This window comes from Hylobates moloch, unplaced genomic scaffold (assembly GCF_009828535.3).
Source record: "Hylobates moloch isolate HMO894 unplaced genomic scaffold, HMol_V3 SCAFFOLD_2, whole genome shotgun sequence".
NCBI classification, from domain to species: Eukaryota; Metazoa; Chordata; class Mammalia; order Primates; family Hylobatidae; genus Hylobates; species Hylobates moloch.
Window position 1 is genome coordinate 147,399,892 of NW_026652277.1, and position 72,089 is coordinate 147,471,980.

Consider the following 72,089-nt stretch of genomic DNA (forward strand, 5'->3'; position numbering starts at 1 on the left):
TTATAATGTTTAAAAAGGTACCGTACCCAGCTGTTAAGGGATGTTTTCTCCTTGCACACAGAACAGGAAGAGCCAGGAAAGATGACCTCCCTAGCACCGCAGCCATTTCTAGACAGCACTTGTACATTTAAGTTTCTTGCTCTGACACCATGTAAGAGTAGCAACATGTGAGCCCTTCACATGTGACTGTGCGGTCAAAAGAAAATCTCACTGACTTTCAAGGAAAAGTAGAAAAGGGAAGTATCAGGGAAGTATCAGGTATAGAATCACAATTTTACACACTGAAAACAAATTTACAAACGAATGCAGTACTTGTCAAATTTACTAAAGAAAAATAATTTTGCTGAATTGAACACTACCTTTTGGACTATAGTTTTATTGCAGTCCACTGACAAATGTAATATCCATTCGATAACAAAATTCCAGTTTATAGATTTTCTGAATACTGATAATATAACAAAATCTATGTCGAGTTGTTGTTTCAAACTTACCAAAACATCTCATACATACCTTAACCAGCAAAGCCTATATGACAGTTCTATAAACCATGACAGGGAAGTATTCTTCAGAATCATTCTTTTAAAAATACATTCAAGCCCTGGGACTTCCGAAGTGGTGAGCCTGGGGTGAGGGCCAAGCATGGTCTTAAAATAATTTTAAAACTCTCTGGGTGATTCTGAAACACAGCTAAGGCTCAGAACCACTGTTCCAGACAAATGGTTCTCAAAGTGTGGTCCCTAGACCAGACACGTCTGGGAACATGTTCCAAATGCAACTTTTGCAGCTCCACACACACGTACTAAATTAGAAACTCTGCAGAGAAGGAGTTTAACAAGCCTTCCATGGGATTCTGATTCAACTTTGAGAATCGCTGTTTAGAGATGAGTTAGGTCAAAATCGTCTGTCTTGTAATTACTAAAACAAAACTACCAGACCTTTCACCAGATTTTCTTGGATAGTTTCTATATTCATCATACAAATCAACATCAACCTTAGACATTTACTACTCCATATAAGGGGCTAACAGCCGCTACTTTGGAAATGTTTCTACAGGCAATCACTTTTAGGATCTCAGCCTGCAGCTCTTTCCCTGGGTTAGAGCAGAGGTCAGCAAACTTTTTCTGTTAGGGTTAGATAGGAAATGGCTTCAGCTTTGCAGGCCACATGGTCTCTGCCACAAACAAGTGTCATATACAATACATATATGAATGGGTGTGGCTATGTTCCAATAAAACTTTATTTACAAAAACAGGTGTCAGGCCAGATTTGGCCCAAGGGCTGTAGTTCTTAGAAACTCCCGAGTTTAAGAAATGATGACAGACTCGTCGGGAAAGCAAAACAAAACACAACATACCACTCCTCACCCATGAAGGCACACTCTTCTATGAGCACAAAACTTATCCAATCTGGAAGGACAGACTTCCTTCCAGATGAAGGACAGACTAAGGGAAAGGAGAGAAGGAGAAAGTGGTTCATTTACTCAGTTATCCACATGGTAAACATTAAGGGCACAGTAGTGTTTGGAACCAAACACCAAAGCCCTACCCTCACAGACCCAAGTTTAATAGAAGAAAAATATAGATTGGAGATGAATAAAAAGAAACAATGCTTTAATATTGATCAAATTGTTCTGAGAGTGTAGGGTTGATTGACAAGGTCTGAAGCAGCCATGAAACAGGTCACATTAGGCTTGGATCTTCAGGAATGAAGAGGATGATGCCTCTTGGAAAAAAGGGAGAAAAGTATTCCATGGGGAGACACCGAGTGCAGAGGCACAAAGCTCAGGATTAATACGTTACAGAACAAACAGAAGATCAACATAGCTGGACCACAGGGACAATGGTGAGAAAGGGGAGACATAGGCAAATTGGAAAATAGGCAAATTGGAACATAGGCAAATTGGAACATAGGCAAATTGGGATGTACCTTGTCTAAGAAGTTTGAAGTTTATGTGGATATGCAGTATTACAAAAGCTGAAACTGTCATAATCAGAACCTGTAGGAAAAAACACCCAATAGATCATTCTGGCTGTAGCATAAAGGACCAAATAGAGCATTGTAACTTCCTACAATATTAATTGACTAAACATAGGTCAACTTAAATAACAAACAGAGAGAGGCTCTCTAAAAAAAGAAAGATATTTTAGAAGAGAGCATTGCAACAGGACTACACTGCCATGGTAAACCATGTTTATATTCAGGGAGGTAAAGGAAGACAAAGTTTTAAAAGAAAGAATGAGGAGGATTACATAATTGCTTTGACATAATTATCCTTGGCTACAAAGATCAATAACAAGGGTGATGCCAGTCTAAGTTTGAACCGGCAGTTGGTGGGCAGATGTCCTTGCAGAAGTATTTTTTTGTAGAAGGTTTCAATGGCCTTTGTGCAAACTTGTGATTTCTTTGGTCTTTTGTAACTTTTTTTTTAAATCAGGCATACAAGCATGAGAACCTTCCCTTCATAGCCTTCTGCAATGCTTAACAGACCCAGTGAAAGATAGAAGTTGATTGAACCGAAGTAGCGACTGGTAGAATGGATGAGAGGAAAAGTTTTACAAGGCTTTTCTGAACTTGCATAGACGTACTTTCCTACTGGATGGAAGAGAAAGAGCTAAAAAAGATTCTCCTTGATCATTCGGGAGACTTTAGAAAAGGTCAGACTTAACTGAGACAGGAAATACAGTAGGAGGAGCAAGCTTGGATTACAAATATAAACCCCATTCTGTTATCAGTATGCTGAATTTCAGATGTCTGGGGACAGATAAAGAGGTGGTCTCAAATGTTTATTTCATAAAGTAACTTGTAGGGAAATCACTCTAAAAGCTTGGAAATAGAATGCAAACCAGACTAGTATTTTTAATAATCAAGTCATTACACACCTATTAAATGGAACGTATTTGAAACCAGAGTAAGAGGTCAAATGAATACATTCTTAGAGAGTTATAAGGAGACTACTGCAAGATTTCTCCCTTCTATGTTTCAAGTAGCCCCTGTCTGGGGGTCTGGAGGAAGCCCACTTTCTCCTTTACTGATAAGTACTTCTGGAAAGATGAAGACTTATGAGCAAAACAACAAAAAAAATTTGGTCCTCTCAGCCTTTAGACCTCTTTTGGTCTACTCCAAGTCAAAGTGGTCCTCCCAAGTTCAGCCTCTTCCTAGTCTACCTCTAGTGAAAAGACGCCAATGTCATGAGAGTACTAAAACCCACGTCTCTGCTAAAGCAGGATAGTGAACAAGTACAACTTATATAGAAGGTCAAAGGGGAAAATTCAGGCTTCCTAACTGCAAGGAATGTAGGGCTAACAATTTAGGTTGTGAAAGGGGTTGGTTAATTGAGAAAAACAGACATCACATATCACAGAGCCCCAGCATCTGGTGTGCAGTAAAATATTTAATAAATAAATGAAGTAACTCTGTGGCACATACGCTCACTTTCTCATCCAGTCTTAGAGCAGACATTTTCCAGTTTATTTAAGCCAGAAGAGATGTTAAATCAGAATAAACCAGTTTCTCTGAAAATGACAACACTGGTGTCAAAAAGGGTTCAAGGACAGATACCAAAAATATTACCTGTAAGTTTGGGTGCTAAGACTATAAAATACTTCATTCCTTTTGAAGACAGATCCCTGTATTTTCTACGTTTTCTGTAGGATACCAAAAATATTACAGCGATTAAGTTTGGGTGGAGGGATTATGATTTAATTTCTTTGGGGACATGTCTGTGTATTTTTTAGGTTTTCTACAATGAAAGTACATTATGTTTGTAATTAAAAATAAAACATAATTTAGAGAAGGAGGTCTATGTGCTGGCTTCCACCTCCACTACTACCTCCTTAGTGCAAGTTACCAATGTCTCCTGTCTACAGCAATGACCTCTTTCCTGATCTCCCAGCTTTCCCTCTTGACATTCTCCACATAGCAGACATAGTGCTCCTTTAAAATGCATTCTCCAGTGGGTTCCACTGCACTCTAAAAATTCAGTCTCAGGCCGGGCGCGGTGGCTCACGCCTGTAATCCCAGCACTTTGGGAGGCTGAGGCGGGTGGATCACGAGGTCAGGAGATCGAGACCATCCTGGCTAACAGTGAAACCCCGTCTCTACTAAAAATACAAAAAAAATTAGCCGGGCGAGGTGGTGGGCGCCTGTAGTCCCAGCTACTCGGGAGGCTGAGGCAGGAGAATGGCGTGAACCCCCGGGGGCGGAGCCTGCAGTGAGCCGAGATCGCGCAACTGCACTCCAGCCTGGGCGACAGCGAGACTGTCTCAAAAAAATAAAATAAAATAAAATAAAATAAAATAAAATAAAATAAAATAAAATAAAATTCAGTCTCTATAGCCCTTGCCTATCTTTTTTAACTTATCTCCTTCCTCCCCATCTCCCTCACACCCTAGTCCCCACCTCACTCCCACCCCCATACTCCATTCCTGCCATTACCCCACCACACACACACCCTCCGGTCTGACCACACTACTAAATATCCATTGCTAGAGCAAACCAAGTAACCAGAAACATGTCCCCAGACTTCAGCTCCATTCCAGGTTCAAATCATACATCATTTCCTCAGAGGGGGCTTCCCTCAGTGCCCTACCAGAAGACACACTCTATACTATTTCTTCGTCTGCTCTCCATAGCACCAAGAAATGCAAATATTCAGATTCCAACTGGACTTTCACATTTGATAAGATGTCTGCCATGGCCCTCATTTAACCTCCATTGCTGAGCTACTTGGCAGAAACAATATCACAGAGAAACAATACCAGGCTTTGCCTCAAACCTCAGTATGTGTCTGTGTTCTCAAATTGTATTCCTAGCAGTGACGATCTGAAAGTCACTGGCTGGGCTAAAAGCTAACTATATCCTTGAAGATGACACAGAATCCCTGGAATTTGGGGCATGAATATATCAATCCTAGAACGAATTTCATTTTTCTGGCATCTTGCCTAGACTACACATAGTTAATGTTTGAGGATTTCCAGTTCTCTGTAGGTACAATTATCCTTTCATTAAATTGCTAAAACCAAAGCTAGGAATCATTTAAGTAATGGAAAATTCCTTTATTACATCAAAACCAATCAGTGATTAGCACTAGGACTGAAACCTATCACGCTATACAAATATAGCTGAATAGCTATTTTTAGACTCATAAATTTGATGGAGGGAATAACTGAGAAAGTTCTCTATTTGATGGTGATGATGATGATAATGATGATCATTTAGAGACAGGGTCTTGCTCTGTCATCAAGGCTGGAGTGCAGTGGCAAGATCATAGCTCACTGTGGCTTGGAATTCCTGGGCTCCAGGGATCCTCCTGCCTCAGCCTCCTAAGTAGCTAGGACTACAGGCATGTGCCACCACACTGGGCTAATTTTTTTAATTTTTTGTAGACAGGATCTCACTATGTTGTCCAGGATGGTCTCAAACTCCTGGCCTCAAGCCATCCTCCTAGCTTGGTCTCCCAAGTAGCTGAGACTACAGGCATGAGCCATCACACCCTATAGTGATGAACCCTATAGTTAATCAATACACTTAATATCTATATTTATGTTATTTTGTTATAGTAGGTATAATTTATAGGAAAAATAATATATAACTTTTATATTAAGATAAAAACATTTCTGATCATGTAGCCATCTACTGAATGTTCTTGGGATATATTCTGGTCCCAGTTTTGAGAATAAACAAGCTATATAGCTGAACTATGTTCAGATCCTAAGCACTAGTTGAGTCCATCTCTAAAATATGTAGTAGAGAAATAAACAGGCACACAAAAGCTCTTAATGAAGCAAAAGGCAGGGAAAACACATTAGAACAGAAGTTCTAGGACTATTTGATTGTTAAAAGGGAATTCATTATATTTCAACCATGTGCATCACAGACTATCTCCCTCTAAGGGAGCTTATAAAATCTCAGTTATTTTCTAACAGATATGGAAGAGATATGGAGGGTAGATAGTGGGGTCTGGGACAGATTAGGGACAGAGGATGGGATGGCCCCACCACAATTCTTACCCCTTAAAATGGGAAATATAATGACTTGCCCTGGAATAGTTTTACTCCTCATTGTGTCATAGTTGGGTGACAGAGGAAAGGAGGAGAGAAAGGAAAAGAACAGTCTCTCTTTCTCATATTCAAATGCAGAAATCACTTTTTCCTGTTTTCTTCTTATGACTAATCATTAAGGCAGTACTCTGGTCACTGCTGAGTGTGGTACTCAGCATTAGAACACATTTTATGTCTAACTAGAATAGGAATGATCATTGCTAGTTAGGGACTTACCATCCCAGACCACGAGACCAGCACAGACAAGGGAATGGAAGACAGGTTTTCCTCAGTAAAATCCTGGGTCTTTAGGAGCTTCTGAGAAGGGCACTTCTTACGTTAATTTCACTAAGGGACACCTGGGTGGGACCTGAGCGGCTAGCAGCATGAACAGGCAAAGATCAGAGGTCAAACTATTAACACCAGAGAGCTCAGACAGCTTTTGTCTTCCCGTGAGTCCACTAAGGGCTCAGGAAGTGGAGTGCTACTAATCATGCTAGGGTGTTGACACCCAAAAAAGGAAGAAATGGGTTTCTCCAAGCTTTTGGGTAAGTAATCAGACTTCAAAGAACTTCATCCCTTTTGTAGAACAAAGTTTGTTGACTGTATGTGGGTTCTAGTCCCTACAGAACAAACTAGAAATAGGAATTTCTAGCCCTATACAAGCTTGACCCCGCACCCTTTCTTACTAGCAGATGTATCCTCGGGTTTGTCCCCTTCTAGCTTTGTTAGAATTTCCTGACTGGTTCCAATCATCTTTAACTCTTTTCAGGGCTGAGACGCACCTCCCTTGCCTTATGTACTTGCCTGAATTTCATATATCAGGCATGCCTTCATAGACCTGTGCAGATCTGCCACGGCAAGCTACGGAAAACAGCAAGTACATCAGTGAAGACTTGGATTACCAGTTATAAGGCAAATTTTGAACATATTTTACAGTTTGTCTATAAAGATACTGTCACTCATTCATGGTTAAATGGGCCTGCCAGGGTATGTGTCACAAATACTAAATTATGTTTAAAAGAAGGCTTTAAAAGCAATTATCTATCCAGAAATTCCAACTTTTTCAGTGAAGTATTCACCACTCAACAAGTATTTCCTTGTCTTTTTTCTTCCTCTGCATCACTGAAAGATTTTTATTCTTTTTATTTTGGTTTTGATAAGGAAAAATCCTTTGATGCCTCCGAGAAAGAAGAGTTATTATTTTAAATGAGTTGTTTTTAATAAGTGTATATTTGAGCATGAAACAAGTCTAATACCAAACTAGGAAGACGTTTTTCTGCCCCATTTGATTACAATTGCTAAATATTAGACGATACTTGTAGACCTACTATTATTACCTTGGGATTTACTTGGAAAAGTGCTTTCTCTTAAAACTGCTGGCCAAATTAATAGCAATGGAGATTGTAGCTGTGATTACATGACATTTTGGACAGGTTTTCTTTGGTGGTACAGAGTTAGATATGTTTATGCAGCTGCTCTTGGCTTCAGTTCCTACAGACCCATCTTTCGCTTTTTTTCTTTTATATGAGGAGCCATATGAAGATGTTGACTTTCCACAATTTCTATCAAAAATGTTATTTTGCCAACACAAAACTACATTTTGAAAATGTTTCTTTACTTTTAAACCAATGCCTGATTGGAGAAGCCATCCTTCTCAGCACCCAAAAATGACGAGTACTAATTTTAAATTTTTGTTTAAATTTGTGTCTCCTATTTCAAGAGTAAATCCTGAACACGTTTGGGGTTGTGTTGCTTTTTCTTAACAAATAACCAGATAATCATAGTGTGACTATTTCCTCTAGTCAGTCTAAGTTCAACGCTGACCAAGGTTGATGTGAATGTCAAGATTAATTTTTCTCTCTTGGCTGTAACTGAAATCATAATCATCTCGAAAAGGCTATTAATTATGATATCAGTTCACCTACAAGCATAAAGTAGCTTTTCCAAGAATATCTCAGGAATTATTTTTAAAAAGAGAAAAGAAAGTACCCCTAACCTCATCTTGCAAATGGAGACTTAAATGTTAGGCTCAAGGCAAAATTCTACCAAGTAAATTTTAGAGTCAAGACAGAAGGTTAGTAAGAACACTAATTCTTGTCTTTAACCCCAACCTGAAAAGATTTTTTAAAAATCACACAAAAAGTCCTCTTCCCCGGTCTTCCTTAAGAACAAACTAGTAGAGTGAGGGCAAGGCTAGTTTAAAGACCTTTCCCAGCTGTATATTTCAAAGCTGATATGCATTGCAAAGAGAAAAGCATGCAAAGCTGCTCTCCTTACCGGAGGTTAAAGCATTGTGCCAGCTCTGTCACTACTATAACCATCTTCCGCAGGTGGAGAGCAGGGAACGCCAGGGTCCCAAGAAGTGATGAAAAGCGATAATTAGAGCTCCTGCAAGAATCTTCCCTAAGCACTTTCTTCCGTGACACACTACTTTGTGGCATCTACGCGCTCTTCACGGCTAACCACAATCCTGTCATTTCGGCTCATTCATCCAACAGCTGCTGGAAGAACCGAGCTGAAGCGTGGGCAGGAGGAGGGGGATACCCGTGCGAGCGCTGAGCCGGCAGAGCGGCTGCAGCCCGCGGACTCCTCGGGCCCCGGCTGCTGCGCCGCTGCAGCTGACCGTGCGAAAGCCGCATGTTATTGGGTAGAGATCAGCTTTCCAGGAACAGGCATCAGCTGTGCACGAGCCCGGCAGCATCTCGAGACAAGTGCTAGCCGGTGTTGGTGCAAACCAAAGCTTGCTATGTGCTCAGAAACCGGCCTCAGCTACTGAGCATGCTCGGCTTCTTCCCAGCTGCTGTTATCAGAGCCCCTTAACTGTTGACTTCTGTTGATTTGAGAAAGGGAGAATGAAGGAGTGGGCACGAGGGTGCGATTCGGTGGAGGTAATAACTTAAATTTGGAAATGATCTCTTCCGTATCCCCGCCCCCCTTCCCCACCGCAAAAATAAAATTTAAAAAACAGAGTAAGGATACACTGCTCTGCACTTAAGAAATTTTGTATTGATAGGATGACAGAGATGTTTGAAACCTACCAGTAGCTTTTAGTCTTTAGCTTTCTCCCTGCCCAATTAAGTTGACTCCGGGATCCAGCTTGTGGTGTAAACTGCAAAAGGGTTTAATCCTAACAAATCACTGTTCCTCGAGGATTAAGTACAGAATTGCCTTCTATTTGAAGATCTAGGCAATGTGCCACAAATTAATTATCTCTGTACAATCATAATCTGCCTCCTACTAGACAACAACTTTCTTAAATATTTTATAAAGTAATTGTGCTAGTTTTGAAATTTAAATGTTAACCTATATTATAACATACATCTTGAAATTTAAGTCTTCCAGATGGTAAGCAAAATGCAAGCAAAGAATGCCTGGCTGATTTATGACTGTAAACACAAATCTTTTCTTGGGGGCTTGGTGGATGGCCAGTACTCCATAAATGTTCCTGTGATGATGAATTGGTGAACGGATGGGTTAGATCATCTGTTAGTGGTGCTTACAGGAAAGCTGAAGTTCTTGAATTTGGTATGGATCCCTATACTAACTCTTGACCTTCTCAGCTATTTTGGGCTGGTCAATTATTTGAAGTTAGAAATACATTATACATTAGGTGTGCAATACGTAAGCAAATGGCCTTTAGGTACTATTTACATTTTATTATTTGTATTATGCCTCCTTTTCTTCTCTTTATTCAGCCCCCTAAGATGCCACTCTCTAAGTTGAGCCTAATTCAGAGCATGCTGTCTCAGCTACTACTGAAACCAGTAACATTAACTCTCTCCATGGTTTGCAGATAACAAAATTATTTCATTTTGAAAAACTTTTACCCAGTCATCTCTGCCAAGTATATGGAGGGTGAATCTGAGAGGCTTTCACAGCTGAAAGGGAGCCTGAAAGCTGGGCCTGTGAGAGCCCACACAGGACACGGGTGAGATGAAGTCAGGTATTGAATCCCTACCAGGTGTCTGTCTGGCCTGGCCTGTGAATCCAGTTCCTTGGGGCAGGAAAGTCCTCTTTCTCCCCTTTTACTCTGCCCCATCCTCTGGCTCCTTTGTTTGTTTTTTTGAGATAGGGCCTTGATCCGTTGCCCAGGCTGGAGTGCAGTGGCAAAAACACAGCTGAGACAAATGCTAGCTAGTGCAGTGTCAACCTCCCGGGCTCAAGCAATCTTCCTACCTCAGCCTCCCAAGTGGCTGGGACTACAGGCACACACCACTATTCTGGGCTGATTTTTTTTTTTTTTTTGTAAAGAAGGAGTCTCACCATATTGCCCAGGCTGGTCTCAAATTCTTGGGCTCAAGCGATCCTCTCTCCTTGACCTCTCAAAGCACTGGGATTACAGGTGTGAACCACTTACACCTAGCCTTCTTTCTGTCCTTTTAGGACTCAAGTGCTACCTGAGTACCTCCTGACTCCAGAGCAAGCCCACTCTGGCTCCCCTTCCCTGTGCCTTTTCAGTGATACTTTCTTCATTGTCTTCAGTTGAATCATACCCCACCATACCAGCAGCTTTGAATTTCTTAAGGGTAGAGACGATGCTGGTTTTTTGGATCTCTATGTATAATTGTACACATACAATTACAACTATAATTGTATAATTGTATACATCTGTGCAGTTACTGGTTTCACATGTTGTCAAGATTACATGGAGACACAGGAGGAAGTCCTTCTATTGTAATTACCACTTAGAAAATGGACAGAGTCTAGGGACATTTCTTAAAGGAAGTGATTACAGGAGGAGAAAGAACTTTTCAGTATAACCAAATCAAAGATTTTATAACTGGAAAGGAAGATGCAGACCTGCTAAGAACAGATAACTAGGGTGGAGCTGTTTTATAGGTTTCAATCCCTATTTCTCTGTCCCGAACAAAAATAGTAACAGAAGTGGGGCGACACAACTGTTCCTCCTATGGGCCCCATGGACTCATTCAAATTCATAGCAGAGATTCCTTATTCCATCTATCTCATTTACCATCTACCATTTTTTTCTTGCTATTTATTATATTGCAATGAACCTGGTTCTCAAGGGTTGCCCAAGGTGTTCTAATCACCAAAGCCAAGAATTTCTCAGTTTTGATGACAAAAATCATAATTATCAGTTATTTGCACCTTATTCTCTGCCAAGCACCACTAAAATCTTTACAACCATCACATTTAATTACCACATGAAGCATTTTTAGCAGCATTTATCACAATCTTACAGTTTGAATTTATAGTATATTATAATGTGTTTGCTAACATCCAAACCATACAGGCACACAAACAATAATTGGTAATAGATAAGGACAGAGAATATCATCTTTAGCTGCTGATGAAACCAAGGCTTTGAGAGCCCAAGGTAAGATAGCTAATAGGTGGAACACGGTGTGAATTCCATCCTGTTTGGTACCAAAGTTCAACAGTCCTTAACCAGTCTAAATTATAGCCTCGCTCCACAAGAGCACCTTTTCCAAGAAAATATGGCTAAAGTTGAAGGCAGGGGCCAATTCCAAGTTGACTTGATGCCACTGGGACTCAGAAACCAATACCTCAAAATATAGCACTTCAACATGCTGAACCGAAGAGCCTCAAGGTCTGACCTTTCCCACCCCACCTCTAACTATCTCTCCCAAAGCACAGGATGGATCTGAAGTTCCTTTATCTGTTTAACATCCAGATCCATCAATGAGGATAGGGTTTTTTTTTTTTTTTTTTTTTTCTCCACCCCTGGTAAGACCAAAAATGTAAACACACCTGAACAGACCCTTCACAAGATAATGTCTGCCTCCCAAGATCATTCAGATTCCAAAGTGAACTATTTACAAGTTAATTTCTGTTCCCAGAGTCATTCCTTCTCCCTCTGATACAGTTTGCCTCTGTGTCCTCATCCAAATCCCCTCTTGAATTATAATCCCCATGTGTCGAGGGAGGGAAGTGATTGGATCATGGGGGCTGTTTTCTTTCCCCCATGCTTTCTCGTGATAGTGAGTTCTCAAAAGATCTGATGGTTTTATAAGCGTCTGGCATTTTTCCTGCTTGCACTTCTCTCTCCTGCCACCATGTGAAGAAGGCCCTTGCTTCTCCTTCATCTTCCACCATGATTGTAAGTTTCCTAAGGCCACCCCAGCCATGTGGGACTGAGAGTCAATTAAGCCTCTTTTCTTTATAAATTACCCAGTCTCAGGGAGTACCTTTACAGCAGTGTCAGAACTAATACACTCTAGTAATCCTATTGCCTCTTAACAGAATTCCTCTTCATCCTGTTCCCATAACCAGTTTTGACAGGGTGGTATATAAGCTTTGAAACCCATTGGACGGTATGTAATCAAGCTGTGGTTCTCCTGTGTACATGTTAATAAATTTTGGATGCCTCTTCTCCAACTAATCTGCCTTCCTTGAGTTGAATTTTTTTTTTTTTTATTGAACCTTCAGGGGCAAAGGGGCTGTTTTCTCTTGGCGCCTACAATGCCAAATCCTGGGCTTAAACTCTGCTATTCTGTCCCACTCCTCTAAAAAATTCTTTCGCCTTTTGAATTCCTTGACATCACACTTTTCTAATTCTATGCCTTTCTTGTTTTTCCAAAAAAGTTAAGGTTTCTTTCCCATTCATTCATTCAACTCATTGTTGCTACTTGTAACAATAGTTATTACTTCTTGTGACTTCTGCATTTCTGTCTAACTAGTCACCCTGTTTTAATTTCTTACTCTTTAATCCTTCTTCCAAAAAAAACCCAAAGTCTCCTCCTAAAATTTCATTTACCATTACAATTGAGAAATAAAAGTAAAATTCTAAGCCATCCAGCTGACTTAATGGACCCCCCTCTCGGCCAAGGGGACCCCAAAGAAACCTTGAAAACTGAGTTTCCAGCCATGATGGGATGGGAGGTCAGACACCTTGTTATATCCTCCCTCACTAACTGCCATTAGGCTTTCATCCATAAGGGTGAAAAAGAAGCCAGCCCTCTCAAAAGACTCCACCACTGATATCAGCCAAATGCCTGGAGCTGCCCTTCGTGGTTTCCACAAAACAACTGACTAGCATGTCTTCCTGATAAGAGACAACCATCTATAGAGTGGTCTGGCCAGTCTACAGAGGATGCACGATGAGGGTTTTGATGTTCTCTGCTTCACCTTTTGACATCAGAGGGCCAGAAACTCTACCCTCAGATCATGCTAATGCTGCCATTTTTTGAGATGGGACCCATGAAGAGGCATGAAGCTCAATTGGATATGCACATGCTTCTCCTTTCATAAGTATTCGTGACTCCTCCTATGGTTTATTAAATATATTTATACTGAATATATTTGCTCACTCCACCCACTCACTCCACCTAGCATAAACTCCTTTTCCCTTTGCCCCTCCCTCAAGTGTTTGTTTCCAGCTCCTGACCAGAGGCTACACTTCCCAGCCTGTCAGAATGGCCACCTGCAGGCTGCAGCCCTTTATGAAAACTAAAGCTCTCCTTTCTAAATTTACAAACCTCATCATTCTTCAGCTGACACAGTGAACATTGTTGATTGTCTTGAGAGAGTTGGCCTTTCTTCTAATAGATCCCAAATTAAGAGTCTTTATCTGTTCATATCCCCAAACAGTCTGTTTGCTCAAGGAAAAGTTCACTGGTCTGATTATCATTGATCTAATAGCAACGCCAAACTCTTGCCATTCATTGGTTAAGGAATGGGTATGTAACCCAATTTTAACTGATGAAAAGGCCAGGAAAGTTTGTGGCAGGCTTCAGAAAGCTGCTTCCTTTTTCTTTAGTGGATTTCTGAGATTCCCTCTTATGTCTTATATTTAAACAAGGAAGTGTACAGCCCGTAACACTACTAGAAACCATCTTTACACCTTGAAAAGAAGTCAACATTGTACAAAGAGCAGAGATTTAAAAAAAAAAGGGCAACTGGTGATATCATTAAATTGATCTACCCACCCAAGTGCCTACTTTATCTCTTGATTTATTGGATTGTGAGCCAATAGAATCTGCTTAGAACCACTTGAATTGGGTTTTCTATTTACAGTCAAAAAGCCTCTTGTCTGAGATATGCATTTTTTTCTTTCCTATTCAAAATGCTGAAATGATTAGGAATAAACTAAATTTTGTGGTATAGCATTCGAGAGTTTGTTCCTGGCCCCTTCTGTCTTGGAAACTTTGTCTCCCATTATATTCTGCTATGCACTTGACACTCTGGACATGCTTGGCTGCTTGCTCTCACCATGTCATTTGCTATCCCACAGGCCCCTGCATTTGTCCTGCATTTTCTCCTACTGAAATTCAGCTCTTCAAGATCCAGAGTAAAAGATACTTCCCTCTGAGATAGATTTTCAAAATTAGTATTGCTTCTTTTTATATATTCATACATGTTGCTTGTACTTGTGTGTGTAAATCTGGGTCCTCCAGGAGCCAGAGCAGCCAGGATAGAATTAAACTGCAACAGTGATGTCTGAGGAAATGTGTGGGAGAGAACATGAAGAGAGCCAAGGGAGGCTAGGGGAACTATCAGACTATGATGCAGTGAAGAAGAGAGAAAAGGGAAGGAAGCTGGATGCAGTGTAGTTATCAAGAAAGTTCAGCAAGGGTGGTGGTAAATCCTCAAGCCAGCCTTTCATCAGAGGAGTCTGACTTCTTCCAGAAACAGGCTGCCCTAGTATGGCTGCCACTCTCAGTCGTTGGCTGGGAGCAGCCTACAGGAAGCTTGGTTTCAGTGCAAAAGCTGCGATGCCTGTCATGAGAGGAACTTGTTCACTCCCTGCAGCTTTACACTACCTGCAGCTGGAGGGTAGGAAGGTACCTGCTCATGGCTGCCATACTCTTTATTACTCGTTCAGCTTGTCCTAAATTCTACATGTTATTTACATGAATCTCTTCCCTGCTGTATATAAACTCCTTAAGGGCAGGACCTGGATTCATCTTTTTGTCCCACTGTGTGTTTTCCATAGTATGATTCCAGTAGACTGCTGCTGTGTTACTGAACTGCATTCTGGAATATATTGCCTCAGACCTCTATATTTGCAATTCCTTAAAAAATGAATAGGAATAATACACCCCCTAAAGTCAATGAGAACTTGCTTTCATAAGATGTAAGATATTGTTCCATGATTAATAGTTTTAAAAAGTTTAATTCAGTCATACTCACCTGTCTTCTCCTACAGATCAATGTGTCTCCACAAAGAAGTTTGATTTTGAAATTTCAGCATTGATGAGGTAGTGAAGTAGAGCATTTGCTGATTAATACCCAATTTTTCACAAATTTAATCCCCAAGGCAGGTGGATGATTAAACTTGGAGTTAAATTTATAATGCACTTTAGTTTGGGCTGGAGAAAATTATTTCAGACTGGTATGATACACTCTACTATTTCTTCAACATTCATTTTTAGGCGACATGAAAATGGATCTTTCAGGTACATTTTTTTCAGATAAAAGGAAGATTAATAGTGGTCACTGAGGAGTAAAGGAGATTAGAAAAAATCTGTGATTATTTAAGGTATAATATGCATTATTAAGCAAGGAGGAAAAGCACGTAAATACAGGTATTTTGGCACTTCGTTATACTTTGTAATGTTCTATGTACTATCAATTTAGGGTCAATCAATTTATCTATGGTTAAGATATAATAAATAGTGCTTGTATCAGTTATGGTCCAATAAGGAGACAGAAACCACATAGTAATTTGAAAAGAGAATGCTTAATATAAAGAATCATTAACTATTTACAGAGAAAATTACAAAAAGGGAATAAAATAAATTCAAGAATACCCCAAGACTAAGTGAGTTTACCCAAGGAAGGAGGCCCTCTCCAATACTGGGACTCAGAGCTCTTTGGAGTGGTTGCTGTCCCTGGGATGGTGGAGAAGTTCACTGGGTTGCCCAGGCTGGAGTTGGTCCACAATCTGCAGGCTGATACTCACAAGCTGCAAGTCTCCTGCTGAGGTGCTCATGGGCTAAGCTAGTAGGCAGGACACTGCCTTCTGGGATGCTGATGAGATTTTGTGGAGAGCTACCTGCTGGGCTGCTGTTGAACTGGCTGAGAAGAAGCTGGCTGGGTACTGACTGGAATCACCAGAAAACCAGAGTCACCTGCAAGAGGTTTTGTTGAACTCTCTGGGCACCCACAGAACTCACCAGAATCTACCTGCAGCAGTGTGCCACTGAACATACTGATGTGAAGCTAGCTGGGGTGACTGTAGAGCTCATCCAGAAGCTGCTGCTAGGAGAATGAGATGCCTGGAGAGCCTGCTAAGATGACTGCAGCCCTCCCCGGAAACTGCCTTGGGAAGTACTGCTGTATCTCACTCATTACTGGAAAGCCTCCTGGAGCACTTTTGGAACCACTGCAAGACTTCTACAGCGGTGCTGCTGAAACTCCCTGGAAGTGAGCGCCACTGGGTGTCCTGAATGCCAGTCTAGCGCTGCAGAAGCAAGAATGCTGGAATAAAAACACCGGAACCAGGAAGAGACATCCCATCCTCCCGCAGTGTCCCTCTAGCGCCCTCTACTGACAATGCCTAGCATTAAGCCTGCTGGCAAGAGGAATGCTTCAGTGTCAGGCGATAAAAGAATGGATTTGGAGCTGAGAGGTAATAAATTGATAACTGACACAGTCCTTTTGTCAAAATCACAACTTTGTATTAAAATGTTCTCTTTACTCACTTGTCTCTTCCATTAGTAGATGATATGTGTTTCAAAAGTAAGGATACTTTTTATATTTCATGTGTAGCACAGCTCCTGGCACATATTATGTATTTACCAAACATTTGTGAAAATGTTGTACTGAATACATAAATATTGCTTCCTGTGCTAAAAGATTCACTTGGTCTGAGAGCACTAGGTCTGTACAAATTTAGATGGCATAGAGGGAAGCTGTTGTTTTCATTGTTTGTACACAGAAGGAAAATGGCAGCAGTGGTGATTGACACATAGCACACCTGTAGAGTCACTATTTTCTAAAAGTGGGATTTTTTTAAGTCACTAGGAATTTCAGTTAGGGTTGACTGATTGGAAATCCTCCACAAATCTCTAGGGGAAAAAAATTCTCCTTTTTTGAGCAGCAGTACATTCTACTCAGAAATGTACTGTGAAAATGAAAAAAGCAGTTATACTAGTAAGCTGAATGATGTCCATTTCACACAAACTTTAATAACATGGAAAAATGAAATAAAATAAAAACTACTGGAATATACAACAAAAGTTTATTGTGCTTAAGTATATATCAACAAGACCCATTCCTTTGACATTTTGATTTAAGGACTGAATTTATGTTGAAGGTTGAATTACTTGAATGAGTTTGGGAGTTGAAGAATAGAGAGATGAAATTATTTAGTCAATATCAAGCATCAAATAAATGCCTCAAGTAGATAGAATAAGAATAAAAAAGAAAGACAGAGAGATTTATTTTAAGGAATTGGCTCACACAATTGTGGGGGATGACAAGTCTGAATTTTACAGGGCAGGCTTGCAGGCCAGAGACTCATACCTAATATCTCGGTTTGGAGGCAGAATTCCTTCTCCCTTGGGAGACTTCAGTGCCGTTGTTGTTTTTCTTTGTTTCTTTTTTGAGATAGGGTCTTGCTCTGTGGCCCAGGCTGGAGTGCAATGGCACAATCTTGGCTCGCTACAGCCTCAAACCTCCTGGGGCCAAGTGAACCTCCCACCTCAGCCGCCTCGAGTAGCTGGTACCACAGGTGTGTACCACGACACACAGTTAATTTTGCTTATTTTTTGTAGAGATGAGGTCTCACTATGTTGCCCAGGCTTGTCTCCAACTCCTGGGCTTGAGTGATCCTTCTACTTCGGCTTCCCAAAGTGCTGCTACAGGCGTGAGTCACTGTCCACAGCCAGTGTTTTTTCCTTAAGGCCTTCAACTGATTGGATGAGGCCCACTCACATTGTAGAAAGGTAATCTGTTTTACTCAAAGTCTATGACTGGTTTAAATGTTAATCATATCTAAAAAGAAAAATCTAGATTGATGACTGAATGTCTGGGGACCATAACCTAGCCAAGTTGACACATAAAATTAATCATCACAGCATCTAACTTCATTTACAAAACCACCTTAGCAATGATAACACCAAAAGCTGACAAAGATAATTGAGACAGACAGAAACTATTAGCACAGTGTATTAGTCTGTTCTCACATTGCTATAAAGAACTACCTGAGACTATATAATTTATAAAGAAAAGAGGTTTAATTGACTCACAGTTCTGCAGACTTTACAGGAAGTATGGCTAGAGGTAGGCCTCAGGAAACTTACAATTATGGCGGGAGGCAAAGGGGAAGCAGGCACATCTACAAGGCTGAAGAAGGAGGAGGAGAGTGAAGAGGGAGGTGCTACACACTTTTAAACACCCAGCTCTCATGAGAACTCACTACCACAAGAACAGCAAGGGGGAAGTCCACCCCCTTGATCCAATCACCTCCCACCAGGCCCCTCCTCCAAAATTGGGGATTACAATTAGACATGAGATTTGGGCAGGGATAAAAATTCAAATCATATCATTCAGAAATCATAAAGGAAATAGTAACATAGAATTTAACAAAGCATTACTGGTATAAAATATTATGACCAAGTGGAGTTCATTGGATGAATGAAAAATTGGGTCAATGTTAGGAAATATGTTTAAACCCCTACATAGATTGAAAGATTAAACGGAAATTGAACATGTAATTATCATAGCAGAAGCTTAGCAGAACCATTTTTCTGGCCAGAGGAATTGAGAAAAGGGAACTTTAGGAGTCTGAGAATGTGGGGGAATCCCTGAAATGAGAGAGCTGGGCAAGAGAACTCTCTAACTATGCAAAAAAATCTGACACAAGCCCCCACTTATAGCTTATCTCTGAGTGTACAGAACATACCCAAAGAAGCTCAGCAAAGGCTTTGGGAATGGAACTATGATATAAAACAGGGACAAATTCACAGACTGGCCCATGCACAGGGTGGATTCATACAGCATAGCACAGCTTTGAGAAATGAACTGACAGTGGAACCATAGTCTAAGATGGAACTTTTAGTCTGAACATTGACTGATAGCTGACAGCAGTTAACATTCTCCACAGGAGTTTAACAGGACCCAGAGTCTCACAATATAATATTCAAAATGCCTGTGATAAAATACAAATGTATGAAAAGTATCACAAAAATCTAACCAATTAAAGTAAATGTTCATCTACAGATGCCGACTCTGAGATGACCAGATGCTAGAATAACTGGACAAAGGCTACTATTCAGGAATCAAATAGACTGAAGTGTTGATGTACTCAACAGAGTGGCTAAATCTCAGTTGCACGTGTTAAGTGAAATAAGCTAGACTAAGAAGGGTACATTCTGTATGATTCCACTTATATGGCATTCCAGAAAAGACAAAACTACAGAGATGGTGATATGTTAAATCAGTGGGTGTTTACAGTTAGGCATGAGGGGAGGGACAGACTACAATAACAGTCACAGTGGAATCTGGGGGGCAATGAAAAGTTCTGTATCTTGATGATGGTGTGATTACATGACTACTTGCATTTGTCCAAACTCAGAATGTACAGCAAGCCAGGTGTGGCAGCACATGCCTGTAGTCCCAGCTACTTGGGAGACTGAGATGGGAGAATCGCTTGAGCCCAGGTGTTTGAGGTTGCAGTGAGCTGTGATCACACCACTGTATTCGTGGTGACAGAGTGAGACTCTGTCTCTAAGAAATAAAATAATTTTTAAAACTTAGAGTTTATAACAAATAGAGTGAATTTACTTTATGTAAATTTAAAAAGAAATAATAATTTTTTTAATTACTCTTTCATGCTTCTGAAGAATGATTGAACTCTATTGATGCATCTCCCATCTTATATATTAACATTGTGGCAGCATTTTCATATTCCCTTGTTTTTTATAGCTACAAACCAGTCATCACATGTATTATTACTTTATACATTTAATCTTTCATTTTTAAGATTTATCAAGTTGTAAAAAGTTCTTTTCTACTTCTTGCATCTCATTTTTTCCTGAAATTAATGTTCTCCTCCCTGAAGTACCTTTCTTAATAATTCACTCAGCTCCATTTGTAATTTCTCTCATGTTTTGTTTATCTTAATAGCCATTCATTTTGACCTGACATTTGAATGATAGTTTATGTGGGTATAAAATCTGGTTTCTCAGTTATTTTCTCTGAATATTTTGAGTATATTATTTTACTGTCTTTTCACTGGTATTGATGCTGTTTATAAGTCATTATTTTGCCACGTTGCTTAACATCTTCTCTTTTATATTCAGTCATTTATCTAAGTGTGTATGTAGTTTTGCTATCCTGTTGATTACTTGATTTGACTTATGAATCTTGGGTTCTATCTTTATTAAATTCTGAAAACTCCTATTTTACATCATTTATAAAATTTGCCTCTTTTCAATTTTCTCTAATGTCTTCTTATGTAAAACCAGTTATATGCATGTTGAACTTTCTCATTCTGTCTTTCATGTCTGTTCATTTTTCTCTCACATTATCTATTTTTTATATTGTGTTGCTTTCTGGATCATCTTCTCAGTACAATTTACCAATTCACTAGTTCTATTTATAAATATAATAATATGTTTAATCTATTCAATATTTTAAAAATTCTAGTGACTATAGATTTATTTTCTACAAACCCATTTTTTTTGTTCTTAAAATTACCTGGTAACTTTCATAGTGATTTATACGTTTCTCATATTCTTGTTTGTTTAGTTTATACTACTTTAATTATTTAAACATAATCATTTTATAGTTTGTGCCTGATAATCTTATTCTTGATGTTATTCTTGGGGCTTAATCATATCTTTTTTTTTCTCTGCTGATTCTTTTTGTGGTGCATTGTTTCCTGTGTGTTTTAGAATTGTAGATTATAAACTTATCTTCCCAGGACTTTATAGTGAGAATCCTATGTGATGTGATTTGATATACCACAGGATTCTAATTAATCCAGGAATAAAATTTATGTTAATGTATACAGTTACCACACTACAGAGATGATGGAAATTCAAACCTGAAACCTGTGTGATTGGGTTCATGATCGTAAATTTATAAGAAATGTTTTTCTTTCTTGATTTTTTTCAACTACAGCCCTGGCTAAGACTAAAAGTTTTCCACCTCACCTACCTGTGCTATGGACAGATAATTTTTAGTCTACTCTTCTCTATGTATGTATATAACTTCAATTGCTTATCTTTCTATAGACCCAGTTCCTTACATGCTATCTCAGCATGAAATTATGTTCAGTTAATTTCCAAGCCTCTAGTTTATCGAGATTCACATGCTCCTCTTAGAAGACTGAAGTATCAACTCACACTTAATCTTGCTGTCTACAGTTCTCTTTACATGTTTGTCTTCTGGAGATTTCCCTCACTTTTTTGTTAGGATAGCTATGTGTTTTTAAATTATATATGCTATCTTTTATCCGTCACTTCTATGTATTTTTATATGAAAGATTTTTAGTTTATGTAGACTGCCCTATTTTCAGAAAACCTTCAACTTCCTTTTTACATTATATTTAAATATATTAATTTGCCGACATTTTTATAAACACAAAATATTTGATATTAATTTTGAAGGCATTTTAATGGCTTCAGATCAGGACAAAAATTACATAACATGGCCAATAAATGGTTCATGTTAAAAGACTAAAAGCCTAATCACAGGTTAATAAAAAATGTAGTCATCTAGAATTTTTACAACCAATTTGAAGAAAACACTGAATACAGAAATGGTCAATGGGATAATTGCATAAATAACTTTTCTTGGGATAATTGTGTAAGTAACTTTTCTTCGCAGGCAAAATCTCTTACTAATAGATCCTAATTCTAGCAAGAAAATTGACATAGAATTTTGAACATCTAGTGTACAAATTGATGGTTTTGGATGTTTGCTGTTCATCAATTCTTAGAGACATAAAAGTGATTTAGCATAACGTTAGCAGGCCTGCACGGAAATGAGTAAATGCTTTTATGGCTGATAGTAATATAAATTGGTGCCATTTTTCTAAAAAGCAAAAGGGCAGTTTGTAACAAGATCTTGAAAATATATTTGTATCATTTGACAAAAAGAATTCTACTTTTGTGTATACAGCTTTACTTTTTATTCATCTGTTTTTTTCTTCCTTTGTTCATTGACCAACGGTATTTAGGGAGCTGTTTGTATGCCAAGCATTATGATTATTCTGTGGATAAAAACATAATTCAGACATGCTTCTTTCGTTGAGAAACCACAGACCTAATTGTGTAACTCACTTCTCCTCCTTCTTTCACACTGCCACCCTGTTCCCCAAAGACATGCATTATCTACAAGTATATGTTAAAACTTGATAGTTTATTATGGCCATTATATTTCACATAAGCTCCTTCAATATTAATACAAAGCAATATAATGGTAACATGAATAGTGAATATGTCAGTCTACTTCTTCTATGAGGGAGTAATACAGTCCACAATTAACCTCTAGCCATAGATATCTAAATAATGGAAAACTATAAAGAAAAAATATCTTTTATTATTTATTTTTAATTTAAACATATATATTCATTGAGTATAACATGATGTTTTGAATATGTATACTTTGTGGAATGGCTAAATCAAACTAATTAACAAACTGTCATTTTTTTTTTTTATGGTGAGAACACTTTAAATCTACTCCCTTAGCAATTTTCAAGAATATAATACATTGTTATTAACTATAGTCACTACAATGGACAATAGGGGAAAAACTATTTTTCAACATTGGAGAACATGCCACACAGGACTGTGAATTCTGAAGTGAAAATATTGATATTAGACCTCCCATCACCTACACTTTCTGCCCAGAGGCAATTCTTTATAGTGTAGATAGGAAAACCTAAACAGTCTGACAATTATTCTGAGTTGAATAGACCAAGGTTGAAGGTATAAAAAGATTAACCAATAGAATTCATGGGGCAGATTACCCAAAAATCACAGGTACATGGATAAAATGTCCAGAAATCTAAGTATGGAACCCTTGACTTTTTACCTAAATACCAAAGTGTTTTTACATAGAGTGAATACTCCATAAGCCCAGACAAAAACAGCTTTCAAGAAATGAATAATTACTTACGACTTGTAAAACAAAATTTCCAGAGTTCACAGAGCCAGGAATAAAGTACTCACAATCCAAGTAGAGAGATCTCATTGAAGACATGAGGCTTGAAGGAGCTTCATTTCAAACTTACAATAATGACTACTCTAGACACAACTTAAAAGAGCTTAAATGGCCAGGTGTGGTGGCTCATGCCTGTAATCCCAGCACTTTGGGAGGCTGAGGCGGGCAGATTACCCGAGGTTGGGAGTTCGAGACCAGCCTGACCAACATGGAGATTATAGGCGTGAGCCACCGAGCCCGAGACTGTGCCATTGCACTCCAGCCTGGGTGACAAGAGAGAAACTCCATCTAAAAAAAAAAAAAAAAGCTTAAAAACAAATCTCAAAGGCAATATGCTAATCAAAAGAAACTTGATTGCTTTCCAGAAAATAACTAGAGTATTTTAAAATACAAAATCCAGCAGTCGACAACGTAAAATTCACAACATTTAGCATCCCATCAAAGCTCACTAGATATGAAGAAGGGAAATGTAACTCACAATCATGAGAAAAAAATCAGTTACAAAAGAGATGACAGATGATGAAATTTGCAGAAAATGATGTTAAAATATCTATTATAAATATGGTACATATGCTCAAATATATGAAAGATAGTAGAATCATGATGAGGAGGGAAATTGAAAGTGTAAAAAAATGGAATGTAGCTCCTAAAGATGAAAAACACAAAATCTGAAATGAAAAAGACACTAGAGGGGGTGAAGAGTATATTAGACTCTGCAAAAATAAAAGGTTAGTGAACTTGAAAATCTAGCGACAGAATCTATTCAAAATAAAGTACAGAGACAAAAGACAGAAAATAGTAAACAGAGCAGAGTAACATATGGAACAGTATGAATCAGGCTAAACACATAATTAGAGTCCCAGAAAGAAGAAAGCAGACAGAAAAACAAAATCACTAAAATTTTAATTTAAATGCAGGGGAAAAATTATACTACTAACTAGAATCTTTACTCAGTGAAAATAGGTTTCAAAAATGGAGGTCATTCTTCCACAGTTCAGGTCTCTGAAAAACTTCCATCTCCCACTGAAAGTTGTAGTCTAAGAGTGAAGCCATCACATACAAGGACTTCAGGGCTAACTGTAAAGTCAGTCTGAACACTTGCATTAGTTGATCTTATTTATTATCACAAGCCTGAAAACACACAGCTCTAGAAAAGGTGGCCTCCCCATGCATATATATAATTTTTAAAAAGGAGAAGGCACTTTGTGAGGCTGAAGCAGGAGGATCACTTGAAGCCAGGAGTTCAAGACCAGCCTGGACAATAAAGCAAGACTCTGTCTCTACAGAAATAAAAATTAAAAATAAAAAAAGAGGGCAATAAAAAAGGGAACAATCAGCACAAAGAGGGCTGAAATGTGCAACAAAAATCAGCACAATGAAAACGATGAATAACGAGCCCTAGAATTCAAAGAGATGGGGTACCAGTTTTCATTACATTCTGAAAAACACACTACAAATAAACTATTTTTAAAAATAAAAGTGAAGGAAAAAGAAAAAGAATGGCAACCCATTGATTGAGCCCTTCATTTTCTCTTACAATTGTTTTTGATACATAATAGTTGCATGTATTTATGGGGCACATGTGACAGTTTGATACATAGATACAACGTGTAATGTTCAAATTGGAGTGAGATATCCATCACCTCAAACATTTATCATTTCTTTGTGTTGGGAACATTTCCAATCTTCTCTTTGAGCTATTTTGAAATATACAATGAATAATTATTAACTATAGTAACCCTATTATACTATTGAACACTACAACTTAATCCTTCTGTCTAACTGTATTTTTGTATCCATTAACCAATCCCCATATGTTCTTGATAAAGTTCAATCAAATCTTTTGTGAACACACATTCTCAGGTCTTTTGGGATATGATTATCAGCAATTCTCTGACCTTCAAAGAGAAATCTGAGTGAATTCACTGGAACTCCCAACGTTGGCAGTATACTTCTCTTGAGTTTCCTGAGATGTGTTGCCATTTCCACTTTGAAGTGAATCTTAACAGCTATCTGATTTTAATGTATTCTCCTTCCTTCTTATTCCCCGACTCCTCGGTTAAAGAATTTGTCTCCCGGTCAGACAAAGTGATGGTGGCTTCACTCAGTGGTCTCCTCTGAACAATAGGTATCAGCCTAGGATACGCAGAACCTTGCTCCAGGGTTTACAAATCCACCTCTCTTCCTCACAGCACAATCAGGAAAACACGCTTTTTAGGTGGGCAACAAGACCCAACCTAAGCTAATGAATCTCTTTGTGCTGGGTGTTTGAATCTGCTGTGGAGATACAATAGGTAGGAAAGGAAGTAGAGTGAGTCATTTCAGATATAGGTGTGCATGAGTTTCCACTCAAATGTACTACTGGTGCCTATTCCCAGGAGTATGTAGGCTCTCTTCATCGGGTACTTTCCAGGTATGTTCCTCTTGTAGTCTAAAAACGTGCCAATTTCCAAAAAAAAAAAAAAAAAAGGTGAGAATGGGGTAGCCCCTTAACTAAAAATCAGATAATACTATTTGTTAAAAATCTAAAATGTAAAACAGGCCATATACACAATCTGTAATTATAACAACTCTACAAAGTTTATATTATGATCTTCCTTGCGGCAGAATGCAAATACTTCATCCCTTCTGCACCAAGAGTCTCATTATTCTCTCTCCCTCTCTCCCTATCTGACTTGATATTCATTCTATGATTTTGTCCCTGTGTCTCTCAGTTTCATGTCTCCTGACTCATAAGTATGGCACATCTTTATATTTTGTCTTGTATTTTGTCTTGGCTTATTCATAGATACTCCTTAATATTGCCCCTCCCAGGTCAGACTACCCCTTGGCTATATTTTTTTCTGACTGCAAGAGGCATTTGTTCATTCAATAAATATCCATTAAGCCCCCACAGAATTCTAACTCAGCAGTGAGAAAAGTAGGTCTATGGACAGTACAGTGCTTATAACATTTCAGAATGAGTGCTTCTCCTCTGGCCAAGGCCAAAGCCTATTAGTGAGCTTGATTAACTCCTTCACCTTAAGTCAGCAAGACAAGATGTAGCAGAATAGCATAAGTGAGGCAGATGACTTCAGTGACAGCTGATCTGAGCACATGCTTTGGTTAAATTCTAACTTTATAAATATTTATTGAGCATCTAGGCAGAAGCCGAGAATGGGAGTATGGTGGTGAATAAGGTAGATAAGATCTAGAACTTACTGGAACATACACTTTAGTAAGACACATGGACATTGAATTAGTGCATGATGAAAATCTTGTAAGTTGAAATGAAGGGCACTTAGCCTAGTGAAGAGTGAGGGAAGACGATTCCAGGCAGAGGAAATAAAACTCAGAATGACTCAGAATTAAGAAAGAGCTTGGAATACTGGGTGAACTGAGGGTGGATGGAGGTGGTGGTCTGGAACAGGGATAATGGGAGGGGGGGTGGTAAACAGGTGGAAAGGTAAGCTTGATACTGAACTGGGAGCCTCTGGGGTCTTGTTAAGAATTTAATTTATCTTGAAAAACAAGGGAATCTTTAAAGAATTTAGATAATTTTAAGCAGGTGAGTAACATGATTAGATTTACATTCCTAACCTAACACAGTAAATAAAATAAGCAGAATAGGGGACTTTGGTTCAAATATGGCAGATGGAACAGGTACACCTCTAGCTGCTCCCCCAGTCCTTTCTAAAATAACAGTAAAGGTATTTTTTAAGAAAGCAGAAACCCTAAATAACAAGGAGAAGAGTAAAACTGATCCCATCAATAAGATTTTGGAAGCTGGAGAGCAGATGGCCAAGTGGTGAAGGATTTAATAGGCTCAAGAAAACCAAACCAACAGTGGAAAAGCAGAGAACCAACCTGATTTATACAATAGAATCCCCCCAAAGCTCAGCAGCTGGTGCCACCAGCTGCTTCTAAATGTAGACATGACAGGGACCAAGGAAGGCACCAGAGTCAGGAGCATTGGTCTAACGTCTGTTTAAGAAGCAGTCAATCTCTGTTCCACGTAGCTGGGCTACTGTGTTTCACTCATCCTGGGGAAAGACTGAAGGCTTATTCTCTGGAAAGGAGGTTACTGGACTAGAGGATACCCAAGCATGGCCAAGAAGGAGTAAGATAGGTGTTGTCAACAGACCGGTACTGAGACCTGGCAACTTAATTCTCCACTCCTAGACAGCTAAAAGGCAAGCTTTTGTTCATAAGGCAAGAATGTGGAATGATCTCCTTTAAAGAACCTTTTCAGCTCAGGGGAAATGTCCTAAAAATACTAACATCAGAGGCTCCACAGCTGCTGTTATTGCAAATGATTTTATTGTTATAAAAGTATTTAGTGAGATTTTATTTTCCCCAAATAGATTCCTTTAAATAATGTTATATTAAAATTTATATTAATAATTATAATTTAGTTTGCATCTTAACATTTATGTCATTTTGAATATTTTAGAATATAACTTTTTTGAAAATAAACAAAATTTTAATTTACATATTTCATGAAAATACAGTCATTTCATATTCAGTGAAGTTAAGCTCACTTTAAATATAATTGCATTTTATTTCTTAATCCTTTAGTAAGAAAGAGTTTAAATAGAGAAATAGAAAATATAAAATTAGAGCTCAGGGGAAAACTAAAAAGCATAAGGAAATAAGAAATGTTCAATGGGGCAGTCTGCTTAAGTTATTAAAAACTGGAAAGAACAAAAATAAGATTTATATTGAGCACGACCCACATAAAAATGGTAAACTGGCCTGGGCATGGTGAGTCACACTTTTGTAAACAGGGCCTGGGCGTGGTGAGTCACACTTGTAATCCCAGCACTTTGGGAGGCTGAGGCAGGAGGATCTCTTGAGCCCAGGATTTCCAGACCAGCCTGGGCAACAAAGTGAGACCTTGCCTCTAGAAAAAAATTTTTAAAAATTAGCTGGGCATGATGATGCAAGCCTGTGGTCCCAGCTACTTGGGAGGCTGAGACAGGAGGATCGCTTGGGCTTAGTAGGTCAAGGCTGCAGTGAGCTGTGATTATGCCACTGCACTCTAGCCTGGATGACAGAGGTAGACCCTGTCTCAAAAAAACCCCGCAGAATTGTAAACAAGATATTACATATTCTTTATTGTAATACATAAAGATTTAATTACTGACCAAATAATGAAAATGAAAAAAATTATTTTTATCAAGTCCACAACTTAAAGAAGTCAAATGAAATCCCTGCAATATTATATAAATAAAGATTTAATGAAGATATTACTGTAAGAGATGGTCAAAATCGCAACATAAGTGATAGACATATGCTGAAAATAAAATAAAAATTATGTTATAACTATGTTTAAACTTTGTACAATTATTGTTTCACTCCCAAATATACTTACAGTGGCTTTTTCTTTTTTTTGGGACAGGGTCTCACTCTGCCCATGCTGGATTGCGGTGGCACAATCACAGCTCACTGCAGCCTCAACCCCCTCAAGGCTCAAGTGATCCTCCCACTTCAGCCTACCGACTAGCCGGGACTACAGGCACATGCCACTATGCCCAGCTAATTTAGTTTATTTTTTGTAGCGACAGGTCTTACTATATTGCCCAAGCTGGTCTCGAACTCCTGGACTCAGGCAATCCTCCAGCCTCATCCTCCCAAAGTGCTGGGATTACAGGCATGAGCCACTGCACCTGGCCACATATTGTGACTTTTATTGACAATTTCATTTACTATTCCTCAGCTAAGCAGCTTCACCAAATGTAAATTAATTAAAAAGTCTAAGAACTACACTGACCTAATTTGATATTAATGTTAATAGAATACAAATCATGAAAAAATCCTCATTTTAACATAAGCAGTATTTTTAAATTTTTAAGTGTTTAGTTATTAGATGGCATTTTGGCATCTGTTTATACTCTCTCACAGACCATCAAGTAGTTAGCAATGGACTTGAGATTGGTCAACAGTTGCTAAATCAGAACCCATCAACTTAACCAGGTGTGGACTCATTAACTTAACCGGAGGATACTGTAGACCTGATAACCACCCTTAATACTTCACTGGGATCATTTGGCAAGCAATAATGCAAGCAAATTAACCTGAAGAGATTCAGCTAGGGTGAAAGAAATCAGAAAGTACGCATGAAAGGAAGATGGTCTCTAAATCACTGGTTCACATCGGAATCACCTTCACGAAACATTGAATAGAGTAGACAGGGCTAATAAAATTTTTCACCCAGAAAAGGTTTGGCCAAATAGTTTCCAGACTATTTGCAAAACTGGAGTGGTAATGAGTTGCTTGTTTACTTTTGTTATTTTTTTTTTTTCTTAAAAAATAGTGATTCTAATGTGTGGCAGCAATTGCAATAAAGTACTCTAGATATGACTTAGTGGCATCATCTTCTCATTGAAAAAATACCCCAACCTCATCTTATCTGCAATGGAAATAGAGTGTTTCTTTAGTGCATATAATGAAAAAAATTACAACTGTCAGAAATGATAGCCTAGACTACTTGTAGAAAGCGTCCCTTAAAGCTGTAAATCACCAGTGTTAGCACAATTAAGTAAATTTCCTTTTTGTTCCTTTTTTATTCTTCTCCCTGTCTATATTTCCCCTTCTTTTTATTTCTTTAATTGTCCACCTTGTAAGTGTTTCCCCATGTTGACATTTTGAGTAACGCTTCTCATTAAAAATTTAAAAATATTTTCACATTTTTGAACATATGAAGCATCAAAAATATGTGGCCTTTGTGATATAATTCTTTAGATTTGTGACAGATTTGGGAAGAAGATATTTTTAGTTTTGACATTTGAGAAAGTTTTTACCTGTATTAAAACATATGTTATAGTCTTCATTAGGATTCCTATTTGAACACAAAAAAAATCAGCAAGAAAACACAAATAGCAGCAACAGTGAAGAGCACTGGCTTAGGTCAAACAGACTTCAATTTAATCTGAGATTCCCCTTTGCCAGCTGTGGGACATAAAACAACTGGCTTAACCTTCACTCGTCTAAATGTCCTCATCTGCCAAATGGGTGTAATAGTAGCTCCTATCTCCTAGAGATGTGAGAATAAAATAATCTGTGTGAAATCCTTGGAATTGTGTGAGGCACACAGACAAGCTTGTGGACGTTATTATTGATCCCACTGTTATTATACATTATTTTTAACTGACTGATTTACTTTTATAAAATAAAATAATAAATGCGTGATACGGTTTGGCTGTGTCCCCACCCAAATATCATGTTGAATTATAGCTCCCATAAATCCCATGTGTTGTGGGAGGGACCCGCTTGGAGATAATTGAATCATGAGGGCAGTTTCCCCCATACTCTTTGTGGTAGTGAGTAAGTCTCACGAGATCTGATGATTTTATAAGGGGTTTCCCCTTTTGCTTGGCTCTCATTCTCTCTTGCCTGCCATCATGTAAGATGTGCCTTTGTTCTTCCCTCACCTTCTGCCATGACTGTGAGACCTTCCCAGCCATGTGGAACTGAGTCCATTAAACTTCTTTTTCTTTATAAATTACCCAGTCTTGGATATGTCTTTATCAGCAGTGTGAAAACAGACTAATACAATGCCCACAATAGAAAAATGTAGATTGTAGAAAAGCACAAAATAAAGAGTCTTCTTCTGACTGCTACCACCCACCTCTCTGTTAATGGCTTCTTATGTATCGTCTCTCAAATTATTTTAGGAACCAGCTTATATATGATCCTTTCTGAAGCTTCATGCAGAGCAATCAGACCTTGCCCTCTGTTTGCACTTTGGTCACTTAACATTTTATCTTGAATGGCTTTCTCTATCCACACATCTACATCACTCTCATTCTTTGTAATAACTGTACCATATTCCATTGTATACATGTGCTACAATTTATATAAACATTCTTTTGCAGTTTTTTTTTTTTTCAATATATCTGTTAGGAAATGTCCTAGTGTAGTAGAATTTCTGAATTAAACTATGTGTATTTTCTACTTTGGTTTATTTTGCTGAATTACCCTCCCAAAAAGTTTGTATTAATTTACTTCAGTGGTATTTAATGCATTTGGGTATGGCTCTGAAAATATGTATGTAAATAATCTGTTTGAAATAGATTTTTAAATTCACTAGGGATATGATTTGCTTTAGCAGGGTTCATGACCCTTTGTGATAAGTTTTGAAAGATGTAGATTCTTATTTTTCTGATGATGTGCATTCAAGAAAGTGCTCAGGTGTACACATTTTTAGAGGAAGCGTGTCTTTGGGAGAGTGAACAATGGCCAGCCAATAATGTTCACAACCCAATCCTTTGATTTCAGCCCAGTGAAACTCACACCACCAGACTTCTGACCTCCAGAGCTAAGATTATAAATGTGTGTTGTTTTAAGTCACTAAGGTTATGGTAATTTGCTACAGCAGCAGTAGGAGACAAACCATTCATGTATCCCAGATGACGATTCAGCTATGTGGGCACATGCCCTCTGTAAGAATGTGTGAGAGCACAGCTTTAGAAAACCAAAAGCTGGCGAGGTGCAGTGGCTCATGCCTGTAATCCCAGTGCTTTGGGAAGCTGAGGCAGGAGGATCACTTGAGGCCAGGAGTTTGAGACCAGCCAGGCCAATATGGCAAAACCCCATCTCTACCAAAAATACAAAAATTAGCTGGGCACGGAGGTGCATGACTGTAATCCCAGTTACTCAGGCAGCTGTGGCAGGAGAATCACTTGAACCTAGGAGGTGCAGTGAAACAAGTTGGTGCCACTGCACTCCAGCCTGGGTGACTGAGGTAGACTCTATCTCAAAAAAACAAACAACAACAAAATCCAGAAAACCAAAAATCTTTAGTACACAAAGTAGAAAAACATTGAACCGGTCACATTTGGAGCAATACAACGGACCTGGAGGTCAGGATACTAAGCAACATAAGCCAGACATAGAAAGACAAATACTATATGATTTCAATTATATGCAGAATCTAAAATAGACAAACTCACAGAAGCAGAGACTGGGTGGTTCCCAGGGGCTGAAGGCAAGAAGGGGTAAATGGGGAGGTGTTGGTCAAAGTGTACAAAGTTTCAGCTGTGCAAGATAGATAAGTTCTGGAGCTCTTCTGTACAAGATAGGGTCTATGATTGACAATATTACATGGTATACTTAAAAATGTTCTAGGAGGAGAGATCTCACATTAAATTCTCTTACCACAAAAGGAACAACAAACTAACAAAAAGTAAAACGAACAGGAGGAAATTTTGTAGGCAGTAAATAAGTTTGTTGCATTGATTATCGGTAATGGTTTCAGGGGCATATCCTTATCTCCAAACACATCAAGTTATATACATTAAAAATCTACAACTTTTTGCCTGTAATCCCAGTTACTGAGGAAGCTGAGGCAGTAGGATCACTTGAGCCCAAGAGTTCAAGGCTGCAGTAAGCTATGATAGCGCCACTGCGCTCCAGCCTGGCAACAAAGAAAGACTGTCTCCAAAAGAAAAAAAAAAATTACAACTTTTTGTTATGTCAATCATACATCAATAAAGTGGTTTAGAAAGTGTTGAGCAGGCCACTCCACCTCTCCATCCTCCACTGCCCTAGACTCCAAGTGTCTCCATGGAGCACCCAGTGTTCCAAGAAGCAGATTGAAAACTATTCCTTCAGTAAATGAAACAAGCTTTCCTTTAAAATTTGGGCATATATTCATAAATCTGATCTTAAAAACAAACATTTATTTCACTTGGTAAGTTTGTTTTTTTTTTGTTTTTTGAGACAGTCTCGTTCTGTCACCAAGGCTGGAGTGCAGCAGCAAAATCATAACTCACTGCAGCCTGGATCTCCTGGGCTCTGGTGACTCTCCCACCTTAGCCTCCTGAGTAGCTGCAACTGTGGGTGCATGCCACCACACTCGTCTAATTTTTTATATATGTATATTTTTTAGTAGAGATGAGGTCTTTAGTAGAGATGTTGTCCAGGCTGGTTTCAAACTCCCAGGCTCAAGCAATTCTCTTGCCTCAGCCTCCCAAAGTACTGGGATTACAGGCGTGAGCCACCATGCCCAGCCTTGGTAAGTATCTTTTTTTTTTTTTTTTAACTTGGTAAGTACTATTTTTTTTTTTTTTTCTATTTTCAGGGACGCTATACTATGCTAGGCTCTGTGACACAGCAGTATACAAGACACACTTACCCTCCCTCCCACAACCCCCGCACCCCCGCCCCCCGCCCCCTGGCACAGGTTAAAGTGCAGTAAGGAATGTAGCCAATTCCAATGTAACATGACAAATGTTTTGATTGATAGGGAAAGAGTAGGGAGCTGTGTGGATGAACAGAAGGGGTACTGTCCCTGGTCTCATATGAGGAGCAGGTTAACAGAGATCTTCCTGAAGATGTCCAAGCTGAGAACAAGCAGAGTGACCCAGCCTAGAATGACCCAGTGCAGGCATAGAGGAAGGGACTGGGTAAAAGAAAGAGGGTGGAATGCAGATAATTATTCCTACTGAAAGAACAGCATTTCCAGAGACTTAAAAGTGAGAGTCGGGTAAATTTGGAAAACCAGAAGTAGTTTGGCATGGCTGAAGCACAGAATACCATGGAAAGATGGAAGAAAGTGAGGCTGAAGCTTCTGAGGGGCCTTGCTGTTTCTATAAAGGTACTTCCGGTTTATCATCTTGTCCAGGCAGCCCTGTAGGTCTGGGGTGGAGCCTCCTTTGCATTTTGAAGAATTACTCCGGCCAGAATGAGGAGGACAGATGACAAGGAGCAGTACCGGAGGCGGGACAAGCAGTGAGGGGGCTACTGCAGGAATCAAAGCTCATCTCAGTGGATCTAGACCCAAGAGAATGACCGGACGAGATGTTTAGGTCACATGCTTGGCAGGACCTGGTGATGAGTGGATATATAGAGAATGTGTCAGGAAGAGAGAAATTCAAAAAAGACACCCAGATTCTTGTCAGGTAACCTAGGAAGCTTCTATCCTAGAAGCTGAGTTTGAGAACTTGGAGGAGGATGTTCTCTCAGAGAGGTCTAGTAAATCGATGCATAAATAGATCTGAAGGCCCAGAAATTAATTTGGGATGGAGCTAGAGACTTACGAATTACAATTAATTCCTGTTATACTTGTTACAAGCATAACAAGCGTAATGTAACGAGTTATGCCTGGTAAGTGTTGAGCAAAGCATGGTGGCTCATGCCTATAATCTCAGTACTTTGGGAGGCCAAGGAAGGAAGATCACTTAAGCCCAGGGGTTTGAGACTATCATGGGCAACATAGTGAGACCCCATATCTATCAAAAAAAATTAGCCGCTGTGGTGGTGCACACCTGCGGTCCCAGCTACTGGGAAAGCTGAGGCAGGAGGCTCACTTGAGCCCAGGAAGTCGAGGTTGCAATGAGCCATGATCATGCCACTGTACTCCAGCCTGGGTGACAGAACAACACCCTGTCTCAAAACAACAACAACAAAAGCAAAGACAGTGAATTAAATTACCTAGGGAGAGGGTGTAGAATGGGAAGAGAGTTTAGGACAGAATTCTGGGGAAACCAAAGAATAAAGGACTAAAGGAAGAGAAGCCACCGTGAGGCTGAAGAGAAGCAGCTGCCAGGGAGGAGAAGGAAAGGCAGTCAAGTGTGAGGAAGTGGTTAGCAGAGCCAGATGCGGTGCTGTGGAGGGTTAAATATGATGATCACAGAAGATGTCTCTTGAATGTAGTACTGAAGGAGGTCTTGATCTTCACTCAAATAGTTCCAATAGTGTGATGGGGGCAGAAGGGTGACCACAAGATTTGAAAGTGACTGGGAACTGAGATCTGGTGATCAGGGAATGCAATTCAGAGCACAGGTGGAAGCACTAACCTCAAATGAGGGAAGCGAAACGCTCAACTGTAAGACAAGGAAAAGATGGGTGCATTTATATTTTCATTAAGACGAGATTTTGGCAAGACTTCAAATATTAGGGAATGACCCTCTGATATCCAAATTATAAGAAAGTGCAATTTGCATTCTTTTTTATTTTTATTTTGTTGAGATGGGGTCTCACTCTCTCGTCCAGACTGGAGTACAGTGGTGCGATCTCAGCTCACTGCAACCTCCACCTCCCAGGCTCAAGCAATCCTTCCACCTCAGCCTCCTGATTAGCTGGGATGACAGGTGCATGCCACCACGCCTGGCTAATTTTGTGTATTTTTGGTAAAGATGGGTTTTTGCAATGTTGACCAGGCTGGAGCAATTCGAATTTTTGAGTTGTCTTATATGACAGAGACAGGACTGACAAAGATTAATTTTGGCTTTACCTAAGGAGGAACTTGTTAATAATTATAGCTACTAAAAATGGAATGCTTGTGTTAGTAAATTGCGAGTTTCCTGTCACTGGTATGACTGAAACAGAGGCAGTATCTTCTTTAAGAAAGAGTAAAGAGTAAAATGGGGATGGCAGGTTGGGGGTTGGAAAACAGAGGATTAACCACATGCTTTCTAATGTCCCTTTCTGTCCTTGACATTCAACCCTGCAAACTACAGCAAGCATGTTATGTATTGAGTCTCATCCCTCTTGATTCCTTTTGGCTGGTGGTTAACATTTCATCCTGCAGATCCAGCCTTCAGATCCAGAAGCAGTCCCAAATATTTCAGATGTAAAAACTGCATAGTCTCCAGGATGGGGACTGGAATTAGGCCTCTGACCTATGCTTAGTTTCCAGAGTGTCCAAGTTGAGCCTTGGGACTCCCTGGATGCCCACAACACTGCAGCTTTCCTCCAAGTCACCACAAGTGCCCATTCCAAGTGGCGTTGTCTCACTTATTGTTGAGCACCTGCTATGTTCCAGATGCTGTGCTAAATGCTAAATATATGATGATGAAAGCACATTCCATGAGGACACGATTTTTATCTAAAAACAGTTCACTGATGTATCCCCAGCACCTAAAATGGTGCCTGGTACAATGCAAGTCTTGATAAGTATTTTTTCAATGAATGCCACAGACCGTCTTCTCGAATCCAGTGTACAAGACAAGCATATGTACTGACAACTGCAGTAGAATATGGCAAGTACTGTTATGGAACCTCATAGGAAGCACAGAAGGGGAATACTTCCTTAGCCTGGGGATTTTTTTTTTTTTTTTGTATTTTGGTTCCCAACTAGCATTGGAGCACAAGCCTGAATCAAAATCTGCCTGCTGACTTGCCAGCTTTTGCCACACTTGTCTACCTGTAAAGCAGAACCATGTCACTCTACCCTAAACCAGTAGCTTCAGTCAAGGCACGCCTCTGCCATTGAGACACTGCCACCATCATGACCACGAGTGGATATTGCTCCTGACCAGAGGTAGGCACTCATACCTACCAGGTCAGATCACACCTACCAGGTCAGAGTCCTTAGAGAGATGAATGCCAGTCTCACTTGCAACATATTAGACATTGTATCTTGGACAGCTGGCCGAGCTCTTAGAGGGCAAGGCACATTGCCAGGAAAATGCCTCTAGCAGCAGCCACATTCCTGCCCCTGTGCTGCCTACCTTAGAGTCCCAGTATGATTCACAGGATGTTCAAACAAGTTCTCTAGGAATTAACAATCCAGCCTCTAGCCCAGCTCATTTGCTTTCCAGCATGTGTTACTAGGAACACTGAAGTGTCATCATAAAGAGAGAGGGACATGGTGGAAGGAGCATGAGCTTGAGACCCAGACAGCTTCTTTGCCTCCTTTGTATGACTTTGGGCAAGTCACCTTAATTCTCTGGTTCCCCATCTCTCCCTTCTTTTTTAATTTTTTCCCTATTTTGATATATCAAGCATACAGAAAAGTTGCAAGAATAGTAAAAAGAATTCCCAGAAACCCTTCATCCAGATTCCCAAAACGGCAACTGTTTCTGCAATTGCTTCATCCTTTCCTCAGTCGTTATCTGTGGGTGCTTGTGTGCACATATACCATGCATCTCAATTTTTTTCTGAACCACTTAAGAATAAGTTGCAGACACCCTCTTTCCCCTACATACTTCAATATGTATTTCTAAAAACAGGGAATTCCTCAAGTAACCAGAGTACAGTTTTCAAAATAGAAAATTAACATTGAAACAAATACTATTATTTAATCTACAGACCTGTTAAGGTTTTGTCAATGTTTCAAAATTGTCCCTTATAGCAAAAGAAAATCCCAGATCATGCATTTCATTCAGTTGTCATGTTCTTTTTTTTTTTTTCCACTCTTCTGCTGAAAGAGAAAGTTGTCATGTTTTTAAAGATTCCTTTAATCTGGAACATTTTCTGAGTCTTTCTTTGAATTTCATGATATTGGCATTTTTATAAAGTATAGCACAGTGATTTTGTAGAATGCCTCTAAGTTTGGGTTTGTCTGATGTACCTTCAAGAATAGATTCAGAGGCTGGGCGCGGTGGCTCACGCCTGTAATCCCAGCACTTTGGGAGGCCACGGCAGGCGGATCATGAGGTCAGGAGTTCGAGACCATCCTGGCCAACATAGTGAAACCCTGTCTCTACTAAAAATACAAAAAATTAGCCAGACGTGGTGGCAGGCTCCTGTAATCCTAGCTACTCGGGAGGCTGAGGCAGGAGAATCACTTGAACCTGGGACGCAGAAGTTGCAGCAAGTCGAGATTGCATCACTGCACACCAGCCCAGGAGATAGTGGGAGACTTCATCCCCCCAAAAAAGAACAGATTCAGATTATGCACTTTTGGCAGAATGACACAGAGGTGATGCTGAGCTCTTCTCAGTGCATTGTGTAAGAGGTATGTATCAGTTCGTTTTCACACAGCTATAAAGAAATACCTGAGACTGGGTAATTATAAAGGAAAGAGGTTTAATTGACTGTGGTTCCACATGGCTGGGGAGACCTCAGGAAACTTACAATCATGACAGAAGGTGAAGGAGAAGCAAGCACCTTCTTCACAAGGCAGCAGGAGACAGAGAGCGAAGAAGGAACTTCCAAACACTTATAAAACCATCTGGTCTCCTAAGAACTCACTCAATGTCATGAGAACAGCATGGAGGTAACCGCCCCCATGACCTAATCACCTCCCACCTGGTCACTCCCTTGACACATGGGGATTATGGGGATTACAATTCAAGATGAGGTTTGGGTTGGGACAAGAGCCAAACCATATCAAGGTATACGCTGCTGGTTAGTCCCATTGCTAGTAATGTTAACTTTGACAATTTTCTAATGTGGCATTCTGCAGTTTTCTCAACTGCTATATTTTACCCTTTGTATTTAAAGAAAGATCTTGTGGGGATGCCCATTACTCCTTAAACAAGATGAATCAGTTATTATACTGGCTGGCAAATGTTGATTTTTATAATTCCAACACTCTTTCTAGATGTATGAGTTGGCAGTCCCTTGTAAGAAAGAGTTTACCTTGTCCCCCAATTGGCTTGTTTTACTTGAGACTCATGAAGTTTAATTTACTAATAGAGTAAAATCCTTTAATTTACTATCTTTATTTTGATACTCAAGTTGTCCCTGGTTTTGCCAATGTGAGCCCCTTCAAGCTGGCTCTTTTATTTTTTCGGTATGTCCTCATCATCCTTTGGTATGATGAAATGTCCCAGGTTTTTCTTACTCTTTCTGTAAACTACCCCTGCTTAGCCATTTTTTTTTTTTTTTTTCAGAGAAACCTGGCTGTTTTTAGTGAAGAATGGTATTTAGAAAACAAGATCTAGGGCTAAGAGGTGAACCCCATTGTTAGTGGGATTTCATCTTTTCTAGGTACTCTCAGAGGACAGACCTGAGTGGGAAGGAAAAGGGGGAGTCTGGGAGTTGGGGGAGAGAGAGACAGAATATATACATACATACATATATACATACATATATATGTATGTACATACATGTGTAGGTCTGTATATGTGCGTGTGTGTCTGCACAGTATATATAGAGACAATATATACACATACATACACGTACATACATACATGCATACATACATGTATTCTGTACATACATGTGTATGTGTGTATATATATTCTGTTTATATACATACATATATGTATATATTTTGTACATATGTGTATGAATATATATATTCTATCTACTATATGTATATACACACAGACATGCTTGTATGTGCATATTCTATCTACTTTGGATATATGTATATACAGATATGCATATATGTATGTATATATTCTGTCTCTACTGTTTGTATATATTCTGTCTCTATATATACTGTGCAGTTATATGCACAGAGGCACACACACACACATACAGACCTACACATATATATATCCATTTGTACCAATTTGTCTATGTCCCTATGAGTCACACTGATATCTACAATTCTAGTCCCTCTTCAGATTTATCACTATCTTCTCCAACAGTGAGAACTCTGGATCCCAATAGCAACAATATTTGTATTTATTTATTTGTTCAATTCTAGAATATACAAGTAGTTCCAGAATTACTAATCTATATTTCTGGAAAAAAAAGAGGTCTACTAATTAGAGGTCAATATTTGTTTGTTTTTTTTTTGAGATGGAGTCTCGCTCGGTCGCGCAGGCTGGAGTGCAGTGGCGCAATCTCGGCTCACTGCAAGCTCCACCTCCCGGGCTCACGCCATTCTCCTGCCTCAGCCTCTCCGAGTAGCCGGGACTACAGGCGCCCGCCACCACGCCCGGCTAATTTTTTTGTATTTTTAGTAGAGACGGGGTTTCACCGTGGTCTCGATCTCCTGACCTCATGATCCGCCCGCCTCGGCCTCCCAAAGTGCTGGGATTACAAGCGTGAGCCACCGCGCCCGGCCCTCAACATTTGTTTAGAGGTCTTTTTGCCTTTAGCCTGAAGGCAAGTAATCTAGATATTGTGTTCACCATTTGCTTGAGTTAATTTTTTCTCCCTTCTTGAGTGTGATTATTTTATTCATTTGATTTATGTAGGTCAATTCATTTGTTTCCAATTGTATTCAGTTTTAGGCTATCCTCCGCTTCTTTGTGGGTTTTTACACTTTATTTTTTTATTTATTTGAATGTGGGAAACAGTAATATTACGGGTTAAATTGTGTCCCACCTCCCATCTCCTAATTCATTATTGAATTCCTAAGCTGCTGTACTTCAGGACTCACCCTTATTTGGAAATAGGGTCGCTGCAGGGGTAATCAAATAAGTTAAGATGAAGTCATACTGGAGTAGGTGGGTCAATATGACTGGTGGGACACTAATATGACTGGTGTTCTTATAAAAAGGGAGAATTTGGACCCAGAGACATCCATACAGGGAGAACATCATGTGAACTGGTGTTATGCTGCTATGGGCCAGGGAAATACCAGAAGCTAAGACAGAGGCCTGGAACACATTCTTCCTAGTGCCTTCGGAGGAAGCACGGCCCTGCTGGTGCCTAGACGCAGACTTCTAGGCTCCAGAACTGTGAGGCCACAAATTTCTGCTGTTTACACCATTTAGTCTGTGGTACTTTGTTATGACAGCCCTAAAAACTTAATACAATTAATATAGTTCCAGAAGTCAGGTCTATGAAAAGAAGGTGTATTCAGAGAAATGACCCTTTCCGATTTTTTTCTTTACTTTCTACCCAACTCTCACCATGCCCAGTAGCAACCAATATCTTTATCTAAGTCTCGGATTTTTTCTTCTTGTGTTTCTTTTCACTCAAGCTTATAGTTAAATGTATATGTTTTTATTTTTTTCTGGAAGTCACTCTATATTACTTCCCACAGATCTTATTCATTCTTTTGTATAGCTCCATAGTAGTCCATTTTGTAGATATGGCATTTTGTGTGTACATTGTGGGGAAATCCATTTTGTGTGTAGACGTGTCCATTTTGAAGAATAGTTCCTTCAACTATTCTCCTATGTGTGGGCATTTAGGCATTTTCAATGCAAACAATGCTGCAACAAATAACCTTGTGCATTTATATTTTTGTATTGGCGAGGGTATATCTTTAGAGTAGATTTCTAGAAGTGGAATTCTTTGATCAAAAGGTAAATACATGTGTAGTTTTTTAGGTATTGTGAAATTCTCCTCAAGAAGGCTGCATTCCCTTTAGCAACATATGAGAGTTCCTGTTTTTCCATAGCCTAACAAATAGAGTGTGTTATGTATTTTTAAATGTTTCCTAGTCTAATAATAAATGATATATCAGTGTAGTTTTAATTTGCATTTTTCTTATCATGAGTGAAGTTAAACCTTTTTTCATCCATTTTTATACCCTTTTGCGAATTGTTTCTACATTTCCTTACATTTTTCATTTGGATTTTTAAAATCTTTTCACTCTCAATTTTGAAAAATGTTCTATACATTACAGAAGTTCACCCTTTTTCTGTGTGATAGAAGTGTTTTCACCCAGTAAGTCAGTGGTTTTTTTGACTTTGTTTATGATGCTTTTTGCTGTCTAGGTTTTCTTTTTCATTTTTACATAGTTAAAATCATCTTTTTTTTTTAAATTACATCCAGATTTGGAGAATCTGTTAGGCCTTTTCCAGCTTAAAGAGTAATTTATCCAGATTTTCTTATTGTACTTGATGGTTTCTTTTTTTTTTTCTTTTTTTTTTTACTATTAGGTTCTTTATCTGTTTGGGGTTTATTCTTTTCTGTCATGTGAGTTATGTATCTGATGTTATCTTTTTTTCAAATGGCTACCAGTTGTCCCAGAACCATTTATTAAAATTCATTCTTTGCCTTTTCGATGTAAGATGCTCCCTTTATCATATACTAAAGTTTCAGATATGCTTGGATTTCTTTCTGGACTTTTGTTCTATTCAACCTATCTGTCAACATCTAGTAGTAATATGCTTTTTTAATTATAGAGGCTTCATAATATGTTTTCTTTCTTGTTTTTTTTTAGAGTAGAATGAGGCAAGTATGTTTTAATATCTAGTAGAGCTAGTATTCTCTCAAAGCTTTTTTAAAAGTGTTTTTCTGGATATTCTTGCATGTTTATTTTTCCATATGAAGTTTGTGAAATTTTTTAGTGATATTGCATTAAATTTATAAATTTGCTTAAAGGAATGACTTATCCTCATTTTTATGATGTTGAGTCTTCCAATCCAAAAATAAGGATGTTTTTCTGTTTGTTCAATTCTATTTTTATATGTTTCAAGAGTGTTTAAAGTTTTGCACTATAGATTTTGTACATTAATTGTTAAATTTATTTCTAAGTACTTTATCTTCTTTGTTGCTAATGTTAATGGGGATTTCTCTGCCCTTGCGTTCTCCAACTGATTATCCTTTATGTAAATGATTGCAGCCTGCCCACACCTCTGAGGCTGGCCCTGTGGACCAGTTGGCCTTATTTCTTCGTGGAAACCTAGTCACTATGATGTGATAGTTGGCATGTTGTCACCTTGCTATAACCACAAACTTCAAAATGTGATAAGCAGCTGGCTGAATTATTGGATACAACATCCTGCATTAAGTCAACGTGTGCTTGTCAAGTTCATAATAGGTGCCCATGGCTGCTAAGTGCCTGTGGAAGATCAGGAGGATCCCTACTACTCAGCATCACGAATCCAGCTTTGAATCAGGAAATTGAGGCATTCAGTCTTTCTGAAGACACTTCATCAGGGCTCGCTGAGGACCGAGTTGTCAGTATGAATTTCCAAGTTCTCTATACGATCCCTACTACCAGTCTTGGGGTGTTCTACAATGCCTAGGATGCAAGTTTCCAGAGGAATGTAGCTCTCAAGCTTTCTCAGGCAGAACAGGAAGAGGCCCCCTTCATTGTTCACTAGAGTCCTCCAAGCCATGGTGTGCAGGTGAACAAGTTGTTTACAAGCACATGGAACAACTCATCTTACCAGAGAGCTTTGAAGGTACAATCGTATGGGAGAGAGAAGACCTCCACAGCTTTGTGTTAAGAAATCTTCACAAAGTGACACTGAATATGGAGGGGGGATTCTTGGAGTCATTACAGCTGGGGAGGGTGCATTGCCTCATGAATTATTGGAAGGTATGGAGGGAGTTGGAGTGGTTTTAGATGCCTTATTGAAGGAGGAAAACAGCATCTATGATGATATTGTTTTTGTGGATGTTGTCAACACTCATTGAAATGTACCTGCAAAATTATTGAACTTTATAGATGGACTGTGGAAACAACCAACTTTGATTTGTTGCTAAGGACAGATGATGACTGTTACATAGGCTTGAAAGCTGTATTTAATAGAATTCTCAAAAGAATCTGAATAGGTCTAATTTTGGTGGGGATATTTCAGACTGAATTGGGCAGTTGACAGAACCAGGAAGTGGCAGGAGTTGGAGCACCCTGGCCATGCTTACCCTGCCTTTGCTTGTGGGTCAGGGTATGTGATCTCCAGGGACATCATCAACTGGCTGGCAGGCAATTCCAGGAGGTTATAGACCTGTCAGGCTGAAGATGTATGCATGGGCACTTGGATGGCAGCCACAGGACCTAACAGGTATCAGCACAGCATGTGACTGTGTGAGAAGACTTGTCAGACAGGAATGTTGTCTTCCCCACAGTATTCTCCACAGGAGCTGACAGAACTGTGGAAACTGAAGGAATTCTGTGGTGATCCTTGTCAATCTGAAGCAAGATAACAGGATTTGAATTAGCAGTGTCTAAACTCGGGTTTGGCTGTATCCCCACCCAAATCTCACCTTGAATTGTAACTCCCACATTTCCCACATGTCGTGGGAGGAACCTGGTGGGAGGTAATCAGATCATAGGGGCAGGTCTTTCCCATGCTGTTCTCATAATAGTGAATAAGTCTCACAAGATCTGATGGTTTTAAAAATGGGAGCTTCCCTGCATAAGCTCTCTCTCTCTCTCTGTCTGCTGTCATCCATGTAAGACATGGCTTGCTCCTCCTTGCCGTCCACCATTATTGTGAGGCTTGTCCAGCCATGTGGAACTGTAAGTCCATCAAACCTCTTTCTTTTGTAAAATGCTTAGTTTTGGGTATGTTTTTTATCAGGAGTCAATTGGTACCAGTAGAATGGGGTGCTGTTGAAGATACCTGAGACTGTGGAAGCAACTTTGTAACTGGGTAACAGGCAGAGGTTGGAACATTTTGGAGCACTTAGAAGAAGATAGGAAAATGTAGGAAAGTTTGGAACTCCCTAGAGACTTGTTGAATGGCTTTACAAAAATGCTGATAATAATGTGGACAATGAGATCCAGGCTGAGGTTGTCTTGGATGGAGATGAGGAACTTGTTGGAAGGTGGAGCAAAGGTGACTCTTGTTATGTTTTAGAAAAGAAACTGGTGGCATTTTGTCCCTGCCCTACAGATTTGTGGAAACTTGACAGAGATGATTTAGGGTATGTGGTGGAAAAAATTTCTAAGCAGCAAAGCATTCAAGATGTGACTTGGGTGCCCTTAAAGGCATTCCATTTTATAAGGGAAGCAGAGCATAAAAGTTCAAAAATTTTGCAGCCTGACAATGTGATAGAAAAGAAAATCCCATTTTCTGAGGAGAAATTCAAGCCAGCTGCAGAAATTTGTATAAGTAATGAGGAGCTGAATGTTAATCCCCAAGACAATGGGGGAAATGTCTCCAGGGCATGTCAGAGGTCTTCATGGCAGCCCCTCCCATCACTGGCCAGGAGGCTTAGGAGGTAAAAATTGTTTTGTGGCCAAGCCCAGGGTCCCTGTGCTATGTGCAGTCTAGGGACTTGGTGCCCCATGTCCCACCTGCTCCAGCCATGACTAAAAGGGACCAAGACATGGTTTGGGCTGTGGCTTCAGAGGGTGCTAGCCCCAAGCCTTGGCAGCTTCCATGTGGTGTGGAGCCTGCAGGTATACAGAAGTCAAGAATTGAGGTTTGGGCAGCTCTGCCTAGATTTCAGAGGATGTATGGAAATGCCTGGATGCCCAGGCAGAAGTTTGCTGCAGGGGTGGGGCCCTAATGGAGAACCTCTGCTAGGGTAGTGCAGGAGGGAAATGTGGAGTCAGAGCCCCAACATAGAGTCCCTACTGGGGCACTGTCTAGTGGAGCTGTGAGAAGAGGGCCACCATCCTCCAGATCCCAGAATGGTAGATCCACTGCTAGCTTGCATCATGCACCTGGAAAAGTTGCAGACACTCAATGCCAACCAATGAAAGCAGCCAGGAGAAGGGCTATACCCTGCAAAGCCACCGGGGGTGGAACAGCCTAGGGCCATAGAAGCCCACCTCTTGCATCAGCATGACCTGGATGTGAGACACAGAGCCAAGTGAGATCATTTTGGAGCTTTAAGATTTGTCTGCCCCGTTGGATTTCAGACTTGCATGGGGTCTGTAGCCCTTTGTTTTGGCCAATTTCTCCCATTTGGAATGGCTGTATTTACCCAATGCCTGTACCCCCATTGTATCTAGGAAGTAACTAACTCGTTTTTGATTTTACAGGCCCATAGGTGGAAAGGGTTTGCCTTGTCTCAGATAAGACATTGGACTGTGGACTTTTGAGTTAATGCTGAAATGAGTTAAGACTTTGGGGGACTCTTGGAAAGGCATGATTGGTTTTGCAATGTAAAAAGGACGTGAGATTTTGGAGAGGCCAGGGGCAGAGTGATAGTGGATATGGTTGGGCTGTGTCCTCACCCAAATCTTATCTTGAATTGTAACTTCCTCAATTCCCACATGTTGTAGGAGGAACCTGGTGGGAGGTAATTGAATCATGGGAGCGGGTCTTTCCCATGCTGTTCTTATGATAGTGAATAAGTCTCACAAGATCTGATGGTTTAAAAACAGGAGTTTCCCTGCACAAGCTCTCTCTTTCTTTGCTTGCTGCCATCCATGTCAGATGTGGCTTGTTCCCCCTTGCCTTCTGCCATGATTGTGAGGCTTCCCCAGCCATGTGGAACTGTAAGTCCATTAAACTTCTTTCTTTTGTAAATTGCCCAGTCTCAGATATGTCTTTATCAGCAGCGTGAAAATGGACTAATACAATAGGCAAATGATCATCCAAGTGTAAGTCTGAGGAAGCCCAAGGTTTAGCAATAGGTTTATGGTCTTTTGGGAGAGTTCTAGACTGGCACTTTCACCTGGAATCAATGTATTTCTTAATGTTTAAACAAATTTCCTTTTCAAAAATCAACTGATATTGTAGCATAAGAAAAGTTTTTATGTATCTATTGGAAGATGATTTGAAAAACACTAACTTGTTTTATAAAGGAAAAAATATTTCTAAAAATAAAAAAATTGCTATTGGTTTCTGTATGTCAATTTAAAAGCCTGCAACATTATAAAGTTTTTGATTGAGGTTGCCATTGATTCTCTAAGATTCTTCACGTATATGGTACATCTGCAAATACAAAAATTTTATTTCTTCTTTTCAATTCTCCTGGCTCTAATTGATTTCTTTTGTCTGATTGTGTTGGCTGACATTGCCAGTAGAATGTTGAGAATGGTGAAAGTAGTGGTCATCCTTGCATTGTGCCTCTTATTCAGTGTTTTCTCATTAAGTAAGGCACTGGCTTTAAGACTAAGGAATATGTATATTTTATCATGTTAAAAATGTATGCAACAGGCCGGGCGCGGTGGCTCATGCTTGTAATCCCAGCACTTTGGGAGGCCGAGGCGGGCGGATCACGAGGTCGGGAGATCGAGACCACGGTGAAACCCCGTCTCTACTAAAAATACAAAAAAAATTAGCCGGGCGTGGTGGCGGGCGCCTGTAGTCCCAGCTACTCGGAGAGGCTGAGGCAGGAGAATGGCGTGAACCTGGGAGGCGGAGCTTGCAGTGAGCCGAGATTGCGCCACTGCACTCCAGCCTGGGTGACAGAGCAAGACTCCGTCTCAAAAAAAAAAAAAATGTATGCAACAATTCTTATTCTCTTGAGTTTCTTTTTAAATCAGAAGAGGGTACTGACTTTTTTCAAAGGCTTTTTTCAGCATTTATGGAGATAATCATACTATTTTTCTTCTTTAAAATCTCAACATGGCATATTATACTAATGAATTTTTTATTTTTGAAACAACCTTGCATTCCTGAGATAAATTCTACTTGGTCATGCTGTATTTTTTAAAATGTGAAGTTGGATTCTTTTTGCTAATATTTAGAATTTTTCCAACAATAAGTGATACTGGGCTGCAATTTTCCCTTTTTGTACTGTCTATGCCAGGGTGAAGTGTTAATTTTATACTTGCTTCATGAAAAATGAGGATGTTTTCCTTCATTTTCAATTGCCTGTAACATGTAACAACAGAGCATTGGGACTATCTGATCTCTGAAGATTTGGTAGTGATTTTCAGTCTCTCTAGCACAAAATGGGAACAATTATAATATTTCCTTCTAGGGAGTTGTCAGAACAATTGAGTTGATGGACTTGGAAGTGCTTTACAAACAGCACATCTCTTGTCATGTGTTGATTACTGTAACAGAGGCAACAACAAAATGTAGTGCAGAATGGGTAATTAAATCACTCTCAATTGGGAAAAAGACAGATACTGAGAAGGTTTCATAGAAATTATCTTTTAGTTCAGTTTTGAATGAGGAGCAGGATTTTACTGACCCAAGAAGTAAATATTCCAGATAAAAGAAAGAGCTTCAGTGGAGATATTTAAGCTTATGATTGCAAAATTTACCATATCCATGCAGTGATGTCCAGTTGACACTTTGACATAAATTTATTTCTTTGATTCTTTGAGAATAGTACGTGATATGGTTTGGTGGTATCCCCATCCAAATCTCATCTTGAATTGTAACTCCCAGAATTCCCACCTGTCAAGGGAGGAACCTGGTGGGAGATGACTCAATTATGAGTATGGGTCTTTCATGTGCTGTTCTCCTGATAGTGAATGAGTCTCACAAGATCTGCTGGTTTTAAAAATGACAGCTTCCCTGCACAATCTCTCTCTTTGCCTGCTGCCATTCATGTAAGATGTGACTTGCTCCTCATTGCATTCTATCATAGTTGTGAGGCCTCCCCAGCCATGTGGAACTGTAAGTCCATTAAACCTCTATTACAGATTGCCCAGTATCAGGTATGTCTTTATCAGTAGTGTGAAAATGGACTAATACAGTAGGATAGATATTATCCCCATCTTAAGGTCAGAGAGGGCAATGACTTCACAAGTAAGGAACAGATCCTAGCACAGACACAGAGAGTAGGTGCTTGATAAATATTTGGGGCATTTTCTATTGATACAAAACCACAATTGATTTTGTTTCATTTACCCTTCCTTCTGTTTGTCTCTTATTTTTGTGTATTATGCAATTAAACATGTATTACCAATGGTTAGTGTTGTTTTGCATGATCACATACTGGCCATTCATTACTTCATTTATGTATCTTTTATCTTCACAACTAAACTATAGGTAAAGTTGTGATACTGTTTGATAGATAAAGTAGACATTTGTTGCTGGAACTCCTTGTTGACAGAGACCTAATTTTTATTCTTGCATTCTGCTTCTTCAAAGAGCTCATGGGTTTCAAGGGAAGCTGACACTGTCTTCCACCCTTCCACTCTCTAGTCACGGGCGAGCTCAGGTCGTCTCAACACTAACCAAAACATTCCACTGCTCTGGTATGGCGATGGGCAGAGGATCCAGTGTGAGCCAGTAACAACAGAACTTTTTGGGAAAGAGACATCCTTGCCCTTTTTTCACTGGCTCTAACAAGAAACATGAGGAACCAGACAGAAAATACAAGAGGTGAAACCTGCCCCAAATGGAGCTCCTACAGGGGAGCAGATTGAAAAATAGAGAGACATAAACCAAATCTTTTTTAAAATTATTATTATACTTTAAGTTCTAGGGTACATGTGCACAAGGTGCAGGTTTGTTACATGGGTATACATGTGCCATGTTGGTTTGCTGCACCCATCAACTCATTGTTTACATTAGATATTTCTCCTAATGCTATCCCTCCCCCAGGCCCCTGCTCCCAGACATTCCCTGGTGTGTGTGATGTTCCCCACCCTGTGTCCATGTGTTCTCATTGTTCAATTCCCACCTGTGCGTGAGAACATGCAGTGTTTGGTTTTCTGTCCTTGTGATAGTATGCTGAGAATGATGGTTCCCAGCTTCATCCATGTCCCTGCAAAGGACATGAACTCATCCTTTTTTATGGCTGCATAGTATTCTATGGTGTATATGTGCCACATTTTCTTAATCCAGTCTATCATTGATGGACATTTGGGTTGGTTCCAAGTCTTTGCTATTGTGAATAGTGCCACAATAAACATACGTGTGCCTGTGTCTTTATAGTAGCATGATTTATAATCCTTTGGGTATATACCCAGGAATGGGATCGCTGGGTTAAATGGTATTTTTTGCTCTAGATCCTTGAGGAATTGCCACACTATCTTCTACAATGGTTGAACTAGTTTACACTCCCACCAACAGTGTAAAAGTGTTCCTATTTTTCCACATCCTCTCCAGCATCTGTTGTTTCCTGACTTTTTAATGATTGCCATTCTAACTGGCATGAGATGGTATCTCATTGTGGTTTTGGTTTGCATTTCTTTAATGACCAGTGATGATGAGCATTTTTTCATGTGTCTGTTGGCTGCATAAATGTCTTCTTTTGAGAAATATCTGTTCATATCCTTTGCCAACTTTTTGATGGAGTTGTTTTTTTTTTTTTCTTGTAAATTTGTTTAAGTTCTTTGTAGATTCTGGATATTAGCCTTGTCAGATGGATAGACGGCAAAAATTTTCTCCCATTCTGTAGGTTGCCTGTTCACTCTGATGGTGCTGTGCAGAAGCTCTTTAGTTTAATTAGATCACTTTTGTCTATTTTGGCTTTTGTTGCCATTGCTTTTGGGGTTTTAGTAATGAAGTCTTTGCCCATGCCTATGTCCATGCCTAGGTTTTCTTCTAGGGTTTTCATGGTGTTAGGTCTTATATTTAAGTCTTTAATCCATCTTGAGTTAATTTTTGTATAAGGTGTAAGGAAGGGATCCAGTTTTAGCTTTCTGCATATGGCTAGCCAGTTTTCCTAGCACTGTTTATTAAATAGGGAATCCTTTCCCCATCTCTTGTTTTTATCAGGTTTGTCAAAGATTACATGGTTGTAGGTGTGTGGTGTTATTCCTGAAGCCTCTGTTCTGTTCCATTGGCCTGTATCTCTGTTTTGGTAGCAGTACCATGCTGTTTTGGTTACTGTAGCCTTGTAGTATAGTTTGAAGTCAGGTAGCGTGATGCCTCCAGCTTTGTTCTTTTTGCTTAGGATTGTCTTCACTATGCTGGCTCTTTTTTTGGTTCCATATGAACTTTAGAGTCGTTTTTTCCAATTCTGTGAAGAAAGTCATTGGTAGCTTGTTGGGGATGGCATTGAATCTATAAATTACTTTGGGCAGTATGGCCATTTTCATGATATTGATTCTTCCTATCCATGAGCATGGAATGTTCTTCCATTTGTTTGTGTCTTCTTTTATTTCATTGAGCAGTGGTTTGTAGTTCTCCTTGAAGAGGTCCTTCACATTCCTTGTAAGTTGGATTCCTAGGTATTTTATTCTCTTTGAAGCAATTGTGAATGGGAGTTCACTCATGTTTTGGCTCTCTGTTTCTCTGTTACTGGTGTATAGGAATGCTTGTGATTTTTCCATGTTGATTTTATATCCTGAGACTTTGCTGAAATTGCTTATCAGCTAGGCTGAGACAATAGGGTTTTCTAAATATACAATCATGTCATCTGCAAACAGGGACAATTTGACTTCCTCTTTTACTAACTAAATATCCTTTATTTCTTTCTCTTGCCTGATTGCCCTAGCCAGAACTTCCAACACTATGTTGAATAGGAGTGGTGAGAGAGATTATCCTTGTCTTGTGCTGGTTTTCAAAGGTACTGCTTTCAGTTTTTGCCCATTCAGTAAGATATTGGCTGTGGGTTTGTCATAAATAGCTCTTATTATTTTGACATATGCTCCATCAATACCTAGTTTATTGAGAGTTTTTAGCATGAAGGGCTGTTGAATTTTGTTGAAGGCCTTTTCTGCATCTATTGAGATAATCATGTGGTTTTTGTCATTGGTTCTGTTTATGTGTTGGATTACATTTATTGATGTGAGTATATTGAACCAGCCTTGCTTCCCAGGGATGAAGCCGACTTGATTGTGGTAGATAAGCTTTTTGATGTGCTGCTGTATTCAGTTTGCCAGTATTTTATTGAGGATTTTCGCATCGATGTTCATCAGTGATATAGGTCTAAAATTCTCTTTTTTTGTTGTGTCTCTGCCAAACTTTGGTATCAGGATGATGCTGGCTTCATAGAATGAGTTAGGGAGGGTTCCCTCTTTTTCTATTGATTAGAATAGTTTCAGAGGGAATGGTACCAGCTCCTCTTTGTAGCTCTGGTAGAATTCGGCTGTGAATCCATCTGGTCCTGGACTTTTTTTTGGTTGGTAGGCTATTAATTATTGCCTCAATTTCAGAACCTGTTATTGGTCTATTCAGAGATCCAACTTCTTCCTGGTTTAGTCTTGGGAGGGTGTATGTGTCCAGGAATTTATCCATTTCTTTGAGATTTTCTAGTTTATTTGCCTAGAGGTGTTTATAGTATTCTCTGATGGTAGTTTGTATTTCTGTGGGATCTGTGGTGATATTCCCTTTATCATTTTTTATTGCATGTATTTGTTTCTTCTCTCTTTTCTTCTTTATTAATCTTGCTAGCAGTCTATCAATTTTGTTGATCTTTTCAAAAGACCAGCTCCTGGATTGATTGATTTTTTTAAAGGGTTTTTCGTGTCTCTATCTCCATCAGTTCTGCTCTGATCTTAGTTATTTCTTGCCTCCTGCTAGCTTTTGAATGTATTTGCTCTTGCTTCTCTAGTTCTTTTAATTGTGATGTTAGGGTGTTGATTTTAGCTCTTTCCTGCTTTCTCTTGTGGGCATTTAGTGCTATAAATTTCCCTCTACACACTGGTTTGAATGTGACTCAGAGATTCTGATACCTTTTGTCTTTGTTCTCGTTAGTTTCAAAGAACATCTTTATTTCTGCCTTCATTTCCTTATGTACCCAGTAGTCATTCAGGAGCAGGTTGTTCAGTTTCCATGTAGTTGTGCGGTTTTGAGTGAGTTTCTTAATCCTGAGTTCTAATTTGATTGCACTGTGGTCTGAGAAACGGTTTGTTGTGATTTCTGTTCTTTTACATTTGCTGAGGAGTGTTTTACTACAAATTATGTGGTCAATTTTAGAATAAGTGTGATGTGGTGCTGAGAAGAATGTATATTCTGTTGATTTGGGGTGTAGAATTCTGTAGATGTCTATTAGGTCTGCTTGGTGCAGAGCTGAGTTCAAATCCTGGATATCTTTGTTAACCTTTTGTCTCATTGATCTAATATTAATAGTGGGGTGTTAAATTCTCCTGTTATTATTGTGTGGGAGAGTAAGTCTCTTTGTACATCTCTAAGAACTTGCTTTATGAATCTGGGTGCTCCTGTATTGGGTGCATATATATTTAGGATAGTTAGCTCTTCTTGTTGAATTGATCCCGTTACCAAAGAGACACTTTTGATCTTTGTTAGTTTAAAGTCTGTTTTATCAGAGTCTAGGATTGCAACCCCTGCTTTTTTTTTTTTTTTTTTTTTTTTTTGCTTTCTATTTGCTTGGTAGATCTTCCTCCATCCCTTTATTTTGAGCCTATGTGCGTCTCTACACATGAGATTGATCTCCTGAATAGAGCACACTGATGGGTCTTGACTTTCTCCAATTTGCTACTCTTGTGTCTTTTAATTGGGGCATTTAGCCCATTTACATTTAAGGTTAATATTGTTATGTGTGAATTTGATCCTGTCAGTATGATATTAGCTGGTTATTTTGCCCGGTAATTGATGCAGTTTCTTCATAGCATCGATGGTCTTTACAATTTGGCATGTTTTTGCAGGGGCTGGTACCAGTTTTTTCCTTTCCATGTTTAGTGCCTCCTTCAGCAGCTCTTGTAAGGCAGGCCTCGTGGTGACAAAATCTCTCAGCATTTTCTTGTCTATAAAAGATGTTATTTCTCTTTCACTTATGAAGCTTAGTTTGGCTGGATATGAAATTGTGGGTTGAAAATTCTTTTCTGTGAGAATGTTGAATATTGGCCCCCACTGTCTGCTGGCTTGTAGGATTTCTGCCGAGAGATCCGCTGTTAACCTGATGGGTTAACCTGACCTTTCTCTCTGGCTGCCCTTAACACTTTTTCCTTCATTTCAACCTTGGTGAATCTGACAATCATGTGTCTTTGGGTTACTCTTCTCAAGGAGTATCTTTGTGGTGTTCTCTGTATTTCCTGAATTTGCACGTTGGCCTGCCTTGCTAGGTTGGGGAAGTTCTCCTGGATAATATCCTGAAGATTGTTTTCTAACTTGGTTCCATTCTCCGCATCACTTTCAGGTACACCCGTCAAACGTAGATTTGGTCTTTTCACATTGTCGCAGATTTCTTGGAGGCTTTGTTCGTTTCTTTTTACTCTTTTTTCTCTAATCTTGTCTTCTCACTTTAGACATAAACCAAATCTTGAGCCACCATTTTAAGCTGCACCTGAAGCCAGCAGACTTACTTTTCAAGCACAGAAGCCAATAAATGCCTTTATTCTCAAAATCAGTTTCTGCCATTTTCAACCAAAGGCTTTAAAACTAATACAATAAAATAGACATGCTGTATATATCTGATATATCTCATTAATAGTAAGGAAGCAGGCAAATAATCATTTACTGAGTTTTTGTGAGAATATAAATGTAGTACAGTGTAGCCATTCATTTCTTCATTCAATACACACTAAGCATCTACAATGCCTCTGGGTAATAGTTTTTCATGCAGAAAAATATATGTGAACTACCATTAATATTTTTATTAATGTAAAATAAATGTGCCGTTAGTGTTTTAAGATTTTTAAAGCTTTCTATGAATGATAGTTTATTCATTCATTCTCTCAATTCAACAAAAATATTTTCAGCACTTACCATGTGCTAGTCCGATATTTCTCAGAGATGCTTCCCCTTGCGATTAGCAGAACTCATTTGTAGAAAAGCATGTTAATAACTATGAAAATGAATGCACATTACCAGTCCATATTACAAAACCAGAACTTTGTACCACTTGCCCAATCTTGTTTACTATATTAATAGAACCATGAAAAGAAAAATAAACTTATTAAGTTTTTATATATTTATCAAATTAGATTTAGTTTTGATTTTGTTAAGTGGTAAGAAAAATAGCATATTCTTTCAACATCATTATATTCCTTTATTATACAAATATATCCTGTAAAAGTTGAAGTATATTTAAGCCTGACTTCATAAGATCAAGTATATTGGTCAACAGAGCATTTGTCCTCACAGCACAAAAGAACTGTGCAATATTGACTGAGCTTCAGAAAACGAATCTCACCCATGTTTACTTTATATAGTATGATATATAATCCATCTTATTTGTACCACAACATTTTGAAGCTACATTTGGAACTGAAATTTCTAAAGATGAGATTCTTCAGTGAGTTTATAACTTTAGTTAACTCTTCAAATTATAATAGATACCTACAAATTGTCTTTTTGTTACACTAGTTTGATCAGTCATTAACTTTAAGTTCACAAGCAGCATTAGAAATGTTCTTTAAAATAGGCTGCCTGAATCCAGGACTTTGGGAGGCTGAGGCGGGGTGATCACTTGAGCCCAGGAGTTTGAGACCAGCCTAGGCAACATAATGAGACTCTGTCTTTATAAAAGATGTTTAAAAATTAGCCAGGAATTGTAGAATGCCTGTAGTCCCAGCTACTGGGGAGGCTAAGATGGGAAAATTGCTTGAGCCCAGGAGATTGAGGCTGCAGTGAGCCATAATCGCACCACTGCACTACAGCCTGAGTGACAGAGCAAGACCCTGTCAAAAAATAAAATAAAATAAAGCGAAAAACAGGCTGCCTGATTCTTCGATTTGTACATTCCACTGCCATAAATGGATATTTCCATTTGAAAATCCTACTGTCAGCTCAAAAGCAGCATGCCCAGTGCTTAATCTTTCTCTGTTCTATTCCCAGCCATTCTCACCTTGCACCCCAGGCCATTCATATCATGAATTCGATGCACATCACTGTATCAGTCCTGCCATACATCTATGTACCCACATATAATACATAGTAATATTTATGTGCATGTTAAAGTATCCATACAGAGATAAACATGTGTTTTGATTTTTTCACCAACATGCTTTTGAGATACATCATGTTCACTTACAACTCCTTATTAATTTCTTTTAAGGACTATGTAGTATTTCACCTATTGATTTGTTTTTAAAATCTACCTCATGTCAATGGACATTTATGTTGCTCTAATTTATCTCTATTAGAAACAATGTTGTAACGTACATTTTTGTACAAGTGTCCTTGTGCATGTGTTTTTCTGGGGTATTCACTTGTAAGTTGACTTGCTGGTTATGGGATACCACAGAGGCGCAGTTACTAGATACTGCTTTCCAAAGACAGGCTAATTTAGCAGTGTTCGAACATTCTCTTTTCTTCATGTTCTTGACATTTAGTAGTTTTATCTGCATTTTCAACTTGAAATTCCTTAATCTCAAGCTACCTTTGACAAGTCCCCAAAATATCTGCAAAATAATTTGATGTGCCACTAGATGCCTCCGTAGTGTTTGGCCAATTTCTACGAAAACTCTTTGCTACAAGACACCTTCATGACACACAGTCAATTTTAAAGATTCTAATTCCATATTCAACTGCTAAACTTCCTCTCAGAATCCCATCACCAAATTTTGGCAAATACTTTCAGTCCAATATAAATCTAGTCACTACAGAACTTTAGTTAGGCATGTACAACCTTTTGTGTAAGCCCCCAAAGGTCATTCTCCATGGAGTACAATTAACAGAACAATGAAGAGGAATATGTATTGGCCAGGATGTGGGAACACAATCACTTTTACATATTTCTGATGGGAGTACAAAGTGATTGCTATATGAGCTTTGGTGTACCACTGACCACATCTAGTAAAACAAAAAATACACATTGATTGTATTGAGTTTTTATTTCAGCCAAATTCATTTGGCAAAAAGTAGTATTTTATAATTATGGAAAATTAACTTTTCTTCACAGGCCTATTGGCATTTTGTATTTCTTTTTAATATAATTTCTAGTTTGTATCCTTTGTTCACTTTTCTGTTAGGCTGTTTGTATTTCCTTATTAATGTGTAACAGTACTTTCTATATTCAGGATGCTATTATTTCATATAATTTTTTGTGTATTTATATAAATTGCAAGTAACTTCACACTGTATTGCTTGTCTTTGAACTTTGGTTATGATGTCTTTGTTCTTTTTTGGTCTGAAAGTTTCTTCTTCTTGTAAAATATTGCTTAATCTTTTAAAAAGTTTATGTTCCTAATCCACTCGTAATTTTATTGTATTTTATTTTATTTTTGAGATGGAGTCTTCCTCTGTCGCCAGGCTGGAGTGCAGTGGCCCAATCTTGGCTCACTGCAACCTCCACCTCCCGGGTTCAAGCGATTCCCCTGCCTCAGCCTCCCGAGTAGCTGGGACTACAGGTGCAGGCCACCACACCCGGCTAATTTTTTGTATTTTTGGTAGAGACGGGGTTTCACCATGTTGGCCAGGATGGTCTCGATCTCCTGACATCATGATCCGCCCGCTTCAGCCTCCCAAAGTGGTGGGATTACAGGTGTGAGCCACCTCGCCTGGCCACTTGTAATTTTTTATGATGTAAAGAACCCTAATTTATATTTTCCATATGGAAAGTCATTTATCAAATAATATATATTTTCTCTACCAATTTTTAATGTTACCACTGTCTTTACACTAAGTTCCAGAACCTGCTTGGGTTTGTGCATACTTTATTCTGTTCTATTGATCGATTTATCTTTTCCAAAACCAAGATCACAATATTTTAATTACTGTAGCTTAATACTAAATCTTGACATCACGTATAGCAAATCCTTCCCCTGAACTCCTTTGAAAATTACCTGGACTATTCTTGGACTTCTACTTAAATATCAATTTTAGAATTAGTTTGGTAGATTTTTTTCATTGAAAAAATATTGATTTAAGAAATTAATTCACAGAGAATTGACTTCACAACATTACATCTCCTAGTCTATGGACATTTGCAATTATTCAGTGACTTTTTAACATGTTTCAACATAGTTTAACAAGTTTTCCACATATAATTGCTTAGTTTTATCATGATAATTTAAGATTTTGTTGCTAATTTAAGTAAGATCTTTATTTGTTTGGGATATTTTCTAATTATTTATTAAAAAGGGACACTATTAAATTTTGTGTGTTTATCTTATTTCCCACAACTTTTCTATATTATTTCATTGATTTTAATTAGTTATTTATTTTTATTTTATATGTCATGTCATCATGTACTCTTTCAATAATAGCCTATTAACCCTTTATTTATTATTTTATCTCTTATTCAATTGGTTAAGATTTCCAATAGAATATTGAATCATGGGCAAGGGATGTTAGCTTTACTAATTTTGTTATTGACACTATTATTTACAAATCAGTGTGTGACCATTAAATATATAGTTTGCATTAGGATTTTATACCAGATAAATAGATTTTATCTGGTGTTTAGAATGAATTTTTTTAAAAAAAAACATGAATCTTGAGGTGTCTGTTATTTTCTTCTTTTCATAATGAGCACAGTTTTCTCCTTTAATCTGATATATGTTGACTTGTATTGAGAGACTGTCAAATGCTAAACTATTTTTATATCCTTAGGATAAAGTTTATGATAATGAGTTAACATTTTTAAAAGTACACAGTTTGGATTCATTTAGAAATATTTCATTTTTTATATTTTTTAAATATATCGTTATAAGTTAGGTTGGTCTATTATTTTATTCTCACTTACATTTGTCAAATTTTGGTATCAATGTTAGGCCAAACTTGAAAACTAATTAGACAGCTTTTTCTTTTTCTATTATGATAGAGATTACCAGTCCTTAATCATTTCATACGATTTACAATCTGAACCAGATGTGCTTTAGGGAAAAGATTTTTTATTTTTACTACCAAATTAAGTTTCCCTAATAGTTATTAATTACTTAGACTTTCTATATCTTCTATTGTTAAAAAATTGTCTATTTTATCAAAATCTCAATTTTTAATTTTATGACTCTAAAATCCTCTACTTCATCTGAATTAGATCTACTATTTTATTCCAAACGTTGTTCGTTTACATTTTTTCTTTTTCTTGGTCAGCAGTGGCACTTTCCACACAAGGTAGGGGTTTGACAGGTCTGGAAATATGAATTTATTTTAATGCCACTTTGCTTTCATATTAAGAGATTTTGGTTTATTCACTATAAATTTACACTAAGTCTATTTGCTTCCTTTAAGGAAATTATTATAAACACCAGCGTTTCTGTTTTATTAACCAAATTCCATGTCAGCAAGGCCAAATTCTCACCTGATCATGGGGAGGTTGGAACACAGAAGGTCAGGAGAAAGCAGAGTCAGTCCCCAGATATTTTTGGACAATATATTTGCCTCAAGTTGACTAGCATTCTGAATAGTACCTTTTCCTCCATTGGATAACTTTTTAAATCTGGTTGTTTTTAAAGATTTTTATCTTTATCATCATTCTTCTTCAATTTCTGTATGTCTTGATCCAGGTTTAGGTTCTTTCATTTATCTGACTTGACATTTGGCACACCCTTTAACCTGGAAACACATATGCCTGTGCAGTTTCAGAAACCCTTCAGCTATTACATCCACATATTTTCTCTTCTTTATTTTTACTGGCACGTGCTTGTAGACGCTGATTAAATGGGTGTTGAAGCGTCTCAATCTAGCTTCCATGTTTCAACTTATCCATATTTTCCATCTCTTTTTCTGTAGTGAATTCTGAGTGAGTTTCTCAATTCTTTTTTCATGTCATTAATCTTTTTCTTCAGCCATATTTAGACAACTAATTATCTTGTCCACTTAGCTTTTTATAGCAATGACTATATTTTTCATTTCCATGAATTCTAAATCTGTTGCTTTTGTATGATTACCAACTGTTCTCACTGAAGAAATGGTGTTTCCTATTTTTCTGTTTGAGGGAAAATATGGACTATGTATATATTTGTTTTAAACTTGCTGCCTTGTTTTTCTCTCTGTGGCTGAAATTCTTCCATATCTTGAATATGCTCTCTTCCATAGAGGTATGTTTGCTCAATTGATTTGTCATTTTTGGAAGAACTATGTTGTGTAAAAAAAATGTTGTGCATGTTGTGCTCTGATTTGTGGGTTTGTGTTTTCCCTGGACCGTATCTCTGTGTTACATAGGTCAGACCAAGTCTTTCATTAGAGCTTTTTGAGATGGCTCTTCTTCGCTGAGAGGGATGGGGGTGCTATCGGATCAGAGAGAGGCAAGGGGACACCCCTTAGGGACTCCTTTCCCAGGAGGCCACATCTGAGATCTCACTGCTTCCTGAAGACTCTTATTTCCTTCCAAACTATGTGGCTCCCTGAAAATGGAAAGCCCTTTATTCACTTTAGGTCCTTGGGGAATTCCCAGGCGACACCCAGGGCTGGGACCTGGGGTGATGGGAATGGGAGGAGTTAGATCATCCCCTCCACAGGACTGAGGCAGGGAGGCAGGTCAAGGCTGTCAGAGACTCTCTGCCCACAGCAGCACCTAGGAGGACCCCACATTCTAGATAAATTGACGCTGTTGAGATGAGAGGCAATTGGATTTATATGATATCTTCCTGTGACCTTTGCCTGAGACCTTTGGTCTGAGGGGAGTTTGCTTGAAGATCTGCTCCTGGCGATAATATTCTCTTTTGTGAGTGATAGCTTCCAGGTGGCTGAGATCTGCTGCTAGCTTTAGCACAAAGCTTCCTGGCCTTTGGCAAGACCAAAAGCGGGCATTACACTACCTTCCAATGAATAATCTTTCCTGAACACTTGGCACACAAGGATGGAGGAAAAGGAGGTGGGAGAAGTAGCCAAAGGATTAGAACAATTCCGTAGTGAAAGGATGCTAACAGTAGGGGCGGAAACCTCACCATAGTTCTTTGTGCCAATCTATAAACAAATACTTGTGTCTCAATTACTCAGTTGTACAATGGCATGCTATACTTATTCAGTGCTTACCATACTGTACTATACTATGGTTATCAAAAAAACTTCTAAGTTTTTCAGAGGGCACCAAATAGTAATTTTTCTGCCTAAGGCCAACCTCTCATTTTATCTACATCGTGGTCATTTTGTGACAGCAGTTTCCTAGAAAGACATGCTGATGATTCATAATCAGGTACCACTGATACACTCATTAGAAGACTTGCTAACTACTTTAAATTTGATAGAAAATTAACTGCAAGTCTAACTCAATAACTCATATAAATCTTAATTTACTACATTTTTTTCAGTGTTGAATAAAAGAACGAAAACCTGTAATCTTCAGAGAATAAAAGCACAGCAAATTAAAAAAAAGATTATAAAACATTTTGGGGTAAGGACAAGGGGTAGCTATTATAGGATTAAATATATTTAACATTGTTTTCTGGAAATGACCACTTAAAACCTAATCCATTCTCAGGGTTACTGAAAATCATAAGTTATTTTCATGTTCTCAAACCATTCAAGATATAGAATGGTGCTCGATGGTGAAAGCCACCGTGACCATAAAAATAGTCATATAACGCAGGGCCAGGCACGGTGGCTCACGCTTGTAATCCCAGCACTTTGGGAGGCCGAGGCGGGCGGATCACGAGGTCAGGAGATCGAGACCACGGTGAAACCCCGTCTCTACTAAAAATACAAAAAATTAGCCGGGCGTGGTGGCGGGCGCCTGTAGTCCCAGCTACTCGGAGAGGCTGAGGCAGGAGAATAGCGTGAACCCGGGAGGCGGAGCTTGCAGTGAGCCGAGATTGCGCCACTGCCCTCCAGCCTGGGTGAGAGAGCGACAAACCGAAGCCCCGTCTAAAAAAAAAAAAAAAAAAAAAAAAGTCATATAACATAGCAGGCATCACTACATCCAATTCTCATTTATTCTTCTTCCTTGATGCCACTAACCCAACTGGATGCTGATGGTTTGGAACACACTGCCATTTAATACTCCACTTAGACTGTACACATAGTGTTAGTTCCAGGAGACAACTGGGAGGCCTATAAAGGAAAGGGAAAGAGGAGCTGGATCGTAAGATTACGTATTTCTGAGATTGTTTCTGGTTTGTTTTTAAAGCATGGCCAGCACATTTTTACATTTAAGACCCATTGATACTAAACACTCATGAAAGAGAGAGAAAAAAAAAACTCAGTCCTAGCTCCAAGGTAGAAGTTAATTTTTTAAAAATTGTTATTATTATTATTTTTTGAGACGGGGTCTTGCTCTATCACCCAGGCTGGAGTGCAGTGGCTCGATCTTGGCTCATTGCAACCTCCACCTCCCAGGTTCAAGCAATTCTGCTGCCTCAGCCTCCCAAGTAGCTGGGATTGCAGGTGTGCGCCACGATGCCTGGCTAATTTTTGTATTTTTAATAGAGAAGGGGTTTCACCATGTTGGCCAGGATGGTCTCAAACTCCTGACCTCAAATGATCTGCCGACTTCAGCCTCCCAAAGTGTTGGGATTACAGGCGTAAGCCACCACGCCCAGCCACATTTTTTTTAATATGAAAGGAAATAAAGACACCAACACATTGTACATTACTGCCCAATGTACACACAGCCTTTATGCATGATGTCTCTGAGATTTGTGTACTTTTTCTTTTGGAATGTCCTGAGTTCTGGAAAGCTGGAATGGAGTTCATTCCTAGTCCCGCTTGGGTTTTTGCCCACTTGATTGTCCTCTGGTGAATGTTATCCATGGCAGACAATGACTTTTTACAAGCCAATTTGAGATATAGCTCAAGTGCTTGTGTGTCCATGCTACCCCATGCTATGGAATGGACTCTGCCCCCACTCCAAGACAGTGTCCAGTTTGTGCAACTCCATGTGGATTTTTTTCTGTCACTGTGTAACTGATGGATTTTTTCCCTCTCATTTTCCACTGCAATCACAAACAGTAAGTAGGTGCCCAGAGAAGAGGGAGATTAGATCTAGTTTTGACCACGGAAGGAAGCACGTTGATTACCGCCGATGCTTCTTCTCCGAGGTGGATATTTCTGCCCTTAAAAACTCAGCCTCGAGCTCAGCCTGATTGGGAATTCTAATACCTGCAGATGCTACTATCTTTTCCTTGTAAAATGACAAGGAGATCCTCTAGATCTGCATTGGCAAATGCAGTAGCCACTGTTTTAAATTTAAATTAAATTAAATTAAAAATTCGGTCCCTCAACCACAGTAGCCACATTTCAAAGCTCAATAGCCACATGTAGCTAGTGGCTACTGTGTAACACAGCATAGATGTAGAACATTTTTATCACTGTAGAAAGTGCTATTGGACAGAGCTGTTCTGCAACATACATAGAATATTTCCATTTCAGCAGCAAAATTTGGCGCTGAGAAGAGACTTGATATCTTTGGATAAGGTGACTATCTTAGAAGGTCCTTTGGGATAGGACAAAGTGATCCCCTGAAGGAACAAGATTGGAGAACAAAGAATAGTTGTTCTTCGGTCAGCTAAGGATTTTGCTTTGATTGCCTTGTAAGTTAGCTGTGGTCTGAATCTGATTGGCTTAGAACATACAGGTGTTTTTTAGAGGCTGTGTAGAGTGAAGGCAAGGAAGGGAAAAGAGATCTGGCAATTAGCAGCGGCTAGGGGAGAGAGCCAGGATGTCTAATGAAGGGATAAAGCGGCATGCTTTGTCAAGTGCAATGCAATCCCTCCTCCATCTCCCCTGAAAAACTGTGTAAAATATTCTTTACTCACTAATGAGTTGAAAATTTAAAATATTGTTTTTGCTGAATCTGCTCTTAACAGGAGTATTGGGAATGTACAATGTGTCCAATTACATTGAGTTTAAACATTTTACTCCCTTGCTACTTGGTATCTTCTTTCTCCAAGGCAATCTGGGCATGTCTTTTCCTTAGGACATTAAAGACTTTTGATTGGCTGGGCGCGGTGGCTCACTCCTGTAATCCCAGCACTTTGGGAGGCAGAGGCGGGCGGATCACGAGGTCAGGAAATCGAGACCATCCTGGCTAACACGGTGAAACTCTGTCTCTACTAGAAATACAAAAAATTAGCCAGGCGTGGTGGCAGGCGCCTGTAGTTCCAGCTACTCGGGAGGCTGAGGCAGGAGAATGGCGTGAACCCGGGAGGTGGAGCTTGCAGTGAGCCGAGATCACGCCACTGCACTCCAGCCTGGGCGACAGAGCGAGACTCCGTCTCAATAAAACAACGACAACAAAAAAAAAGACTTGTGATTGGCGGAATCAGCTCAATGATCAGTCCCTTCCCAGGTGTGCCAGTGTTTGACACTTCCCTGGAGTCTTCCAGTTTGCAACTAATTTGATGGATTATATAGCTGACTGCTTTGAAGCAAGGAAAAATGAATTTGTTTTTTCTCCTTATTTAACAAATATGTATTGTGCACTTGATATGTAACAGACAGTGTTTTAGAAGTTGGTTATACAGCAGTGAACAAAATCATATTCCTGCCCTCAAATAGCTTAAATCTCTTCTCCTTTTATGCCCTATCATCTACCGGAAAACATTTAGTTACAGATATGACAATTACTAGATACATTGCTTTACCTGTTACACTTGACCATGCTAAACATTATTTAATTTAAAGATTACCATTCATTTGTAAGGTAAGGTTAAAAGATTCATTCTGGATCACACAGTTAATAAGAGATAGGGGTAGGGTTCCAACACAAACTTCCCCCTTTCTCTCTTCCCTTTTCCGCCTCTTGAGACATTATATGGTTAGGTGAACCAAAGATGGGAGGTGAGAGAAAAATCAGATGGGTCCTTTGCTTTTATATTTCCCATAGTGCCTAGCATGATATCCCAGAACCTAGCAAAATTGTCTGACATGTAGGAGGCATTCAATAAATATTTGTTGGCTGGTTACATAAATAGCTACATAAATGGATGGGAAAATGGCATCGTGTGCAGTGTAGGCATTTAATCCATATTTGTTGTTAAAGGCTACTCCAGAAGTAGGATAAAATTAAATTCTCCTGAATTAGATTTGGCTTACTAACCACCTTCATTTAGGTTTCAATTATGCAAATCAGTTTTTTGCAACAACTTAAGACTTGGTATTTTTTTCATAAAATATAATTATTAGATGCATATTAATAGTGTAAAATAATTCTTAATGTTGGAAGGATATAATAAAGTGGGTATGCTCAAACTTCTGAGGGGAGAATAAATAAGTACAACCTTTCTGAAAACCAATTTGAAAATATTTTTCAATAATTGAAAAATTGTCACACCATATGACCTAATAATTCTACTTGTAGTGATCCATTTAAAAGAAATATCCAAGAATGCAAGTGAAGACCTATCTAAGGTCTATCTATTTTATGTGAGGGAAAAAAAGCCAAAAAATTCAAGCATCAATATTAAGGACTAAATAAATTATAATATTTATATTATAGAAAAATGTACAGCCATTCGAAATATCTTTAATAACCTGTTTAGAATATAATGTTAATTTTAGAGAAGCAGAATTTAAAACTACTGTATAATCCAAACTATTCAAATAATGCAAACATACATACACATATACACACACATACACAAATGTTGGCTGAGATTATCTTGACTCTGAATTGTAAGATTATGAGTTATCTTGGTTTTCTTCTTCACACTTTTTATATTTTTTTTGTTTTTAAACAATAAAGAACATAATACTGTGGTAATCTCTAAGAGTGTTAATGTACAAGAAATACACAGGCATAATAAAGAAATACAAACTCAGTTTTAGACAATGAAATGTTATATCAACTTTTAAAATATTGGTTAGATTAACAGTTTGATATTTTAAAAAGGTGTCATTTAAAATACTTAGTTGAAATCATATTTTTGGTTTGTTTGAATTATTGGGTATGTGGGAATGGTGGTGGTGAATATTTTTCACTAAGAAGAAAGTCAAGTGGTAATTAACTGATTTTTAGGATGTATTTGAGCCTCATTTACCGAACTACCAAAAACGTTTATAGAATGAAAGAAAATGTAAAAGAAACAGCTAAGTAAGAAATAATAAATGGAAAAGTTGTAATTTTATTGTCCTCTATTACAAATGTGAAATATTCCCACATTTTTTCATATTTTGTGAGAACTGTTTATACAGTTGAAATTTTCTATAGAAGAATTACATTATCTTCATATGAACCATATTGTATTTTCTTCCTTTTTTGACAATTTTTACCAAAGCTATATCTATGGATGCTTTGTTATGCATTTACTTACCTAGCAATTCATGTTTCTAAAGTGTATAAAGCAGCGACATTAAGAAGTGCTTTTGTTCTTCTGTTAGATATTTGTCATAAACAAACTTCTCTATCTCGTAATATACATGTTTGCAATTTTATAGGATAATCTCTACAGCTTTAGTGATACTAAACAGCTTTAGAATTTATCAGTTCAGCTACTAAGGTAAATTGGTTGAACAAAACCCATAAAATTTAAGATAGGAATCTGATCTTTCTATTGCAAATGTGAAAATAGTTCTCATATATATTTGGGATTATTATCAGCAAAAGAAAATACACTGTTCATTCATTTGGGGCATAATTTTTTTAAGTAAAACATTATTAAAGGAGTATGTAAATGGATTTAAATATAAAATAACAAAATGGTATCATAACTTTAAAGCATATTTGTGAAGAAGTTATGCATAACATAAAAGTATTATCCTTCTTGAAAATATGAAAAAATTAATCCTAAAAATATGCATCAAAATACTGGGTAGCATTCTACTAGCTTATGCTTTTATATGGGACACTGGAAAAGTTAGTTAAATAAACGTTACTCTTGGCCTTTGAGAAGGTTTTATTTATCATTTAAAGCAATAAAAACTAAAGTGAGTATTTAGTTGATATGTTTTATATACAATAATTTTGTGCTAAAATATGCATTCCAATTGAATTTTTAATTTTTTTGTGTCAGGAGATGTCATCAAATAGGCAATGGTAATCATTTTAATGAGTAAAAGAGGAAAACCACAGATTATTCCTATGATCAGAAGAAATAAAATGAAGGAGTAACACAATAGTAATTACCTGAGCAGATGGATTTCTAATCCTAGAGATAAACATGCTAATTAAGCTACACTACAGAATGACAAGATATTAAGGTCTTCTGAGTCTGGAGAGATTGTTATTCTAATTTACCAGTAGAACTTAATTCTCATTATATTAAAAAGTACTTAATCAACCAAATCTTTTTTAATTAACAAATGTATTTAGGCAGTTTTAGTGTTTCTGTAAATTTCTTTTACAGGGTGTGAGTTTTACAGGGGCACCCTTCCTCATCAGTATATTCATGGTTTGTTTACTGTCTGTACTTTGCACAGAGCAGAATTGAGTTTTCTTGTCTCTCTAGCAAGGCACTTTTTCCTGTGTGCTGTCAATGGGGGTTTTAATTGCAGAATCAAAGCTCATACTGCTGGCACATTCATAGCTACTCTATGCTGCCTTCCTTAAAAGATAAAAAATCTGCATTAGTAATTGGAACTCATAGCCCCTTGACTGATAGGTGAGCTCCAGGTTTTGTTACTTCCATGGCCAAACATTTTAGAAGAAATTAACTGGAAGAATGGGAATAATGGATGGGATACAAAAGTTTGTGTGATAAGTAATGTGGGAAAGAAGCAAAGGAGCCAGTGCCATATTTTCATGCTTACATGTACATAAGTTTACATTTTCTAAACTAGTAACTGATCAATACATCGCAGTTTTTGGGTGGACACATAAAATACATAAAATCAGCATGACATTTCTTATTGGGAGAATGAATGCCTTTGTGGAAGAAATGCATTTTTAGGGCAAAAAGACTCAGGAAAAAAATCTAGGCAATGGCTTAGTTTAGTTTCTCATTTGTGTGGGTGTGTGTTTGAGGGAGTGTTACTTTCCTGTCCCTTTTCTTATGCTTATATTTTAGCTGTAACCATAATAGGCACTTATTTTATATCAGGAGATACTTTAACTTATTAAAATGCGGTAAATATTTAATACAGTTATAAATACTTAACTCGTCTCAGTTTACATCCAATTCAACAAGCATTTATTGAATAATAACAATATTTTTAAAAACACAGGACTGGTTATACAGAGCTATACCAACTTAACAAAATATGATCCCAATCGCTTAGACCCTTGCTACTCAAAGTATGGTCCAAGCGCTGGCATTTCTTGGGAATTGTTAGAAATACAGAATCTTAGGCCCCAATTCCTGCCCTCTGAACCAAAATCTGCATTGTAACAAGATCCTCAGATAAATCAAATACACATTAAATTTTGAAAAGCACTGTGTTAGAAGACCACAGTCTAAAAAAGGGAAGTAATTTCATAAGAAATGCTCTAACAGAGAACAAATACCAGAGGCCAAAGAATGTAGTTCTGGTTTCAGGGATTCACAGTAGTTTTGAATCTGTCCCTTACTACGTTATACTTTCCACAAGATACATCAGCAGCTTCTAAAGCGTGCCTCTGGTCAAATACATTTGAGAAACAGTGCATGATGTACACTATAGCTTAGAGATGGCTTGTTCATAATAGTATGTTAAAGATTTTAGCCAGGCATGGTGGCAGGTGCCTGTTGTCCCGGTTACTCAAGAGGCTGAGGCTGGAAGATTGCATGAGCCCGGGAGTTGGAGGCTGCAGTGAGTTTTGATTATACTACTGCACCCCAACCTGGGTGAAAAAGTGAGATCTTGTCTCAAAACAAATAAATAAACATTCAGAGAAATCCTGAAATAAATAAATCTGTTTTACTTAAACCCAGGATTTCACAAATAAACATGAAACTGTTTTTTCCTTGCACAGCAATATTACATCTTTGAGAACCAGCCTTGTGTGGAACACACTTTGAGAGACACTGCATGTTATGAGTTTGCAACGTTTTGCCTATGAAGTTTTTTACTAGAGTTGTTCTGCACTCCATTAGCTTATTTTTTTCTTTTTATACTGAATATATTTAACCTTGAATATAAGTTAGAACAAATAATAAAATTTAGCTCTGACACAATGTATGTAATATTATAGAAATTCTGAGGCAAATTAATTCAACTGTTCTGTTAAAAATTATCCAGATCTGGATAGATAAAGTTGTCTTTGAGCAAATAGTATGCTAAAGTCTGGCCTCCACATATCATTGAAATTAAGCCGGATCCTGCAAGTAAATGAAAGGGAAGTTTTGGTTAACTATCAATAATGAATAATTCATTAGTGAGATTATGAATAAGAACAATTGTCATGACTAAAATAATGTTTCTGAAACTGACATAGCATTTGAAATAGAATAGTTTATAGATTCAGCTAAGAGAGGGTAGGTATATAGTCTGAGGATGGTAAATTGTTGCAATTTAAAATTTCCTTCAGGGAATAGGTGCATGGTTCTGTCAAATGATAGTAAGGAGTTCTTAAAACTCAGAAATCAAAGGCAATGGAGTCAAAGCACACGCCAAGGAATTCACGATTGTCAATTCTTTTAGCTCTTCAATCTGCCTTTTGTTTGTGTTGTGGTTGTTTAGAATATATTTTTTTCTAAAGTGCTTTCCCTCTAATTATAAAAGGAAAGCATTTCCACTAACCTGGGAAATATTTCAAGTACAGAAAATATATTTTAAAAAACAGAATCTCACCTCCCTGAGATTCTAAACTATTTGGTTTTAGGAAAATGTCTTTAGTTCTGATTTCATTGGCCCAGTGATTCTTGTTTGTTTTAAAATATTGATCTGGCCTTACACAATTTTCATAAATCTGCTGTTCTCTGTGTGACAGTAACAGTATAACTCCCATAAAAGTTAAAGTTTCCTGAGTTAAGAACTCTGACAGGACCGCACAACTTCCTCGCACAAAGACACATGTCCAGAGTGAGACCATGAGATAGAATTTCCCAAATGTGTAGCCACTGTTCTCTTACATTTAAATTTTTCACTCAAAGGAAAAAAAAAAAAAGCCTAACTCAAATGTCACACTGCAACTTTTTTTTTTTTTTTTTGAGATGGAGTCTCTTGCTCTGTTGCCCAGGCTGGAGTGTGGTGGCATGATCTCGGCTCACTGCAACCTCCGCCTCCTGCGTTTAAGTGATTCTCCTGCCTCAGCCCCCTGAGTAGCTAGGATTGCAGGTGCATGCCACCATGCCTGACTAATTTTTGTATTTTTAGTAGAGACGGATTTCGCCATGTTGGCCAGGCTGGTCTCGAACTCCTGACCTCAAGTGATCCACCTGCCTAGGCCTCCTAAAGTGCTGGGATTACAAGTGAGAGCCACCACGCCTGGCCACAGCAACTGTCTTCTGAGTAATGCAACCAAGATTATTGAACAAAAATAGTCATCCAACTCTTTTAGCAAATTGAATTGGCCATTCCATTATACCTAACTTGACTCTTCTTGGCATCAAGGTGGCATATGCCATGTGACTGAGCTGGCTAAGGCACGGTAAATTCTGTGGTATTACAAATAAAATCCAAAAGTTGTAAGTTCTTGTTTTTGGAGAGAAAACATCATTTCACATATGCTCATAGCATTTCTTTCAGTACCTTTTCTGATTTATTAAAAATTTACATCGTTGAAAGACATACAAAATAAAACCTCAGTACTTTCTACATGTGTTTTCTGTACATACTAAATAATACTGGAGGAAATTACACATCTAAGACTTAACAGACATGCAAGGTAATTGGAGAATTAAACTCTAGTGAAGGAGTCAATAAGTAACATAAATAATACTAGTACTCTAAACATATAATGTGACTAGATAGTGTGATCATTGTGGTCAATATCTGGCTTAAGCTAAACAAAATGTTTTAGAAAAGTTCATTTTCACTTGGTTAATTTCCTTACTAAGTATATGTTTGATGAATTCAGTTCAATTTATAAGAAAAAAATACAATTTCTTCTTGTACAACTACCATAAAGACAGTGATGTCATACATGAAGAAAAGTGAAGGTGTCACAAATGTATCCAGTGTGTTATTCTCTGTAATTTTAGAATGATAAAGCTTTTGAAGTCTTTTGGTTTAATTACCTGACCCACATAAAAATATTTCCCCCATCTTTATATATAAATATATATTTATATTAATATATTATGTAATGTGCATATATTTATAATGCTATATATAATTATATATAACACACATATATATATAATTATTTACAGCAGGCAATTGTCTGTATCCTTTTGGGACCCTCCTATGGTGAAGATTGAACAGCTTTCCTTGGTAGTCCACTGGAGTATGTTCTCTGTCAGGACCCCAAATATACATTACAAATTTGTATAAGATACAAATATACAATATATAATATATAATATACAAATTTGTATAATATACAAATTATATCATTACATGCCAGGAAAATCTCTTCTCCTTAATTTTATCTCTTTTAATTCTCTCCATACTGACACAACAAATATTTATTAAGGCTCTACTATGTGCCAGGCACGGCACTGAGGACTGAATATTTTATTATGGACATTTTAGCTCTTATAAGATTTTTTTAACACTTAAACATGAAAATTAAGCCATTCCATAATTTTCCTTTCAAAAGGTTAAGCAGCATTTGCTATTTTCCAGTTGAGTTTAGAAACAACTCCTTTGACCATCTGTATGTTCTTTCCCAAGTCATGTCTTGTATGTTTGCCTCTGTGTGCTTTGAAAGCAATAGTCACAGAACTAGAAAGCAACAGGGAAGTCCTACTATGGCTTGTGATACTAACTGATCAGTCTATCTTCTTTTCAGTTTCTTTTTACTCTTCACATTGTCTAAATGGTGTTCTCAGTTTCTGTAAGCTCTGCTCTTAACCCTGTATATTCTTTATTTTAGAGTGTGTACCCACTATAGAGGCAGCATCCATCACATCTGTGCAGTACTAGCTTCAGGATTCTATGTAGAAGTGTCTCTGCGTGGCCATCTATGTTGAAGGAAAGGCTGGTTAAGGGACACACCTTAGCGACTCTGAAAATTCTCCTAAATTATCCAATTCTATAAGCTTCAGTTTTTACATTTGCTAAACTGGAATATAATACTTATCTCACAGGACTGTAATAAAGGTTAGTGAGATAAATGCAATGTCCCTGGCTTATATTACGCATATCAATGAATGGTAAGTACGATTAATATTACGTAGGCCATTAAAATTGAGAGGCAGTTCCAGAATATGTTTGGGTATGCATGCTGTTGTCAGAACAGATTGAAGATATTACACAATATTATTGCCAAATCAATGACTGATTTAAGAAAAGATTATATGACCTTTGTATTGGAAAGCCAGATGCAACAGATTTAGAACTAAATGGTTTTCATATTTGACAAACGTTGAAATCTGTTTAGAAGCATAGAAGCATCCAACTTTGCTTTACGTTTACTTTTATTTACTTTTTTATTTTTTAGAGATGGGGTCTCACTCTGTTGCCCAGGCTGGAGTGCAGTGGTGTCATCATAGCTCACTGCAGCCTCAAACTCCTGGGCTCAAGAGATCCTCCCAATCTCAGCCTCCCAGGTAGCTTGGATTACTGGCATGAGCCACCATGCCAGGCCTGTGTAGCAGTTTATTAACACAAATAATTGTTAATATTGTAATGTTCTGTTTCTCTCCTAAATTTCTAATTACCGTTACATAATATGATTAAGGAAGAAAATAAGTAAAAGTGTGTGTAATCTCGTCTCCTGTATGTTTGCTGTTTTGTATCTTGATTTTCCTATTTCATAAAATAGAATTCTATGGAAAACATAATCCAATTTAGACTGGATTTCTTAAAAGTAAGACTGAGCTAAATGGGGTTGGCTACTTCAATTCTAGAAAATGATGATTTTAAAAAACAACAGGGGAGATTAAAGTTAGACACCTTGAAGAATTTCTCAATTGTTAAGAACTTGAAAATACTATAAAGACATAAAATTTATTGACTTTGTTTCAACTTATGGGTTGCATAAGGGAATAAAAAGGCTCAGAACAATGTCTGCGCTATTGCTGCTCCAAGTATGGTCTCTGGACTAGCAGTGCCGGCATAACCTGGGCCCTACCCAGACTCACTGCCTTTTTACAAGATCTTTAGGTGACTTGCACGCATTATGTACATTACAATTTGAGAAATTCTGCTCTGAGAT

General features: G+C 38.3%; 1 pseudogene; it reads left to right on the forward strand.

Annotated features, from left to right (window-relative positions):
* The first annotated feature begins 14,668 nt into the window (after positions 1–14,668).
* Positions 14,669–43,580, forward strand: LOC116476921 (UDP-GalNAc:beta-1,3-N-acetylgalactosaminyltransferase 2-like; annotated as a pseudogene).
* Positions 43,581–72,089: the final 28,509 nt, after the last annotated feature.